This window comes from Hibiscus syriacus, unplaced genomic scaffold, assembly GCF_006381635.1.
Source record: "Hibiscus syriacus cultivar Baekdansim isolate YM2019G1 unplaced genomic scaffold, ASM638163v2 tig00110503_pilon, whole genome shotgun sequence".
NCBI lineage: Eukaryota > Viridiplantae > Streptophyta > Magnoliopsida > Malvales > Malvaceae > Hibiscus > Hibiscus syriacus.
The window spans coordinates 3,104,184-3,176,272 of record NW_024062764.1 but is presented as its reverse complement, the minus strand read 5'-3'; the positions used below and the strand labels follow the sequence as shown (position 1 = coordinate 3,176,272).

Here is a 72,089-nt window from a genome sequence, read left to right as displayed (position 1 = left end):
CTTTTCCAGAGATATTTTATAGTTATCGGTATGGATAACATGAAACTTGTGTAATTTGATCAGATTCCAGGAACAATGTCCTATTGAAGAGAATAGATTACTAACCGATCTAATCGTACATTTAAGGTTGATACATCAGGAAAATGTCCACTATGATTTCATGTACATCAGGAAAATGTTCAAGAATAACCGGAGTGATTTGAGTTGATAAAGAAGAAATGAATATTCAAGGCAATTACCATCCATGTCAACCGATCAGATTATCAAACAACTTGGGCTGAACAACTCTCATAATTGATGCTTGTTGACTGGTCAATTCATTGCCCTTCCTGGTTATCACTCTATAATACCAACAATTCTTGTCTATAGATCATCTTCAGAATCATCCCTGAATAGATCTTCCAATGGTCTTTATTTCATTTCCACGTTTCAACGATATCAGGAAATACTAACGTACTTGATTCATGTTTCATGACCCATATGGATAACTCATCATGTAAGTTCAACAATATTTCCAGACTCATCCAAATTACTTATTTAATCCTCAGTCATTGAGGTTACTTAGTTCATTTAGCAATCATGTCTATCCAGGTTACTTTAGAGTTTTCTAGAATAATTCAGACGTTTCTGAATTTTGGATACATATTGTACATTGTTTCAGTTTAATTTAGTCATATAATAAAGTCAATCTAATATTCATAGTTGATTTATCTCAAGAATATCCACTTCTTAGTATTAAATGCACTGTAGAGTTGAGCTGAGCTAAGTACTTACAGAATTATCATCGATCCAAACTTGAAAAGATGAACACGCATTCAAGTGATATCTATGCCATTTAAATACTGACATAGTATTATCGTTGATCGACCTGCTTAAAGTGTTTTCCATAGCTTTTTAAGGGTAATGCCACATCCATATTTATTTGAATTCCTTAATGAGTCCAAAACATTTACATATTCTTAGCCATAAGGGTATTTTGGTCATTTTTTGTGCTAAATGTTGTTCCTGTCATTTCATAAATTGAGAAAATCCAATCCTACCCAGCTTGATTAACTTCTTGGCCAATTGCATTCCATGGGTATTTTGGTAATTTTATAGATATATGGTATTTCAATTATTTCTTACCATCTGATCGTATTGATTAATTCAAACTTATCAACTATTTCAGTCCTATCGAACAATTCTGTCAAAAGTGCACCATCGATAATTTATTCTTAACTGGGAGATTTTCAGGTCAATTATCTTCTCAGAAGTTACCAACATGTTATCAGGAATTTTATGTACAAAGACATGATCTTAATAATTAAATCCATAATTTATCGAGTTAAGTACGAATCCTCAAAGTACTTTCTCACTCAGGGTCAACTCGGACTATTTTTACCTCTCAAGGGCATTTTTGTAATTTCTTAACCAGATAACTTCGGTATTAACTCTTAACGAAAATAATTATAATTTATAGATCCCATGGTTAATTGCTTTCCCGAACATTCTCTGATATTGAAATGATTCCCTTAATAGATTTCTAGCATCTTGCATAAACCATCATGAGGATAAAAATCAGTTATCTAAATCTTTTAAGCAAAACTATCATTTCTTATGCACATCTGTAATTTTATCGGATCAATATGTCTTTTCAGAGTTATTAATCAACTTCTAGGGACAATTCTTGTCATCTTACAACATAAGGGTATTTTCGTAATTTTAGCCTACTGGAGTATTCATAATTTCCCATCCAGGTACCTTTGATGAAATAAATTATATGATACAGATCCAAGTTGATTCCTTTATCACTAAACACATAACTTCTAATTTTAATTCTAACAATCCCTCAATTTTTTATAAGTCATCTGAATCATAATCAGTTACCGAATTTTTATCGTATTCGGATCGAGTGTAGAAGTTAATTAAATACACATATGAGACCAATATTATCTTATTTATGCATTTACCAATGTCAATATATTCCAATAAACATAAAGAGGTAGTAAAGTATTACCTCAATTTCTGTGTCATACTGATCGACCAAATAAATTCCATTCGAATGACCTCGATCTTTAATTCAACTTCCAATAATTCCTCAAATACATAACAATACAAATTTCATAAAAAAATGGGAGCTTAATTCTGAAAAACGGATCGAATCGGATGATAAATCAGTAAAATATATCTTATCGGGTTCGAATTTGGCGAAACGGGCCTAAAAAACAGACTCAGGACGTCGAAAAACGTTAGATTAGGTATACCCGAAAAAGGTCAACGGTCGTTAAATGGCCGGTCAACGGTCAACACAGTTAATGGTCAATGCTGGTCAACTGGTCAGGTTGGTCAGTAGGGTCGGGTTGGGTCGATTAGTAGGGTCGGACTGGGTCAGGTCGGAACGGTCAAACCGTTTTTCTTTCTTTCTTTTTTTCTACTGCCAGACGAAGCCCACTCTCAGGGGGTGGCGCGTGGGGCGTATGAACAGTGTTACGGTTTCCGAAAAATTTCCAAAAATATTCTAAAAAATATTTTAAGCCATTTTGAGACACTTACCAAGCTCGGTTCAAAATTTTGAACGGTGAAGAGCTCAATTCCGAAACATCGAAAACTTTAACTTTCTCACCCCTTCACGTGTCGGCGACGATAGAGACACAGAGGACATCGGTGGACTCGGAACGATGCAAGGAACACGATGGTACGAGAGGTGTCAAAAACGAGTGGTCGGAATGACGTGAATCGACGAGAAACCAACGGAGATTAAGTTAAAACTAATGATACTTCCGATTGAAATTTACGAAAAACGATGCCAATTCACGATGAGAGGCTTGAGGGGTTTTGTTCATCGGTCGACAATGAACACGATGGTGGTTTCGGTTCATCAAACGGTAGTCGGACGGTGAATATATCTGAGTGGAAAGAAGGGTCAACGGGGGAGGGAAATAGGGGATAACTCTACAGAAACATACGAGAAATTGGGGTTTATAATTCTCTCTAAAATAAAAATGGTTAAACTATGAGTTTAGTTACTGAATTTCCTGCACGTCCTTAAATGGTCTACCAAATTTGAAATTTTACAATTTAATCCTTAATTTCTTCCAAAATACCAATTAATTTCATCACTTCTAATTTCTAAAATTTTAGTCTCTAAATTGGGGTGTTACAATTCTCCCCTCCTTAAAAGAATTTCGTCCTCGAAATTCATTCATGTCGCAGAATTGCATAAATGAAACTTCCATCAGTTCTTTCATACCTTCAAGTAGCGTTTACAGAAATATGAGTTCTTTACTAATCCTTAACTAGCTGAGTATACATTCTTATCAGAATTTTTCATCATTTCAATAAAAGAATCCGAACGAAAATTTCCTTGAGGAATCAATTCAATCTTGGTTACGAGAATAGGCTCATAAAGCAGTAGTATATCCCAAATTTCATTTCCAGAGTCGGGTAAGAATTTCTCAGATGAGTAACTCTCACATGCCTCGTATGGTACTTTATAGAATTTAGACATACGTTACTGGTATTCCTTTATAAAATGATAAAGTTCTAAAGGATAAAAACCTAGGTTTGCTCATTACAGATAGGGACTCAACCTTGGAGTTCCGGCTCAGAGCAGTACAATTATAGTCTAGGGGCATGTACTGATCAAACATCTTTTTGAAAATCGACCGGCCAATCTATTTGGAAAATTTTTGACTCAAACCTAAGCTTTGATATCAATAAATGTAACCCCCTTAGACCGATACAGATAACCTGATCTGATCTGGAGTGTCACATTATGGCCACCGGAGCGACCCACCATAAAAATAGCGAAAAATTTAAAACTTTTCTTAAAACATGTAAACTCATAAAATCATTTATGAATACAAAATAAAATTTATCCATATTTAAAATAAAACATATTTTCAGACTCGTATATTAAACAAAATACAATTACATTCCCCCTAATCACATGTACCATACTCTGTAAGCAACGCCGGAAGAACTCCTTTACTGAAATTGATAGCTGAACTGATACAATTATTTTAACCTATAATGGTGAGTAATAGAGTGAGCTTCGAAAAGCTCAGTAATACAGAACTACCAGATGATGCTACAGGACATACAGATAAATGGAAAACCATATAATTTTTTTTATTGAATTAGATGTATACCAATTTGTGGGATAATATAGGGTTCTATTAGTAGTTCATCGAGTAGAAGCCATGAATCTCAGTTCATAATAAATGTTTCATACTATCACGTTTTCATGAGGTCGAATAGGATGTCTAGTGTGTTCTAAGAAAAACCAGTGAAAAGATATAAATCTTTTAAAACAATAGTTGAACCCCAACCAAACTCCATTATACAGTTCCCCAGAACTACATCCGTAGGGCTTACCCTCATTACACAGCAAAAGGGGAGCCAACATAAGGATATACCATGGGGCCTTTGAACCTAACCCAAGGATATCCTTAGGTCCGTAGGGTTACCTAAGCACACATCAAAAGGGAACCAACCTAAGGATATGCCTTGGGGCCTATGGGCCTACCCAAATGATATCCTTAGATCTGTAGGGTTACCTAAGCACACAGCAAAAGGGAACTAACCTAAGGATATGCCTTGGGCCTGTGAGTCTACCCAAGGTATCATTAGGTTCGTAGGGTTACCTAAGCACACAGCAAAAGGGAACCAACCGAAGGATATGCCTTGGGGCCTATGAGCCTACCCAAGGGTATCCTTAGGTCCCTTAGGTCCGTAAGGTCTTACCAGCTGGATCAGAGCAATGTGACCCATACATCAGAATCCTATCCCTATAAAAATCAAGTAGAAATCAGTTTAGCAGTAAATCATAATACCTGGATCGTGATCTAGTAATATGTCATATATGTGATCATGAAATAAATCGTATATCAAATTTTCACTTGTACACAATAAGTAGTCAAATGATTAACCCAAGGGAATACCTTGGGGCCTGAGAGCCTACCAAGGATCCCCTTAGGTTTGTAAAAAATTTCCAGCCTGATCAGAGTTGTACTTCCAATATACCCATATAATATCCCAATAAAACAGTTCGAGTAAAACCAGTGAAACATAAAATCATATTTTATAAACCAGTAGTTTTTATGATTCCATAAATCAGGAAAAGTTCATATTTTTAAAATGAAAACCACAATCGGAGATCATATACCATGTTGCCATGGTTCACCAACCAGTAAATCAATACTTTCGTTAAAACTTATTTTTAAAACATATAAAGCCATCATGTAGTACATATGGAACACATTAGAGAATCCAAGTATTCTTTTCCAGAGATATTTTGTAGTTATCAGTATGGATAACACAAAACTTGTGCAATTTGATCGGATTCCAGGAACAAGGTCCTATTGAAGAGAATTGATTACTAACCGACCTAATCAGACATTTAAGGTTGATAATTTAGAATCCCACTATGATTTCATGTGCATCAGGAAAGTGTTCAAGAATAACCGGAGTGATTTGAGTTGATAAAGAAGAAACGAATATTCAAGACAATTATCATCCATGTCAACAGATCAGATTATCGAACAACTTGGGCTGAACAACTCTCATAATTGATGCCTGTCGACTGGGCAATTCATTTCCCTTGCTGGTATTCACTCTATAATACCAACAATTCTTGTCCATAGATCATCTTCAGAATCATCGCTGAATAGATATTCCAATGGTATTTATTTCATTTCCACGTTTCAACGATATCAGGAAATACTGACGTACTTGATTCATGGTTCATGACCCATAAGGACAACTCATCATGTAAGTTCAACATTGTTTCCAGACTCATCCAAATTACTTATTTAATCCTCAATCATTGAGGTTACTTAGTTCATTTAGTAATCATGTCTATTCCGGTTACTTCAGAGTTTTCCATAATAATTCAGACGTTTCTGAATTTCGGATACATATTGTACATTATTTCAGTTTAATTTAGTCATATAATAAGGTCAATCTGATATTCGTGGTTGATTTATCTCACGAATATCCACTTCTTAGTATCGAATACGCTGTAGAGTTAAGCAGAGCTAAGTACTTACAGAATTATCATCGATCCAAACTTGAGAAGACGAACACACATTCAAGTGATATCTATTCCATTCAAATACTAACATAGTATTATCGTTGATCGACCCGCTTAAAGTGTTTTCCATAGCTTTTAAGGGTAATGCAACATCCATATTTATTTGAAATGCTTAATGAATCCAACACATTTACATATTCTTGGCCATAAGGAAATTCTGGTCATTTTTTGTGCTTAATGTTGTTCCTGTCATTTCATAGATTGAGAAAATCCAATCCTTCCTGGCTTGATGAACTTCATGGTCAATTGCATTCCAGGGGTATTTTGGTCATTTTATAGATACATGGTATTTCAATCATTTCTTACTATCTGATCGTATTGATTAATTCAAACTTATCATCTATTTCAGTCCTATCGAACAATTCTGTCAAAAGCGCACCATCGATAATTTATTCTTAACTTGGAGATTTTCAGGTCAATTATATTCTCAGAAGTTACCAACAGGTTATCAGGAATTTTCTGTACAAAGACATGATCTTAATAATTAAATCCATAATTTATCAAGTAAAGTACGACTCCTCAAAGTGCTTTCTCATTCATGGTCAACTCGGACTATTTTTACCTCTCAAGAGCATTTTCGTAATTTCTTAACCAGATAACTTTGGTATTAACTCTTAATGAAAATAATTATAATTTAGAGATCCTATGGTTATTTGCTTTCCCGAACATTCTCTGATCTTAAAATGATTCCCTTAACAGACTTCTAGCATCTTGCACAAACCCTCATAGGGTTAAAAACCAGTTATCCAAACCTTCTAAGCGAAACTAGCATTTCTTATGGAAATCTGTAATTTTACCAAATCAATATGTCTTTCAGAGTTATTAACCAACTTCCAGGGACAATTCTTGTCATTTTACAACATAAGGGTATTTTCGTAATTTTACCCTACCAGAGTATTCACATAATTTCCCATCCAAGTACCTTTGATAAAATAAAATATATGTTACAGATCCAAGCTGATTCATTTATCACTAAACACAGAACTTGTAATTTTAATTCTAAAAATCCCTTAATTTATTATAAAAGTCATATGAACCATAATTAGTTATCGAATTTTTATCGTATTCGGATCGAGTGTAGAAATTAATTAACTACACATATGAGACCAATACTTTCTTATTCATGCATTTACCAATGTCAACATATTCCAATAAGCATAAAGAGGTAGTAAAGTATTACCTCGATTTTTGTGCCATACTGATTGACCAAATAAATTTCATTCGAATTCCCTCGATCTTTAATTCAACTTCTAATAATTCCTCAAATACATAACAATAAAAATTTCATCAAAAACGGGGCTTAATTTAAAAAATAGATCGAATTATATGATAAATGAGTGAAAAACAGCTTACCGAGTTCGAATTTGGTGAAACAAACCCCAAAAACTAACTCAGGACATCAAAAAACATCATAATAGGTATACCCAAAAAACGTCAACGGCCGTTAAATGGTCGGTCAATGCCGGTCAACGGTCAACGCTGGTCAACGGGTCGGGTCGATCAGTAGGGTCGGACCGGGTCGGGTCGGACCGGTCAAATCGGTCAAACCAGTTTTCTTTCTTTTTTTTCCTGCTGCCAGACGGAGCCCACTCTTAGGGGGTGGCGAGTGGGATGCATGAACAGTGTTACGGTGTCCGAAAAATTCCCGAAAATTTTCTAAAAATTATTTTAAGGTATTTTGAGACACTTACCAAGCTCGGCTCAAAATTTTGAATGGTGGAGAGCTCGAATCTGAAACATCGAAAACTTTGACTTCCTCACTCCTCCACGTACCAGCGTCGATAGAGACACGAAGGACACCAGTGGACTCGGAATGATGCAAGGAATACGATGGTGCGGGAGGTGTCGAAAATGAGTGGCCAGATTGACGTGAATCAATGGAATACCAACGGAGATTGAGTTAAAACCGATGATACTTTCGATTGAAAATTACGACAAACGATGTCAATTCACGACGAGAGGTTTAAGGGGTTTTGTTTATCGATCGACGAGGAACACAATGGTGGTTAGACGGTGAATAGATCAGAGTGGAAAGAAAGGTCAACGGGGGAGGGAAATGGGGGATAACTCTACAGAAATATACGGGAAATGGGGGTTTATAATTCTCTCCAAAATAAAAATGGTTAAACTATGAGTTTAGTCACTGAATTTCCTACACTTCCTAAAATGGTCTGCCAACTTTGAAATTTTACAATTTAATCCTCAATTTCTTCCAAAATACCAATTAAAATCACCACTTCTAATTTCTAAAATTTTAGCCCCTAAATTGGGGTGTTACAGATTTGGTTCGTAATCTCGCAAGTTGTGCTACTGTGCGCTGATCATATCATTGTTGTATCCTAGGAGACAGACAACCAAGACATCTCGAGCACCAAGGAGTGGCCAAAAATCTGTCTTAAGGAAACTGCGTAATTGTTTGCCTCAACCAATTTCAAGTTCAATATTATGCCAATATTCGGGTTATCTATTCTAAATTGTATCATTTCATTATTAATAAAAAATATTATTTTATTTTTCTTTTGGCCTCAGATTATTATTTTTGTAACACTTTACTTCTATAGAAATATTATTTATAAAATCGATGTCAATAATTTTTCTATTTTTGGTTTCATCATTTTCTCATAATGACATAACTTATCGAGATCTCTTCATTATTTCCATTTTCATTTTTCAAGTACATTAAACTCTTCTAGAGTTGTATTATTAGTTATGTCTTGAGTTTCTTCAGGAGTACCCACCTCCGATATATGACCATCTTATACACTTTTCATTTACAATAACTTTAACCATCAGAACTACCATGCTTCGGGAATGATTTACATTCTTTTGCTCTAATATATTATCCTTGTGGGATTTCAATTCAAATTTAGAGTATTTACAGCTGGTGTATGAGACTTGATTACTCTCATTAGGCTAGTAAATATTTCTGGCAATTAACTTGTAATGAATTATATTATGAACTTCTTATTCACATCACTATGTAAGAGGATCTGAATAAAATGATAATTCATTTATATTTTTATCCAGGTGATTCTTCTTTCCCCTGATAAAAAAGTAATTGAATCTTAAAGCATTCAATAAAGTGAGACATATATATATATATATATATATATATATATATATAATCTACTTCAAATATCAATTTATGTGCATTTGTGGTGGATCAATATAAACATATAACACACAACTAAAAAATTGATAATGAGAAATAAGGCTTCTGACCATAAGCAAATCATAAGGAGGAGTATAACTTATAGGCTTGGTGTGCAGTAGTTTTATATGTGAATTACTACATAGATAGTAGAACTTTTGTCCTCATAGTTTAGCTATTAAAAAGAGGCAATAAAAAATTTACTAAACTATTTATTCATAAACTATAGGCTTTGTAATAGTTATTTCAACTGATATGCAATATAATCTTTAATATTCTAGAATATAAACTCACTAAGTTTAGCAAGATGGATAATCTTGATTGCATAATCTGAAATATTTTTTAATCAATTAAATAATCTTACAAACTGCAAGTTGGGAGTTGATAACATATATGTAATTTATCTCGTAGATACATCTGATGAAATCATATAAAAATATCACTTTGTGGATAAATGGGCCCATATTTCAATCATATATACAAGACATTAAATCTTAACTTTAACTAGTGATGTTCTATATTCTTTTTTAGAACAAATAACACATGAACTTCAGGTTCTTTAGATTTATGCAAATCTCAATAATCTTCGCATTATTATTGATTGGGATGGTCTAACCAAGTATGCCAACTAATTAATTTTTTTCAAACTTGTAAACTTCTAGTTTACCATAACATGTGATTCAATTTCATAAAAATTTATAAACTTATGGTTTACCATAACATTTGATTCAGTTTCATTCAAAATTTGTAAACTTTTGATTTACTGATATGTAGTACAAACAAAAGAAGCTACACAAATTTAAGATACAAGTTTCCTCAAACTTGAAAGTACATTAACTGTCATAAAATTGTTCATTCTAATAGGAACACATTTAGTTCTTTTGAAGCTTTCAATAAATTATGTACTAAAAATATCAATATCAATTTACTATGAGAAACATGACAAATAAAAATAAACCATGGTATGTGTGCCTCGAGGTTGTTAACAATCTCATCATCATGGTTGTTCTTGCATACTATCATAAACATTAAAACGGCCTTCCTTTCATGGTAAAATCATAACCACAAATAAAATTATCAAATCTCATAAATGAATAAAAATTCCATTAAGTAATTAACCTTTACACTCTTGGCTTTTGCTACTTTCTCAAGAACTGTCATGACTTTTATCGACAGAATTTCAATGAATCTTTCATTTATCAATGGAATTCTGATATGTGAATTTTGTTATGTTACACACTTGATTTTATATTTGCACATAGCATAAAGAGAATTCACACTTACCAGAAAAATTATGACTGACTAATGACCAAAGCATTAAAAAGTTATACAAATTTCATATTTACTGTCGGAGATCTTATAAATTTCACCAATTATGTAAAATATTTGTTAAATAAAACAATTTCTGCAGAGATACATATATCAATTCTTGAACAATAGTATGAATATCTAGCATGATAAGAAGAAAGAAAATTATTTAATATAAGCATAGTAGGACAAGATGTCCAACCTCATGGAATGCAATATCTTAACATGATCTTGAATTTCACAATGCCTCGTACTTTATAGTCATTAAGCAATAGTTTTTCTTCAATTGTTTATGTCTTCCAGCAAAACTTTATAGGTCTAAAATTAAATTTAAAAATTACACTGAAACTATAAATACGATTCACATATTAGATATTAAGACCAAAATGAAACTGTTAACTATCAAACGTTTTAAATAACTATAACTTCAGCATAAGCATTCCATCTTTAACACCATATAGGATGGTAAAGTAAGATCGTAAAAAAAAATCATTAACAAATGTTACTAAATATATTTAAACTGTGAAAGCAATCACCAGATATTTTAAAATTATAAAACATAATTTAGCACAAAGAAATATTGTAGTTCTTTACCCTATCAACTGCCAAGATAACAATTAACTTGCACCACTACAAGTTTAATAGTACAAATATTTGTAATTTCCTTATATTTTCATATTTGTCGTTGAATCCTTAAAGATTAACTAACAAATATAGTTTGATACTATGACCTTTATTACTAGTAATATCTAATGGAGGAAAAACTAAAGAAAACTTCAATCGGACATATTAAGTCTACCTATATACTTAAATACACATGTACAATTGCCTTCTAACACGAGAAATTTGAATTAAAAATTGACATCATTTGAAAGAACCAAACTCAATTTTGGATTTATAGCATCAAACTCAAATTTTGGATTTATAATTATTATACATGGCATGACATCCATGATTAAGTAAATAAAGTGCATTAGTCAAACAATTGTAAACATAATTATAGATTTAAAGAAATAGCCAACATGATAAAACATCAATCAAATATATCTAAAAGATGTAAAAAAAATTATTGAGTTATTAAAAAAAATTCTAAAGCTAATTCATGATTTCTACTATTATGCTACTTTTGTAGTCATGATAAGTAGTACTATAAAGGTGAGATTTTGTTTACACTAATTATCGAAAATAGTCATGATAAGTAGTACTATATGTTGGGAAATAAACCGAGTATGAGTAATTTCCCTATAACTAGATTAGTGAGAATGCGAAATAAAAGCATAAAAATAATACCCGAAATTAATACGGAGTTCAGCCAATTATGCCTACGTCTCCGGACTGCTGCAGATCTTTTACTAAGAGAGAAAATTTACAGGTGTTTACAAATCACTCACTACTCACAAGAAAGCTCTCTAGTATTGGGAGAAAGAAATGGTTTGGGATGATTTTGAAGCTAAATGAGCTAGGGTATTTATAGTTGAAGCTTAAGGACTAATCTTATAAATACGCTAAAGTACAATGACTCAAATTGGTAATTATCCCTTTCATTTTTTCAACAATAAGCCGCCCATTTATTGTTTTTCCAGCCGCCTCATGTGCATTTGTTTTCCACAAGCCGCCCATGTTTTATATTCAACAATCTCCCACTTAAAGACTAATTTTAATCTGTCTTCACACCTCGATCAATGCAGCAGTTTTTCAATTCTTGTTACTCTAGCATGCCAAATGAAGTTGAACACAACTTCAGTTTGTCCGTACTCATCGTCTTTGTCAACATGTCTGTCAGATTTTGAGCTCCACTAATCTTTTCAAGTTTCAAAATCCCATCTTCCAGAAGAGACCGGATAAAATGATATCGTAATTGTATGTGCTTAGTCCTGGAATGAAAAGACGGATTCTTTGCTAGATGGATAGCACTTTGACTATTGCAATACAAGACATTGTATTCTTGTTTCTTGCCTAACTCTTCGAAGAAACTTTGGAGCCAAACCATCTCCTTGATGGCTTCTGTAACAGCAACATATTCTGCTTCAGTTGTGGAGAGAGTAACTATCTTCTGCAGTTGAGAAACCCAACTCACTGCAGTACCTCCTAGAGTATAGACATACCCTGTAGTGCTCCTTCTGATGTCAACATTTCCGGCTAAGTCAACATCTACATAACCTGTCAGTATCGTATCTCCGCCTTTGAAACAAAGTGCTTTATTCATGGTACCCCGCAGATATCTAAGGATCCATTTGACTGCTTCCCAGTGTACCTTGCCCAGATTATTCATGTACCTTCTAACAGCTCCCACTGCATGAGCAATATCTGGTCTAGTACAAACCATGGCATACGTCAGACTTCCAATTGCTGAGGCATACGATACCTTCACCATGTGTGCACCGTTCTTCCTCCGTATTTGGTGACTCTTCTTTGGAGAGTCTAAAATGAACACCTAAAGGTGTACTTACTGGTTTATCATCTTGCATGTTGAACTTGGAGAGTATTCCGTTGATGTACTCAGCTTGTGATAACATCAAATTCCCCGACTTTATGTCTCTCTTAATCCTCATCCCAAGAATCTGCTTTGCAGCACCCAGATCCTTCATAGTAAACTGCTTCGACAATTTTTGCTTCAAGATTTTAATCTCATGCATGTATGAACCTGCAACGAGCATGTCATCAACGTACAATAATAAAATAATGAAGTTGTTGTCGAACCGCTTGATGTATCAACAATGATCTGCTTGGCATCTCGTAAAACCACTGCTACTCATGAAGCTATCGAACTTCTTGTGCCACTGTCTAGGAGCTTGTTTTAAACCATACAAGCTCTTATTCAACCTGCATACCAGGTTTTTCTTGCCTGCCTTTATGAAGCCGTCTGGCTACCTCATATAGATTTCTTCCTCCAAATCACCATGAAGGAAAGCTGTCTTTACATCTAATTTCTCAAGATGTAGACTCTCTACAGCTACAATTTTCAACATCAGTCTGATTATAGACAATTTCACGACTGGAGAGAAAATTTCATTGTAGTCAATACCTTCTTTTTGCTAAAAACCTTTGACAACCAATCTTTCTTTGTAGCGTTTGCTCCCATCGTGCTCTTCTTTGATCCTGTAAATCCACTTGTTGTGGAGCGCTTTCTTGCCTGATGGTAATTCAGCTAATTCTCACGTCTGATTTGACATAAGCGAGTCCATCTCATCTTTCATGAAAGACTCCCACTTGACTGAATCCTCCACCTGCATTGCTTCATCATAGAACTCTGGTTCACCATTGTCAATCAGCAACAAGTAGTGCAAAGAAGGCGAATAACGCTGGGTTACTTTAGGAATTATGGAGGGGCGTCTCAGTTCTGGTGTGCATGGTTCTTCTTGAACTGCTTCAGGACTGATCTGAACATCATTTCTAGATATCTTCTCGAACTCAGAAAATTTCTTTGTTTCAGCTTCGGTATTGGAGCTACTTGATTCTATGGTTGACCTGTCTTTGTACATCACATTTTCATTGAAAATGACATCTCTGCTTCTGATGATATTTCGATTTTGTAGTCCCAAAACCGATAACCGAACTCATCACTACCATAAACAACAAAGACACATTTGTTGGACTTAGCATCAAGTTTACTTCTTTAAGCAGAATTTATGTGTACATAAGAAATACAACCAAACACTTTTAAGTATGACAGTTTTATTTCTTTTTTGCTCCAAGCTTCCTCTGGTATTCCACCATCCAAAGGAACTGAGGGCCCATGGTTAATCAGGTAAGCTATAGTGTTGATAGCTTCAGCCCATAGCAATTTGGGCAATCTGACATGTATCCTCATGCTTTTGGCACGTTCATTCAGAGTTCTGTTCATGCGCTCTGCTACGTCATTCTGTTGCGGTGCCATGGGAACTGTTGTCTCTATCTTGATCCCATTATTTGAGGTTGATGGCTTCTCATACGTACTGGAGATAGCCTTCATAAGACCTGTCGTGGTCTTTTCCTTTGCTATGTTGAAAGCAACATTGTGGGATAACGTCAGTCAGATAACTCTAAGGGCTTGTCTGTCGAGAAGAGCCCAGTCTTCATTCTTCATGCCCTCTGGTTGCTTTCATCAGAGAGGTTGATATAGATTTTTCTGGTACAGAAAATCCTCAATCTGCATCCAAAAGCCAAAGTTCGCACCATCGAACTTCTCAATTTTCACCTTCCCTTCGTCTGCAACCATCGCTCCCACTCGAATCTGGCTTCTTTGGATCGTTTCTGACAATTCTTGCGAAACACCGTTTATTAAAACACCTCCGTCGACAAATTCGTATCGTCGACAAAATTTTTACTATTCACAAAATTCACTATTCATGTGAATAGTAATAAATAGTAACCTCGCAAAAAATTAACAAAATTCACAACCAAAAGCTCTAATACCAGTTGTTGAGAAATAAATGATTATTTCCCTATAACCAGATTAGTAAAAATACGAAATAAAAGCGAAAAAATAATACCCGAAATTGATAACGGAGTTCAGTCAATTATGCCTACATCTCCGAACTGCTGTAGATCTTTTACTAAAGGGATAAAATTTACAGGTGTTTACAAAAACACTTGAGAGAGAGCTAGAAAAAACTCTCTAGTATTAGGATAAAGAAATGGTTTGGGATGATCTTGAAGATTTTGAAGCTAAATGAGCTAGGGTATTTATAGTTGAAGCTTAAGGACTAATCTTATAAATACCTTAAAGTATAATGACTCAAATTGGTAATTATCCCTTTCATTTTTTTCAACAATTATCCGCCCATTTACTGTTTTTCCAGCCGCCCCATGTGCATTTGTTTTCCACCAGCCGCCCATGTTTTATATTCAACAGTACAAAGGTGAGCTTTTGTTTACACTAATTATCAAAAATAGTCATGATAAGTATTACTATAAAGGTAAGATTTTGTTTATGCTAATTATCGAAAATAGTCACGATAAGTAGTACTATAAAGGTGAGATTTTGTTTACGCTAATTATCGAAAATAGTCATGATAAGTAGTACTATAAATGTGAGATTTTGTTTACGCTAATTATCGAAAATAGACATGATAAGTAGTACTATAAAGGTGAGATTTTGTTTACGCTAATTATCGAAAATAGTCATGATAAGTAGTACTATAAAGGTGAGATTTTGTTTACGCTAATTATCGAAAATAGTCATGATAAGTAGTACTATAAAGGTGAGATTTTGTTTATGCTAATTATCGAAAATAGTCATGATAAGTATTACTATAAAGGTGAGATTTTGTTTACGCTAATTATCGAAAATAGTCATGATAAGTATTACTATAAAGGTGAGATTTTGTTTACGCTAATTATCAAAAATAGTCATGATAAGTATTACTATAAAGGTGAGATTTTGTTTACACTAATTATCGAAAATAGACGCAATGACACAGTTAGTTCACGACAAAGATTTGATATATAAGATTTAATGAAACATTAACATGTAATCAAATTAAAATCAATATCTATATAAAGAATAGAATACACTAACATATCAAAAGTAGTATGATATGGGATTGTGATGTATTGGTACTATTGGAAATTGAATCTTTTATCGTACAAGATCTCGAATAAAGAATCATAGATGATAAATCCGATTTTCAATGTAAATAAATTTTTGCTTCTGAGAAATTCATGATGAAAACGTGTTATGAAATAATCTAAATGAAGCAATAAGAAGAATATTAAGAAGAAAAGATAAAAGGAATAAAGTGAGAGAACTGTATCATTATATAGATTTGAGTTGTGCATAATGTTTTCTTTGAACTCCATATTTATATCCATATTTATAAGCATAAGGAGTAGATATCATATAGAACTCTAACTCTAATGGATATTCAAATCTTAATAATAAGTATATCAAAACCTTATATATAGAGATAAAAGATAGAGATGGAAATCTACATAAATAAATATTCATAATATATGATATTTTAATTTAATATTTAATATTTCTTTTATTAAAATTTTAATAAAAATAACTTACAACTTAATATGTTATTTATTATATACGTTATGCTATTATTTATTGTTATGATATTATTTATTATTAAAATATTATTTATTATTATAAATTAAACGTATATATCGAGTAAAAAATATTTGATATAAATAAATTATTATATATTACAAATTCAAAAAATAAATTCAAGAACAAAAACTTAAATTTAGTAATTATTTAGAAAGAAAATGTAATTGGATGACGAAAATATAACCGTGAGTAATTATTTAGAAAGAAAATGTAATTGGATGACGAAAATATAAACGTGAAGAATAAATAGTGAATAAATAATTTACTCATGATGATTTTTACAAGGTTAACTATTTGAGACAAACAAAATCAAATACTTTTTTGACCCGAAAAATACTTTAGAAACAATTCAGTATAAATAGCATAGATTATATACTTTAGGGCAATTGGTGCATTTAAGCCGAAAAAGAAAGCAAGAGAAATTAGTGGTCATAAAGAGCTACATATATTGAAGCAGTAACTTGTTACGCAAAGAAACATGAATGGAAGACAATCTTTAAAGACCCCCTCCCTTTTTATTCATCCACGACAAAATCCATGGCGGACAAAGCTCTACCACTCTTTTATTACTTGCTACTTAAGTTAGCTACAAGACTGGGACACGCATTACATCGGCTTTGGTTTTAAGCTTTGTCCCTCCTCTCGGACCTTGAAGAAGTGAAGAAATAGGTGTCTTGGCTGTTAAACTTGACCTTCCTAGCATCTTCTCTCGAGATCTGATACGACGCTGCCACGACTTCCTCAGGAAGTGCTCGGATGGCAGAGACTCGTCCGGCCATCGGGGTGTTGGTGGCCTCGGAGTTGGTGAAAAAGGAAACCCATTCGGCTCCTTCGCTGCTTGCTCGTTTCATGAAGGCGAAGTTTTGTGGCACCGTCAGTAGCTGCCCTTGCTCAACGTTATCGTCGAAGACGGTGTCGCCGTTCTGGTTCACCACCTGGATTCTGGCTCGGCCTTTTAACATGTAGAGTATCTTGTGGGCGTTGATGCACCATTGTGGAACGGTGCCTGCTCTCTGCTTACGGTAGATATAGTGTTAAATGTTATGTGATTCATTGTTTGATTGAATTTGAATGTGTGAAGAAAATTTTGTGGAGCTTACGTTGTAGAGAACGCCTCTTTCGGCGCTGAGGCCGAGTGCTTGGAGGATGGGGAGGTTATATCGGTTGAGAGTGGAAATACGACCGGCTTCAGGGTTGAAAATGTCGGCGCGTTCAGGGTCTGCGATGTTCTCCTTCATTCTCATGGCGCAGAATGTTTCCTCGAGGCCGTTGTCTCTTCCGCCGTGGTGGTGTTCACGGCGTCTTTCCTCTTCCCGGCGTTCTTCGCGCTCTTCCTCCTCCATTCTGGGTGGTGAAACCACGTCGAGTCTTTCCCTGAGTCTAATGATGCTGCCTTTGTTTCCTTTGACCTCTTGGAGTCTCCTAATGAGGCTGCTGTCGACGTTGAAAGCTTGAGCCAAGAACTCTCTGTCGAAGGCGCACAGAAGGTTGTTGCACGACGAGCTTTGCTTCTCGCGGCGGGGAGTCTCCCTCCGGCTCCGGCTCCGGCTGGGGTTGTCTTGTTCTTCATCTTCATCGTCTTCCTCTTCCATCTCCTCCCTCTCACTTCTACTTCCCTGCATCTGCTGTTGTGCAAATCTCCTTAGTCTCCTCTGTTCCTCTTCTGGGTTACCAGCCAGATGGAATCTCTACAACATTGTACAAATCCATCATCAAAAATGTTAAAAACCCGAAAGTTCCAGTTTTTTGCTGCCATGTTTATGAATGAATGAAAGAGAGAGTATATATATGTACTCTAGGATTCTGGTCTAGCTGATTAGCGCTATTGGCAGTGTGAAGGAGGTTGACAGTAACAAGGCGCTCATTGCCGTCATTGTAGAACCAATGCACGACCCCGGCCGGCAATGCGATGACGTCGCCCTGGCGGAACCGCCGGATCTTCTGGTGCTGGTCCTGGAACCTCCTAGGGCTTTGCTGCCCTTGCCCTTGCCCTTGCTGTGATTCCTGGAATGTTTCAGCACATCCAGGCATCACGGTGCCTTGAATACCCCTTCCTGTAAAGCATCATTTATAGCGACTAACATTAGTGACGGATTGTTTTAATTTCAGCGACGGTTTATAGGTTTTTAGTACCTTGGACAATGTAAACAAGCTGAGGAGCATTGGTGTAGGAAGGCAAGACAAGGCCATTAGGTTCAACGTTTTGCCTTAGAACAGAGACACCAGCACAACTGAGCTGCTGGCTGTTGGGGTTCCACCACTCGGTGGTGCCGGCTTCCGATCGAATTTGGGATGTGGGTTCGATGGAGTTGAGCCTATTGATTTGGCACTCATTTTGGGACTGGAACTGCTGCTCCGACCCGAGGTGAGCGAGGCAGCCATTGAAGAGCAAAAGGAGAGAAAGTGAAAGAGAGAACAAAGAAAGTTTATTAGCCATATCTATTGGTTTGTAAGTATTTTGTGATGAGGAGAGTAGGAGGAATGGGGTATTTATAGGAGAAGGAGGTCAGGGTTTTTTCGACATTCTTCAATTTGCATGGCTAGTTGACGCTAATGGCTTACACGTCACTACATCAGGTAGGGCAGGTGGCACAAAGTGTCACTGAAAACCTACAAAATCATCCCCTAAGAACAAACATCCAAAACAACCAAATGCCGCTATATGAGATCTGTTTTCATTTTTTTTAATGCACCAACCAAAGCAAAAAAGCTATACCATGGACGCGAAACTCGATACTGGTATAAGAAAACAAAAGTTATATGAATGTGGTTTAAAAATATATATAGAAAAGAGTTTGAAAATTTTCTAAGTTTTTTATATGAATAATACTGTCATAATATTAGTTTTATAGATTATATGCGTTGCATACGGGTGGAATATAGTCAGATTCAAGCGGATCTTTGTCTTGAATTTCATATAATTTGAATTTGAAGTTTATGAATTCAATATTTTTCTAACTTCGTTTTATTTATGCGGACTTCATCTATACGAACCTCTAGCCTTGCGAACTTTCAGACATGCATGTGAACCTTTAGATATACTGAGTATATCTCTCGAGTGACCACCAATGACTACGTATCAAGTACCTAGGTTTCTCACGAACACAATTTATGTACGATCATCACCGATTACATGTCGATACACATGGTTAGGTAGAAGGTATATAATTTTCTGGGTTCATGACTTGCTCGTATAACATCTGATGATGTTTATGATTGTTAAGCTAAACAAATTAGTATGGACAAAATTTTTATATCCATTTAATAAATCAAAAAACAGGAATAGATATATATTTGGTTCGTTTATGTTTACGATTAAACTCGTTTATTACCTTATTCATTTATGTACATATACAAGCTCGTTTAATGGCTCATTTAGAAGTTTTTTTTTTCTTTTTGCATTTTAAACATTAGTGAATGTAGAGACTAAATTAACACGTGATGAAATTTGAAATTTAAAGATAATATTTTATTCTTCTTGTGAATGTTATATATGATTTATTTAGTTGATTTTGTTTAGTTTATGAATATATAAAAAAACATGTTTGATGAACAAAAATATTAAAATTTTAAACGAATACAAATAAAACACGAATACCTTTAAAATAAATAAACGAATACAAACACAGTTTTCAAACTCGATTCATTTACACAACTGTTCAGGGGATGGATCTGAAAGTATAGGTGATGGTCACGTGAAACTGTTGGGTGGACGCGAGGAACCTACAAAGTGAAACGATCTGTCGTCGTCGTCGTTGTTTTGTTGTGGAAGGTTTTGCGACAAATGGGCCGTAGCATGTTACTCGCCTTGCCATCTGTTCTTAGCCATCTGTTCTTAGCTTTACACTTATTTGAATTTGATTTACATTTAAATGGAATTTGATTTTTAGGGTAAAATATACGATGATGTTTTATTGAGTTTTTTTATTAATAAAAGTTATAAAATAATTTTTATTTATAGGGTGTTGTTTTATTGAGTCATCCGATAATTGAAAGTTACAAAATAATTATTCGAATATTAATATGTTCTAAACTCATCTTTTTTTTTATTGAATCATCCAACAATTAAAAGTTTATTGCATTTCCGTTTGGGGTAAAAATACCCTTAGTCAATCTCTTTTATATTTCAAATTCATGTATGCAATATTATACTTTTATAATTCAAACAATTTGTTATTTCCCAAGAGATATAATATATGCAATTTGTTATTTCCCAAGATATATATATATATATTGTAAACATTATGTTATCGATATTTTTATTTCATTTATGGTTTGTATTTTCTTAACTAAAAAAAGAAAAATCTGAAAAAACTTTCGGATTAGGAAAGTTAGACAAGTTTGAAATCCACGCTAATCATGCATACGAAAATGACAAATAAAACAAATACAAAAATCATTGATAGATCCATAAGTAGTTTTTAGTGTGGACACACTAACAGAAAAAAATCGAATTTCAAATATTCTCAACCTATACTACACTTACATCTGTCATTGATAATAATTGAAGTAATACAAAAATATAATTTATTAATAAGGAATCAGATTATAATTCTCTGTGTATTATATGTTAATATTACAATATAAAAGATTTGAAGTTATATGATTGGAAGATAAAATATATTAAATTAATTTCAAAATATGATCAATTTGATATATTGTGTAAGTAATAAGGATTAAATGTTAGGTATTGGCTGTTTTGGAAGCTTTAAGGGGCTATGCTTTTGTTTGGTTTGGTTTAGTGATGTAATCTGTTAAGTACATGGTACCTATGTTTTTGGTAGAAGTTGTTTTGTTTTTTGTCCGATTGTACTGTGCTCTTTTCTTCTAAATAGGACTAGAGAGCTTTTGAATGAAGCTCACAATTTGGCTTAAGCACTCTTATGACTAATGAATAAAATCAATTTTACTGAGCAAAAAAAATAAGGATTAAATATGTAATTATACATTTTTTTTAATTGTCACTTCAGCACTTCCATTAATTGTTAATGATAAGTAGCTTGATTGAATGTATTTAAATAGTTTAGTGGCCTTATTGACAAAATTTTAAAAATTATGTTCATAAGAAAATAGATAATAGTAAAGTGGTTACTGTTATAGTTTATTAAAAAATATTGTGAAAAATAATATAATAAATATTTTATTTTAATTAATTTACTTTTAATTTTTTAACTAATTTATAATTATACATTGAGTTATTTAAAATTTAAATTTTTTATAAATTAAATTAATGGTGTTTCTATTAGGATACTTAGCGATGTTCGTAGAATTTTCCTTTTTAAAATTATAATTTTTCAATGATATTACTGCATATCAAGAGAAGCACTATTTCTAATAATGTCCTTACCCTTCCATTTTCCATGATATTGCTTACATATCAATATCATCAATATTTTACTATTTTTTGTAACAATATTTTATTATTTTTGTTTGACATTTGTAGTTCAATTAAATGATCATGGTACAAGTATGATTTGATGTACCTTGCCTAAATATTTTATTTTTTATAAATATTTTATTTTTTATACCATATAAATAACTTTTTTGAATTATTGTAAGAGAAAATAATCTCATTGACCAAAATGCCTTATAATATACGATTTTAACCAATTTTTTTGGATTTGCCAAAATGACCAACTAAATCGCAATGCGATCGATAATTCGCAACGCGATCTCCGATATCGTAAATTAGTTTCCAGATTCGCAACGCGAACTTCGACTATCGCAATGCGAACTTGGACTATCGCAATGTGAATATGTAAATCGCAATGCGAATATGTAAATCGCAATGCGAATATGTAAATCGCAATGCGAATATGTAAATCGCAATGCGATAGTCGACTATCGCAATGCGAATATGTAAATCGCAATGCGATAGTCGACTATCACAATGCGAATATGTAAATCGACTATCGCATTACGATTTACATATTCGCATTGCGATAGTCGACTATCGCATTGCGATTTACATATTCGCATTGCGATAGCGACTATCGCATTACGATTTACATATTCGCATTGCGATAGTCGACTATCGCATTGCGATTTACATATTCGCATTGCGATAGTCGACTATCGCATTGCGATTTACATATTCGCATTGCGATAGTCCAAGTTCGCGTTGCGAATCTGGAAACTGATTTGCGATACCGGAGATCGCGTTACGAATTATCGATCGCATTGCGATTTAGTTGGTCATTTTGGCAAATCCAAAAAAAGTTGGTTAAAATCGTATATTATAAGGCATTTTTTGTCAACGAGGTTATTTTCTCTTATTGTAATCGTAATAAATTGATTATTAGTAATTTTACATTTAATAGTTCAATTATAAAAATTCATACTTTATTATTTAATTTATTAATTTCTTATATTTTAGTCACCGCACTCTTAATGACTAACAAATAGATTGCAATAACTGTAACCCCCTCAGATCGATGCGGATAACCCGATCCGATCTGGAGTGTCACATTAGGGCCACCGGAGCGACCCACTGTAAAAATAGCGGAAAATTTAAAACTTTTATTAAAACATGTAACTTATAAAATGATTTATCAGTATACAGGAATAAAACAGATTTTCAGACTCAAATATTAAAACAAAATACAATTACATGCCCCCTAATCACTTGTACCGTACTCTGCAAACAACGCCGGAAAAACTCCCTTACTGATGTCGGTAGCTGCACTGGTACAATTCTTTTAACCTGTAATATTGAGTAATAGAGTGAGCTTCAGAAAGCTCAGTAATACAGAACTACCAGATGATGCTGAAGAACGTGCAGATACAGATAAACATACATTTCCTTATTGGTTCAGATATCTACAGATTTTTAGGCTGAGTGAGTTCATTGTATCGCATATAGTAACAGATAGATTCATTTTCAGATAGATAAAACATATATATATATATATATACCCCCATCCGTTTATATCATAATGTGTAGGTTCCCCATAAACCATACACCGAACGTATATGCCATTTAGACCCTGAGCACAAAGCGAGAGTCTGCAAATAATCTTCCTCCAACAATAACCCCCAGATAAAATTCTCCGTCGGTAAATGGAGATATTAAAAATCAAAACATAATTCAGATCAGATATCAGAAAAGAATCCAGGTTAGGAATCAGAACAGAATCCAGGTTAGGAATCAGAACAGATTTCATATCAGATGTCAAACCAGAATTCAAATCAGAAATCAGATAAAATATTCATATAAGTAGGGAACACACTAGAGTTTCCAGATATTTTAGAGATGTAGGATCCTATCGGCAGAAACAAATCTTCAGTTTACGATAGAATGCTGGAAATTAGAATAACTATAGAAGAGTTTGTTAACTGACAAAATCATCAGTTATTCATATATGCTATCATGATCATCTTATTCGGACATTTATCGGAAGCTATACGTAATCAGAAGGGTATTCAAAATCATCTACATATGAGTTACTTATGTTTTCATACATGACCAAAGTGATTTGAGCTGATAAGGAATAACGAAGATTCAGGACCTTTTTCAATCTATGTCGATTGATCAAATTATCGAACAACTCCAGATGAATAGCTCCATAACTAATACTTGTCAACTTGTCAAATTCATTAACCTTCCAGGGTATTTACTCTTTAATACCAATATTCTGTTCATAGATCATCTTCAGATCATCGCTGAATAGATCTTCCAATGGTATTTATTTCATTTCCAAGCTTCCACGATATCATGAATACTGGCGTGCTGATTTGTAGTTCATGTCCATAAGGACAGTACATCTTATAAACTCATCAGAATCTCCAGACTTATCCAATTCACTTACTTAGCTTATTTAGCAATCAAGTACATTCCAGTTACTTCTGGGTTTTCCAGAGTAATTCAGATGTTTGTGAATTTCGGATACATATTGTACTTTCGTTCAGTCAATTAGGTATTCGTGGTTGATTTGTCGAACAAATATCCAATTCTTAGTGTTGAATGTGATCTAGAGTTGAGCTGAGCTGAATACTTCCAAAATTATCATCAAGCCAAACTTGAGTAGACAAACACGCATTCAAGTCATATTTATGCCGTTCAGGTACTGACATATCATTAAGGTTGATCAACTCACTTAAGTTGTGTTCCATAACTTTTAAAGGTAGTCCAATAACTATGCTTATTTGGATTCCTTAATTAATACAAGATATTTACTTAATATTGGATATAAGGGTATTTTGGTCATTTTGGTGTTCAGTTGTATCCCAATCATTACAAAGCTTGAGGGTATCCCATCATTCCTGCTTGGTGATATTTTTGGGTCATTTCCATTACAGGGTATTCTGGTCATTTTATAGATCCAATGTATTACAATCATTTTCTTTCGTCTGATCTTATTATTGAATTCAAACTTATCATTTATTTCAGTCCATTCGAACAATTCTGACAAAAGAACATCCCCGATAATTTGTTCTTCAGGTATTTACCCATAACTCGGATATTTTCGGGTCAAGTACATTCTCAGATTTTTACCAATGGAATATCAAGAATTTTTCTTCACTAAGTTAGGATCTTAAAATCAAATATGTACTTAATTGAGTTAAATATGAATCCTCAAAGTACTTTCTCATTCATGGTCAACTCAGACTATTTAACCTCTCAAGGGCATTTTTGTAATTTCTTAACCAAATTATTTTGATATTAGTTCTTAACGAAAATAATTATAATTTAAAGATCCTATGGTTAATTTCTTTTTAGAACATTCTCAAATCTTGAAATGATTCCTTAACATACTTCTAGTATCGTGCATAAACCCTCTTGGGGTTAAAAATCGATTATCCGAATTTCTTAAGCAACTACCATCTATGCACATATGTTTTATCATATCAATATCCTTTCAGAGTTATAAATCAACTTCGAGGGACAATTCTGACAATTACAACTTAAGGTATTTTCGTAATTTTATCCTACCGAGTATTCTCATATTCTCATCCAAGTACCTTTAACTTTGACCTTTGATGAATAAATTATAAGATAGATCCAGGTTGATTTCTTTATTACCAAACACAGAACTTGAAATTTAATTCTAACAATCCCTCAATTTCTTATAAAAGTTCTCTGAACCATAATCAGTTACCAAATTTCTACTGTATTCAGATCGAGTGTAGAAATTCATTAACTACCCAAATGAGACCAATATTATCTTATTCATGCATTTACCAATATTCACATGTTTCATAAAGCATAAAGAGGTAGTAAAAAATTATCTCGATTTCTGTGCCATACTGATCGACCATATAAATTCCATTCGAATGTCTTTGATCTTGAAATCATCTTCTAATTTTCTCGTTCGGATTCAGGACGTCGAAAGCATAAAATATGACTTTCTGAAAAATTTGTAATTTCTGGTCAAAGTTAAAGTCAACGGGTTTGACTGGAAATTTTGAGGCCTTTGGGTCCGAATTTCGAAAAACGGACTACGTAATTGGATTTGGAACGTCGAAAAATATCAGGATAGGTATACTCGGTCAAAGTCAAAGGTCGTTTAATGCCCGGTCAACGTCGGTCAAAGTTTCGGTCAACGCCAGTCAATGGTCAACGCAAGTCAACAGTCAAAGTCGACCATTTTACACAAATATCACCCTAACAGAAATTAATTACAAAATCAGCCACCTTCTGTAAATATTTACAAAACTAACACCCGAATTTAACACAAATAACACCCAAACAGAAATTAATTACAACCAGACAATGCCTACTCTCGGGGGTGGCGCGTGGGGCGCATGAACATTAACATGGTGTCGGAAAATTCTCGGAAAAATTCCTAAAAATTATTTTAAAGCATTTTGAGACACTTACCAAGCCCGGTTCACAATTTTGAACGGCGAAGAGCTCGATTACGAAACGTCGGAAACTTTGACGGTCTTACCCCTCTACGCGCCGGCGACGACGGAGAAACGAAGAACACTGGTGGACTCGAAACGATGCAAGGAACATGATGGTGTGGGAGGTGTCGTAAAAGGATGACCAAATCGTCGTGAATCGACAAAAAACCAACTAAAATCGAGTTATTACCGATGATACTTCCGACTGAAATTAACGACGAACGGCGACGATTCACTACGAAAGGTTTGAGGGGTTTTGTTCCTCAGTCGACAAAGAACACGATGGTGGTTTAGGTTCGTCGATCGGAGGTCAGACGGCGAGTAGATCGGAGTTGAAAGGAGAGTTGTAGGAGAGGAAAAACTGGGAAGAAATCTGGAAAATCATACGGGGAGGGAATTTATAATTCAACTCATAATAAAAATGGGTAAACCATGAGTTTAGTCACTGAGCTTCCTGTACTTCTTAAAATGGTATGCCAACTTTACGATTTTACAATTTAATCCCCAATTTCTTCCAAAAATACCAATTAAATTCACCAGTTTATAATTTCTTAAATTTAGCCCCTAAATTGGGGTGTTACAATAACAAATTAACTTATCTTAGTGGTTAAAGGAATCATTGTTATTTTTAAATGTCTGAAGTTCAAGAACCATCGATTGTAAGAATGATTTGGTGTTCATTGTTAAATGGTTGAGAGTATTTAGAACATATGCTACTTTGTAACGACCTTAGCTTAAATTGATATCATAAAAAATTTAATATTTATATATTTTATTAATGTAATCTTTATCTACATTGTTTGTTTTTAATAAGTGACTGTTCTGAAACCAAACAAATAATTATGTGTTCATTTTACTAAAATTTAAAATATGATGGTCATATCGACACCAATATCATAATTAAGTGATTATTTTAGTTGTTTACTATAAAAATTAATTTTAACATTCTATATATGATATCAATTTAATCCAAATTCTGAAAAAGTAAATATTATTTTCTATAATATCCGTTTACAAATTCAACCAAAATAACAATAACATCTCAAAATCAGTTATAAGTAGGACGTTTCCGATGGGACTCGAACCATAATCTACCGCTAAGGAGGCGGGCACCATATCCATTAGACCACGTAAATACTTTGATTTTAAAAGAGTACATTAATTTACTTAATATCTATTATAATATTTTATGACAATTTATGATTATAGGAAGACTGTCACAACTCTTCACGGGATATTTTTTTTTCTGCCAATAAGGCCGTCCTCAAATCCAGAGCAACACATCTCAAAGTAACAAAGAATCCATGTTGAGTCCGCCATTGGAGACGAACATATGATTTTATGTTATAATGAATAAATTTAAATTTTTAAAATTTCAAGAGATGAATCTGAATTGATGATTCTAAAGGGAAATAGATTTTTAATAAAAAAATACTGATTTTTTAAAAATATAAGATAATTTTTAATTTTCAGGGGTACGACTGTCTCTACCTGCCCTTCTTAGTCTAGGTGTGGTAATCGGGTGGGGAAAAACCAAAAACCGTGAGGATCTGAACTGACGGGGAGGGAAATAACCAAAATCTTCACCCACGAGGATGGGAATGGGGATGGGGGAAGTTTTATCCCCGAAGCTCAAATGGGGATGAGGATGGCGATGGGGATTGGTATATCTGAACCGTGGGGATAATCGAACCGTACCCGTGTGAATAACCGTGGGGATCCCCGAAAAATATCTGAAGGAATCCCTAATAATTTACAAAATTTTAAAAATATATTTAAAATCATTTACATATATACCCTTAATATATATTTTAATAAAAACAACTATAGATAATAAGATTGTGAGATTACGTGTTGCTACTGTTACATCTCAAATGAACTAAAATTGAAGTTTAGATCTTTTCTCATTTAATATACATTGATTTGTTGAGATTAAAAATGGTTAAGATTGTACATATATATTGAGTGTTAGATGAACATTGACGTTTGAAACTTTCATATTATAGATAGAGAGCAATTTGAGATAATTTGATATATCTTACAAGTTTTAGGTGTTGCATTGATTTAAAAAATGTTTGTTTGTTTTTTGAGATGGGGATTAACCGAAACTCGCAGAGATTCGTAAGGGATGCGTATGAGTAAAAAAAATCCTTAAAACATATAATAAGGACTCCCAAAATCGTACCCGCAAATTTTGGGAACGGATTGGATAATACAAAAATATCCTCGTTCCGCCCCGTTGCCACTCCAACCTCGGTCCATCCTTGTCCCCCATGATACAAGCCGAAGAGGGGCCAAAATTGTTATTTTAAATGTTAAAGCGGTTTGTTAAGACTATAACATATGGAAGCTTACTTTGCTTATTCGGATAAAATCCAAATATTTGAAAATTTTTCATTTTTATTTTAGGAAACACTTCCATTTCCATTTGTCTCTTTTAATAACTTTCCGATAAATTAATGGTTTGCATGAAAATCTTTAAATGCGATTTCTCGACGATCTGATCATGGAATTTCGAAATTCAAAGGCCTATTAAAATGGCCTTGACGAATTCTATCCATTTTTGTAACCATAGTTCTAAACCAAGAAGATGAAAGAATTTAGACAAAAAATGCCCTCAGCCAAAATTTGTCCATAATGTCAATTTTTTAAAAGATTAGAGGTTAATAGTTTTTTATTTTCTTACTTGGAGGCCTAAAGAAGATGAAAATCCATTGAAAACCTAATTCAAAAGAAGGTCTTGACGCTGTACAGTTTAAATGAGACCAAAAGAAGATGAAAATCCATTGAAAACTCAGTCCAAAAGAAGACTTTGATGGTATACAATTTAAATGAGACTAAAAAAATATCAAAATGGAGTAAACTGAGATGAAAACGTCGCACTCGTCTCTACATATCGAATTTATCGATTAATAAGTTAAATTTCGATGATTATACTAAAAAAGAATTTTGGATCAACCTAGAAACTTCATCGAGCAAGAAAAAACCTAACCTATCTATACTACGTTATTTAGATAGAAAATATTTCCTAACATATCAAGATTAGTTATTTATTTATTTATAACTTACCAAGATTATTTATTTATTTATCATTATAGATTACATTATATATAGATTATTTGACATTCTTCATCATTGTTTGATTTCAAGTTCTAGTTCAACCAATTAATTCAGTTCGAGTGATAACGGATTTATTACCCAAACATTTTGCACATTCCCTTTGCATTGAAAATGAGTAGTCATGAAACACCCACCGCTCCGATTCCGTCCGCTCAATTCCTCAACATTCTTTCCCTAAAACCTTTTTTTTAAATGCTCATTTCCCTAACATTCCTACTAAAGTGTCGTTTTATAGAATCGTTCAATGATAGCCAACTTACCCCAATTTCCGGGGGAAGAGAATGGAAACTGTGAGGAATTTATAATAATAGAGGTAAACTAAAACAAATATTCATATCACTTCATTATGATTTGATAACAAACATGTCATTTTTCTAAAATCTACAAATAATTTATTTATTTAAAATATTATTACAAACATGACACTCAAACGTCTAATGTGATAGATATAATAGTACTTTTAGTCTTTAAAATTTGTATATTATATCGTATTTATCCTAATTCAAAACAATTCAATAAGTTTAACTCTTTGTGTGTAAACATTTTATTTATTTAGTTTTTTTAACATTATTTAACCATGTAAGTTCATTAAATCAAAACATATCATTAAACAGCAACAAAATATTGTTGAAGTGTTATTATAATAAGAAAATAACATGAGAGTAATATAGCATTTCAATAACAAGCAATTTAGGAAATTTGAGTATTCCCTAGAGTTGGTAATACATTGCTAGTGAGTACCAACTCGATTGGTAAAAAAATTTCAAGAACTTGTCATATATAACCACGTAAATGTTATAATCTCCAGTAGCCCTCGCTTAGCTATTGGCGTTATTATAATGTGCAAAACCCAATTTAACCATTAAAAAGAAGTAAAAAGTAAATTTAATAAATTTACAAAATGATAAAAGTAAAAAGTAAAAAAAAAATTGGCAAAAAGATCATAAAGGTTTATGTATTTTTCTAAAAAATTCATTGTAATTCTTAAACTCAAAAAATAAATTCAATGTGACTTTTTTGCTAACGCTTTTTGTCATTAACTGTTACAATATTGGTGTGTCAGTTCACTGTATTGATGTGATAGTCCATATATCATGTTAGAGTTATTAATTTAACTCATCCGTCATGTCATCCACCAAATTAATCTATCGTCCTAGACTATCATATCAGAACTGTGACCTGTCACGTTAGTATTATGAACTGTTATGTCAGTATCGTGAACTATCACGTCTACACTTTAAGGATCAACAATTAAAAAATATTAATCATAGAGTCATATTAAATTTATTTATTTTCTAAATCGAATGACAAAAATATAATACTAAATTGATATTAATTTTTTCTTTTTATAAAAGTACATATACTTATAATGTTTAAAAAAAAAACCCAAAATGTGACATTGGGACCTAAACTGAGGCTGACCTAGCCATGCTGATTGCTGACCATGCACCCCAGGCCAGCCTCGCCTTTGGTTCATCCCTTCCCAAGACAAATCACCAAAATGGAAGAGCGTAGAACAGGTCTTCAGCTGCTGACCTAATCCATTTTCATCAAGGGCTCGTCTGGCACCCTACCACGCCTGCTTAGCTAGCCCTCTGCTGCCCCTTTCATCGTACAAGTCCTCTCCTCTTAACAGCCGAAGCAATCAAGCGAGAAGAGGTGCAATATCTGAGAGTAGAGATTCACAAGATGTGCTCTGGAAAATGATTTCAAGGGATGAAGTGAACAATATACTTGAAACTGCATGATGTTGAAAGCTCTTATATGTTGTTAGCACTTTATAAAACAATCTATGTTATAATGTATTTACATTGTATCTATTTTCTCTTCTCTTAGGGTTTAAAAGGAAAAAAAAGACCATCAGTGATGATTTGCAGATAAACAAACTGCTCTCTTAGGGATTCTGGTTGCTTTTATTTCCTCAATGCTTCAAGTATAAAAGCAGAATTTTAGTCATATAGTCATGGTTTTGCTTTATTCCTTTGATGGTTTCACACCATCAAGTCTCACTCCCCTCGCATCACCGAGTTTTCTACTCACTCTGTCGTCATCGTCGGTTCTTTTGGAAGCGTAGATGGACACTTAGTAATTTATAACTCGCACTTTTTATTGATACGAAGCAAAACATGTTACAACGACACTACCTCAATATTACAATACTAGCTGCGGCTAGTTTACAAAATCACCAATATTTTAAGCTTTGCTAAGCTCTCTCAATTCTCTCTATTTTTTCTCTCGTATATTTTTCTTTCACTCACTCTTATGTATTACACGCACTACTCACTCATAAACCAAAAACTAAACACAGACATATATATATATATACTAGTAAACCGACTTTGAAAATTTTAGAAGCTTCTCAATTTCTCCATTATTGCCGCCTTATTGCTTGTCTTGATTTGCTTTCATTAAAAAAATATTTGCCGACATACTAGTGCATTGCCACGTTGACACTTCTACACAATTCTAAATTGAGTTTGACTTCCATCACTCCCCCTCAAACTCAACTTTCCATTCCGAACTTTTCTTTGAGTCAGTTGAATATATCTGCTCTCAATGGTTTTTGTGAAAATATCTGCTAGTTGATCTTCAGTTCTGCAGTAAATTAACTTCACATTTTTGTTCTTCACCTGCTCTCGTATAAAGTGATATTTTGTATCAATATGCTTGCTTCGGCTATGAGAGACTGGATTCTTGGCAAGGGAAATTGTAGACTTGTTGTCGACATAGATTGTAATTGGTTCTTCTTGTGCCAAATTTAGCTTGTTCAAAATATTCTTTAACCACATTGCTTGGCAAGTGCACGCTGCTACGACTATGTATTCTTCTTCACATGTTGAAAGAGCTACCGTTTGTTGTTTATTTGATGACCATGAAAATGTTGCAGAGCCGATATGAAATAGATATCCAGTTGTGATTTTCCGATCGTCTAAGTCTCCCCCATAATCACTATCACAATAACCAACCAGCTTCGAATTTTCTGAACGCGTGTAGAATAAGTCATGACCTGTTGTACCTTTGACATATCTGAGGATTCTTTTTGATGCAATTCAATGATCTTGTTTCGGATTCTCCATGAATTTGTTTACCAATCCCACAACGTATATTATGTCTGGTTGTGTGATAGTTAGATATCTTAGACTTCCAACGATGCTTTTAAACAACGTCGGATTCACTTGCTCTCTTGTTAAATTCATACTTAATTTGATTCCTGGTTCTGCTGGAGTAGCTACCGGCTTTCAATCTTCCATTCTGAATTTTCTTGAAATTTCTTCTGCATACTTCTTTTGTGATATAAATATTCCTTCTTGCATTTGCTTTACTTCAACTTCAAGGAAGTATGACATTTCTCCAATATTTGTCTTTTCAAATTCTTTAGTCATAGTTTTCTTAAAATCATTGAACATACCTGGATTATTTCCTGAATCATGTCGTCCACATATAAGCACACGATCATGATATCACCGTCTTCATTTTTCTTTGTGTATAAAGCATGCTCGTATGGACTCTTCATGAACCCAATTCTCTGGAAATATTCATCAATCCTCGTGTTCCATTCTCTCGGGGCTTGCTTCAGACCATATAGAGCTTTCTTCAATCGATAAACTTTGTCTTCATGTCCCTTTTTAATGTATCCAGGTGGTTGCTGAATATAAACTTCTTCTTCTAGGTAGCCATTTAGAAATGCCGACTTCACATCCATCTAATAAATTTTCCATCCTTTTTGTGTTGGGACTGCTGTGATAAGTCTGATGGTCTCGATCCTTACTATTGGAGAAAATACTTCATCATAGTTTATTCCTTGTCTTTGCTTATAGCCTTTGACAACTAGCCTCGCTTTGTGTTTCTCAACCTTTCCTTCTTTATTGGTCTTTGTCTTGTAAACCCATTTTACTCCAATTGGGTTATGACCTTCTGGTTGTCTTATTAGCTCCCATGTATCATTTCTTTTTATTGAAACAATTTCTTCATTCCTCCATTTGTCATCTTCAACCGCTTCTTCGCATGTTATTGGATCACTGTTCACAAGTAAGTAGAATAGTAAACCATTATTTAGTTCATAATCGTTGTACCTTTCTGACATTCTTCTCTCTCTTATAGATCTTCGAAGTTTTGTGGGAGGTGCTTCAGGATCTTCTATTATGTTGTTGGCATCGCTGCTGCTGCTTGACGATGATGGTACATTTTGTTGAGGACCTTGATCATCAGTTTGTTCATCTTGATTGATAAGATCATCATCTTTAAAAAGTAGTCCTTCAATTTTCTTTTCCTCTTTGCTCCACCTACAATAGTCTGCTTCACATCTCTTGAAATTATTACTTTCTTGGTAAGAGGATTATATAATCTGTAAGCTTTGCTTCTTTCATCATAGCCAATGAAAATACATTTTTCTCCTCTGTCATCAAGCTTCTTTATGGTTTGTTCCGGAACGTGGGCATATGCGATGCATCCAAAAATCTCGAGGTGTCCAACTCCTGGTTTCTGTCCACTCCATGCTTCGTTTGGCGTCATATACTTCACACTTTTTGTTGGACATTTGTTCAATATGTAAACTGCACATCGAACTGCTTCAGCCCAGAAAGTTCTCGGTAGTTGATTGCCTTTTATCATGCTTCTCGCCATGTCAATAATTGTGTGATTCTTTCTTTTTGTAACTTCATTTTGTTGTGGCGTGTATCTGGTTGTCACCTGATGAATGATGCCATGCTCTTTGCAGAATTCTTCAAATAACTTTGATGTATATTCGCCTCCTCTATCTGATCTGAGTATCTTCAAATATTGACTGTTTTGTTTTTCCACCATTGCTTTAAATTCTTTCAATTTTTCCAACGCTTCTGACTTTTCTTTCAAGATGTAAATCCAACATTTTCTACTAAAATATCAATAAAAGTTAGATAGTACATGTTACCGCCAAGCGATGGTATGTCAAAAGGACCAGCTATATCTGTGTGTACTATCTCCAGCGGTCTTCGGGCACGCCAGGATCTACCAACTTCAAAGCTTTGTCTATGCTGCTTTCATTTGATGCAAGCCTCACATATTTGATTTGGAGGGTTGCTCTCTGGTAGTCCTTTCACCATGTTTGTTTTTTTATAACATCTTCAAACCAGAAAATCCAAGATGTCCATATCTTAGATGTCACAACCATGAATCATCTTTGATCGCGGTCTTCATGCACTTGACTTCTCCCGACTCGATATCAATTGTAAAGAGACGATTTCGAGTCATATCAACTTGGGCTATCAATTCTCCTTCTTTATTTTTGATGGCAAGCGAGCGATTCTTCATATGCACTTTATATCATTTTTCCAAGAGTTGACCAAGACTGATGATATTGCTTTTCAAAGCAGGTACATAATAAACATCTGAAATGTATTTATTTTCTCCATTTCTCTGAGTAATCATGACTTCGCCTTTTCCTTTTAGTTCTGCGTGCGAGTCATCTCCGAACGTTACTCGACCATGGACTGTTTCATCTAATTTCACAAACAGTTCCCTTTGACCACACATATGGTTACTGGAACAATTATCAAGATACCAAATATTTTTCTTGAATTTTTCATTTCCTTTATAAGTGAGGAATACATGAGATTTTTCAATTTTTTCTTCTTGAGCTGTTGCTATGTTATTTCTTTCTTCTTGTTTAGGAGCAGATCTACATTCATAACTATAATGACCATACTTATTGCAATTATAACATTATACATGGAATTTATTTCCTTGCTGATATCAGCCTCGTCCACGACCTCTGAATCCTCTTCCACGACTTGATGTTGGAATGTTTTCACTCATTTGATCGAGGCCTTATGATCGACCGCCACGTCTACGAGTTCCTCGTCCTCCTCTGTATCTACCATGATAACCTCCACGATTTCCTCGACCTCATGTGCAACTACTACTAGCTTCTCCTTCGTTGACATTCATCTTTCTTTGTAGAGCTTGCTCCAGATTTTAAGAATCTTCATTTTATTTCATTTTCTGCTCATGGGCTTGAAGTGAACCCACAAGCTCATCGATCGATATCTGAGATAAATCTTTCGATTCTTCGATTGCCGGTACCACACAATCAAATTTTCTTGTTAATGACCGCAAAATTTTTTCATCACTCTAACCTCGTCGAGTTATCCACCATTTCATTTCATTTCATTTACGATCGCTTTCACACGACTAATATAATCATCTATGGTTTCTATAATTTTTCATTTTTAACATCTCAAACTCAGCTCTGAGAGTTTGTAAGCGTACCTTTTATGCTTTTTCGGCACCTTGTAGAGATTTTTGCAAAATCTTCCACGCTTTTTTTACGGTCTTCGCATCAAAAAAAATTTCAAAGGTAGATTCGTCTACTCCTTGAAAAATAAAGAACAATTCTCTTTTATATTTTCTCTGAGATTCCTTCAATACTTTCTTTTCTTCCATGGCCAGGGTTGCTTCTGCTGCTGCATTTTCAGGCTCGGTGTAACCATCCTCGATGATATCCCAATAATCTTGGGAGCCTAGTATGCCTTCATTTGAATACTCCAATTGCCATAATTTGTCTTTGTCAATCTCGGGATTTGTGGTTGAATCATGTTGGTCATCTTCTCCACCACGTTGAATTCGAACCAAGCTCTAAGGCCACTTGCTAGAAGCGTAGATGGGCACTCAGTAATTTATAACTCGCACTTTTTATTGATACGAAGTAAAACACGTTACAACGACACTACCTCAATATTACAATACTAGCTGCGGCTAGTTTACAAAATCACCAATATTTTAAGCTTTGCTAAGCTCTCTCAATTCTCTCAATTTTTTCTCTCGTATATTTTTCTTTCACTCACTCTTATGTATTACACGCACTACTCACTCATAAACCAAAAACTAAACACACACACATATATATATATATATATATATATATATATATATATATACATACATACATACTAGTAAACCGACTTTAAAAATTTTAGAAGCCTCTCAATTTCTCCATTATTGCCGCCTTATTGCTTGTCTTGATTTACTTTCATTAAAAAAAATCTTTTCCGACATACTAGTGCATTGCCACGTTGAAACTTCTACACAATTCTAAATTGAGTTTGACTTCCAGCAGGTTCATCGGCCCCATATCAGTTTCCATTCACGTCCCGTCCTCTGTGGAGGAAAAAGAAATAATGATGAAATATACATACTTAAAAATGACGAGAAAGTTTTAGATGATTATGTGTCTTCCGGCAGAACAAAACTACACAAAACAACAAATTACAAACTGTAGACACCTATTTTTCTTTGGGATAATATACGCTACTATATAATATATTTTATATATTATATATTATATTATATTTATTATATGTCATTTATTATATACATTCTATATTATTTATATAGTATTCTATATTTTATATTATATAGTATATATATATATATATATATATATATTATAGTTTCCACCGTTTTTTCTTTCTTTGTTTTTTGAATTTCTAAGTAATTATATTCATGCTTTTGTACTGTGATTAATTTGGTTTCTGTTTAGTTTTTAGGATCTGGGTTCTGCTTGCTTTCACAAACGCAGACAAATATCGCATAAAAGGAGGAACTTTTAGTCCGGGACTAGGATATACTTTCGCTTCCCACCTACGCTTATCCTTTTGCTCTCTTCCTTTGCTTTTAGCTCCGCAAATCCTCATATCTACTCTTTCACTCACCTGATTTCTGTTTCTCAAGAAGCTGGAGATCCAGAAAGGAAATCGTGGAACCTTCTCTCTCCAAATATTCGTTGGAGTTGCTTGTGATTTTTGCTTTTTGCAGGTGAACGTTACCGCAATCATATTCTACCAACGATCTATACAGGCGATTCCCAGCTACCCCATTAAAGTTCCACAGCAGAATCTTCGCTAGAAAATAATTCTGATGAAAAATAGCAACTACTTTCTACTTGTCGGTCAGGTATATATAGTTGTCGGTCAGGTGAACGTTATCGACAACCACATTAAAGTTCCACAGCAGAGCCTTCGCTGGAAAAAATCCTGTCGGAAAATAACAATTACTTTCTAGTTGCCGGTCAGGTACATATAGTGGTTGATCAGGTATTTAAACATGTTATGCTAGTGTTTTACGTAATTTACCTTATACTTGTTAATAAACTTACTTATTATCATTAGTAACCTAATTACTAGCAATAAACTTAGTATTCAATTCAATTTTTTCAAAAAAAAGTTTTGAAATTAACAGTAAACATTAAAACGTATTTTATAAATTAACAATCAATATTATTCTTTTTTCTCCCCTTTTTAACACTAGACTTTTAGCAATTAAATATTCATATTTTTTTTACCCTCGCATAATAATAAAAATCAATATTATTTTATTTTCATAGTTTCTCATAGCTTCGGCTATAGATGATTACTTGAGGTCATGTCCTTTTTTAGATCCTATAGGGCGTATAGGGGCGGGCTCGACAGAGTGATGTCAAGGAGACTAGACTTAGAGTTTGTACGTTGAATGTAGGCACATTAAATGCTAGGCTGCTGGAGTTGACCGACGTACTAAGTAATAGGAAAATAGATTTTGCATGTATTCAAGAGACTAGGTGGAAAGGGGCTCGCGCCAGAGAGTGTAACGGGTACAAGTTGTGGTATTCAGGCGTAGATAACTCTAGAAATGGGGTGGGTATCTTGGTATCCTCTAGGCTTAAGGAAAATGTAGTTGAAGTTTGTAGATACCGTGATAGGATCATGATGATTAAGGTTTTTTAGAAGCGGAAGTGGTGAATGTCCTTTCAGTATACGCCCCACACGTTGGCCTAGGGGACGGGGAAAAACGTTGCTTCTGGGATTCGTTAGATGATGTACTTAGGAGCATTCCGGAGGACCAAAGAGTTTTCATAGGGGGAGACTTCAATGGCCATATAGGTAGCAAAATTGACGGATATGACGGTGTTCATGGGGGTTTCGATTTTGGTAGTAGGAGCGAAGAGGGGCGTACGTTGCTTGAATTTGCTACTGCACACGATATGGCGGTCACTAACTCATTATTTAACAAGAGAGATGTAAACTTGATTACGTTCCATAGCGGGGGACATTATACCCAAATCGACTACATACTGGTTCGAAATTGGGATCGATGGGCTTGTATTGACTGTAAGGTGTTCCCTGAAGAGGCATGTGCATCACAACATAGATTGTTGGTTTTAGTGTTCCGCGTATGCAACGAGGGGAATACTCATAGGAGGGCTAAACTAGGTAAACCTAGGATTCTTTGGAAGAACTTACATGGAGTGACAGCTGATGACTTTAGGAGTAAGATTTTGTCTCATACAGGTTTTGGAACTACAAACTCAGATAATGCAAATATGTTATGGAAGAATATGGCAAATTTCATAAGAGAGGTGGGCAAAAACATCCTTGGGTTGTCGACAGGGAAGGTCAAGGAACATAAAGAATCGTGGTGGTGGAACAACGAAGTCCAAACTAAGGTTAAGACAAAACAAACTTGCTTCAAGGAGTTGCTACAATGCAATGACGACGAAGAAAGATCGAGAGCTAAACAAAGATACAAGGAGGCAAAGCGGGTAGCCAAGAAAACAGTGGCTAAAGTAAAGGATAAGGCATACGAGGAAATGTACAAGAGATTAGACACCAAGGAAGGACAAAATGGCATCTTCAGGCTTACAAAATCCAGAGAGAATAGGAAAAATGATCTAGGTAGCATTAGGTTTATTAAGGACAACAATGGTGTTCTTTTAGTGAAAGATCATGATATTAAGAGGGCTTGGGGTAGTTACTTCTTTGGCCTATTTAATAATGGTGTCTCTCCCTATAGAGATAGTAATATTGATGGGTCAGCCGACCATCATACTACAACCAATGACTGCCCTGCAAGTTGGATTGGGATTGAGGAAGTCAAAATGGTCCTTAGAAAGATGGGGAGGGACAAAGCTGTCGGTCCAGATCAAATTCCTATCACTGTGTGGTTGACCTTATGAGAAGAGGGAGTTAAGTGGTTGACCAATATCTTTAATATTATTTTAGAGACTGCCAAGATGCCAGAGGAGTGGAGAGAGTCTACGGTTATACCAATCTATAAGAATAAAGGAGAAACCCAATGTTGTGGTAACTACAGAGGTATTAAACTACTCAGTCATACCATGAAGCTATGGAAAAGGGTGATAGAGGCTAGGTTGAGACAGGTTACTAGGGTTTCAGAAAATCAATTTGGCTTTATGCCAGGCAGGTATACTACGGAGGTGATTCATCTACTTCGACGGCTTATGGAGAAATATAGGGAAAAAATAGAGATTTTCATATGGCGTTCATTGACCTTGAGAAGGCATATGATAGCGTACCCCGCGATACGATCTGGAAGACCTTGGAATCGAGACGGATCCAAACTGGTTATATTCGGGCGATTCGTGATATGTACTGTAGATCTACTACATACGTCAGGACTACAATTGGCGACACCGAGGCATTCCTGGTGGAAATCAGACTCCACCAGGGATCAGCTCTTAGCCCTTACATCTTCGCCTTAATTATGAACGACATCTATTGTACGACACCAGACAGTGTTCCATGGTGTATGCTTTTCGCTGACGACATTGTCCTAGTTCCTGAAACAAAAAATGTGTTGAATAGTAGACTGGCTACCTGGAAGACTAATTTGGAAGAGAAAGGTCTAAGGATCAATATTGAAAAGACAGAGTATTTATGTTCAAACTTCAGTGGGAACCAAAACGATGAAGATGTAGAAGTTTGCATCGAAGGACACGTGCTCCCCTCAAATGATTGTTTCAAGTACCTAGGGTCTATGATACATAAAGATGGGGGTGTAGATGATGACGTTACACACCGTATAAAGGCGGGATGGTTAAAGTGGAGGGTTGCTACTGGAGTTTTGTGTGACAAGAATGTGCCTCTAAAACTTAAGGGAAAATTTTATAGAATGGCAATAAGACCAGCGTTGCTGTATGGATCAGAATGTTGGGCTATCAAGAAGGATCACGTAAGGAGGATGGAGGCCGCAGAAATGAGAATGCTTCGATGGGTATGTGGTAGGACTCTGTGGAACATGGCACCAAACTCTACAATTAGGATGTCCTTGGGGGTGCTTTCTGTATCCAAAAAATTGAGGGAGGGAAGACTACGGTGGTTTGGGCATGTTCTTAGGCAATAACCGTCGGATGCGGTCAGGAGGGTATAGTCGATTACAGTCAACAGTGCCAGAAGGAGAGGACGACAAAGGAGGAAGTGGGTAGGCTGTTTGAGATCTGATTTGAAGGATTTAGCCCTTACCGAGGACATGACCTCTGACAGGAAAGTATGGAGACTTAAGACTAGGGTAGTCGAGTAGTGCGGACCACTACCATAGGGGGTAGCATCTTTGTCTTCTTTTTTAATGCTTTTTGTAGTAATTTCCATGACTTCTACTTTTTATATGGTTCTGTCATTGGAATTTATAAAGGCTTAGAACTAGGGTAGCGGAGTAGTGTTGCCTTAGTTTATGTTTTAACCCATTTGACTTTTTACCTTCTCGTTTGCTATCACTGACTATTGGGTATCCTTCACTTCATGTTTCCTCTTTTTAAATTTAGTCGGGACTTACGTTTACTGTATATATGCAGATATTTTTACGCAAGGATTTATTTGCAAGGATTACTTCCCATTTCAGATGCGTATTTGAAGACTGATTATGAAGTTTGTTCAACTATGTACTTATTTATTTATTTATACATGCATTGTATTTTATCTTTATTTTTAATTTTCTGATTGTCGGAGGTCTTCCACGGAAGCTGCTCTCTACCTGGCGTCGGGGGGAGCCTACTACCTTACCTCCCCCATACCCCATTGCATATGAGAATAGGGTTTTGTTGTTGTTGTTGTTGTTGTTGTTGTATATATTATATTATGATATTATATATTATTATTATTATATTATAATAATATTATTATTATTCATTATATATTTATTTATTTACATATTTTATTTCATTTTATTTAGGTTCAAGTCCAGTAAGGGTCCGATAAGTCCAAATTCAGGTCCAAAGAGCCCAACCGGGTATCTTGACCCAACAAACTCGGCGGGAACCCAACAAAGAAGGCCTAAGCCGCCTAACCCAGCGAGCTAGGGTTTTATAATAAGCTAGGGGAGTTGCACGGTTCACAATCGTTAGATGAGACACTAGATCAACGACCCAGATTGAAGACAACTATGGTTTCAACCCTAGCACCAGTGCCGCAAGGGAATAACAGCCGTTGGATATGGTGAAAATGATCCAACGAAAAATCGAGAAAACTAAAAGGCACCCACCGGCTAAACAACAGCCACGCAACGACGAAGCATCCAAAGCAAAGAAAAATGTTTAAAATCGGCCATAATCGAACATGCATGACAATCCTGACAAAATGGGGACTGTATCAACCCGTTTTAGTCATAAACAACCGTCGGTTGAGGGGTTATATAAACCCTAAAAACCATCAAAGTGAATAAAAGGAGGAAAAAACCCAAAATAGCAACAACAAAGATTGAAGCAACAATAAAAAGCCAAGAAAAACAAACGAAGCATCATCGAGAAACAACACAAACATCAAGCAAAAAACCGAGCAAGTATATACTGTAAATCTCAAAAACCAAAAGCAAAGAGGAAAATTTTGATGTGCATCACTGGGGAAGCGAACGACCGCCAAGGAGAGAGTCGAAATATCACCGTTAAACCAAGGTAAAACTCAAAACTAAAATTGTATATCTACGATTTTTGGGGTTGTTTAGGAAGTTTGGGGCTTAGTTTTGACCTTTGGGTTTTGACGGGAACAATTTCGGGTAGTTTATGATTTTTTGGCCATCGAAGGTGGTGGCCGGAGTGGCAGTTTGGGCGACGGTTGGTCGTCGGAGTGGTGGCCGATTTTCGGTCGAAGAGGAAAGGCATGAGAGAGTTAGAGAGAGAATTGGGGGTTTGGTTTTTGAGAATGGGTGATGAATAAAATAATTTTGGATTTTAGGGGTTAAATATATGGAGGAATAAATGCAAATACTAAATATTTTAATTATTTTCACAATCCCTGTTATTTTGAAGTATAATTCACTTTGGTCGCCTATTGTAAATTCACCCTTGAATTTTGAATTAATTCAATTTAATCCCTATTTATATTTCTTGTATTTTGTAAATTGACCCCTAAATTTTTATTTTCCCTTGCAGCTTTCAATTAACATCAATTTGATCTTTAACTTTTAATACTTTTCAATTTATTCCTTTTTAATTTAAATTTCCTATTAATTCATTTATTTATTTAATATTTTTTTGTTTAACATTAATTTGATTTATTTGTTTAGGACAAATTTAAAATTTGTCAAAGGTAAGTAATTCGGTTGAACTTTTAAATTTTAATTTAGCTTTTAATTTTTGAAATTAAGACAACTGAGAAATCGAATTGGTACTGAAAGGGTAGTACAGGGGTGCTAATCCTTCTCTGACTGTAATCGATTCCCGAATCTGACAAATTTCTAGTAAAACGTAGATCAGATAATTGTATGTTATGGTGTCCGTTCGACCAAATTAAAATGATCGGTGGCGGCTCTAACACATCAAATCAAGTAGGAACCCAATTCCGGGACCACCCGAAGGTCGATTATGACAGCTTGGCGACTCCGCTGGGGACATGTAAGTGAGTCAGGCGAAAATTGATTTTTGATTGTATTCTTAAGTGAAAATTGTAAGTATAAAATATAATTTATCCTTTTGACCCTTTCTATTTACCTTTGATTATTTTTTTTAATAAATAGTTATACTGATATTTTTTCAATGATTTCAGTTTTTTTTTTCAAAATTCAATGTTAAGTTCTATTCTCGAGCTCCAATCCTTTTTTTTTAAGTAAAGGTGAAAGCGATACCTTCGTGAAAATTTATTCTCTGTATAGGCACAGCAAGTAACTTTAGGGATTCATATACATTATGTCTTCATTTGAATTTATTCTTCATACAGACATAAGGAAATGTATCATCTCGAGTTTAACTTGGTTCATATGAGCTTGTAATGGGCTTAGGATAGAGGGTCTGGCAGGCCCAAGGGGACACCAACAAGAAGAATTTGGGTACCTTTTTTAGAATCAAACTGTGATGCTGCAAGGAATTAGAGCCCACCCCAAAATTCTATTTCAAAGCCTAGGATGTCTTGATTTATTTACTGCTTTATTTTCTATTCAAATCATGCGAATTAGAAATATATGATGTTAGGATTTTCTCAAGAAAATAACATGATGGATAGAAATCATGTCCGGGTAAGAATAAAATCATGTGGGGTAAATATCATGTGGGGTAGGAATTTTTATTTTTTTCATTATTATTTTGATTTTTATTTTACTTGTTTCCTTTAATTTTTGGTTTATTTCTACATTTTATCATTTGCATCATTTAAAGATGTATTGGTCTACAAAAGTGTTCATTTAAACCCGAATAGTTGGCATTATTGGACAAAGGGGTTATAATACAAGAGATCAAGAATGTAGAAGTACGACTATGGTCAGAAAGGATGGGATTCATGCAGCTACTTCAGGTTTGGAACCATTCTCATTTTTGGAAAACGGATGGGATTTTTTACCTTCAGTTCAGTATGACGTATTCATCATTGGAGGAATTCTTTACACAAAATAGCGAGAAGGTGTTCCAAACGAAACGTGGGAGAAGGTATTTATGCACCTCTAGGACAAGGACATCATATGGAGAGCCCCTTAGTTTACTTATAGTGATATTCTGTATCGGTGTGGGGATTTAGGCATAGTAATGTTACTTGGGTTGTGGGGAGGATTTGGTTAATCTCCGCTTTTAGCACTTCGGCAGTATGGTACACTCCAATTTGTTCTAGTCACGCATGAGATATCTGGATCCGAGTTCGCATATCATGAAGATAATTACAATAAGAAGGTCAAAGATATAGCCAAGTCATGGAAGAAGATATTCTGTACAGATGTTGTGGCTGCCAAGAACATGCTTACTCCGGACTATATGGAGGAAATTGAGAAAAAATGACACTATTCCCATACCAGATCATGAAGAAACTCAGACCATTGAAGAGCATCTTAAACCAGTACCCTCTGAGTTGGAGATAGCAAAGAATAAATTTGAAGCAGAAAAGTGGAACTGAAACAAAGACTGAGGGAATTAGAAGCTGAAAAATTCCAATGGAATCTAGATGTCGATACTCAAAAGGATCGAGCAGACAGATTAGAAAAGGAACAGAAGAAAGTTTTCTTTGAGTTGGAAGATTTGAGAAAAGGGTATCAATAGCAGGTCTAGAAAAATGCAAGCCTGAAAACATCTTCCGAGTATTGGAAAGACGAAGCTGGCAGCCTGAAAAAGAAATTTGAAGGACAAGATGACAGGTTAAAGACTTCCCAAAGATAGTTATCAGAAATTAAACACCAGAACAAGCAGTTGAAGACCAAGGTAACAAATTTGGAAAGATCCCTTTAAAAGCAACAGGAACATGACAACAAAACTATAGCTGAATTAGAGGTCACCGTGGATAAGTTCGAGAAACATGCAAATGATCTCTAAATATTTCCTCTTGAAACTGATTGGGGAGGAGAGTTTCGGTCTTTAACAGATGAACTAAGCAAGGAACAAACACTGAACACACCTCATCAGGCACTAGACACACCTCATCCTCACAATATCCGTTTAAAGAAGAAGAAGATGGAAGCTAAGATCACTCAGCTTGAGGAAAATATGGTAAAATTGCAAAAACAACTTGAGGAGAAAACGAGTCAGAATAATCAAAATACATTGGATTCTATAAAAAAGAACAAAGAGTCACTGGTTGATCATATTGTTGCAAAGTTGTCTGGCCTAAATAAATTAGTGCCCCTAGGGCAGGAGCATCTGAAGGGGTGATTGTATTATCTATTCTGCAATTGGTTATCTCACATGGAATCTTACTAAGACTTCAAGGAGACTCGTTTGCTACAAAAGTAAAAGTTTCATCTGTTGCAAAAGTAGAAGCTTCATCTGCTGCAAAAGCACAAGCTTCTTCTGCTGTGAAAGCACAACTCTTTGTAACCAACCCCCAGAATAACCCAGATGATTATTGCATTCCAGATTTTGATGAGGAAGACAAAGCAAAAAAAATGGAGGAAAAGATCAAGTAGTTGAAAGATCAAGTAGTTGAAAGATCAAATAAAGACAATTAGAGGATATGATAGGTATTATGGAGTTGATGCTCTGGAACTAAGTTTGGTCCTAAATTGATTATTCCTCCTAAGTTTAAAGTCCCTGATTTCGAGAAGTTCGATAAGAATGGTTGCCCTTCAGTTCACATTACCATGTTCTTTAAAAAATGACATGATATTTCGAGAATGACCAACTTCTGATTCACTGCTTCCAGGGGAACCTGGTAGGTTCAACCATCCAATGGTATAATCAACTGAACCGTTCACACATCAGGACATGGAAAGATCTCGCCAAGTCGTTCTTGGAGAAATACAAGCATGTAAACGACATGAGACCAAATTTTGTCATGCTAAAAAGTATGGATAAGAAGCATAACGAGTGTTTCAGGTAGTATGCACAGCGATGGAGAGATTTAGCCACGCAAGTTCATTCACCTTTGGATGAGAAAGAAACAAGGAAGCTCTTCATACACACTTTGAAGGCTCATTTCTTTGAGCTCCTGGTCATAATCACATTAGGGAACTTTTTTTATCTCATTATGGCAAGAGAAAGGTGTAAACGACTATAAGACAAGGGAAGATAGAGGGAGGTGAGTCAAGCAAAATACCTCCGATGAAGAAGAGAGATCAACAACATCAACAATTTTAATACTAGCAAAAGTGTTACGATCTCTAAATCAAAACCAACTACAATTGTACCATAAGGTACTTCTAGAAAAAAATTCGAGAGAACTAAGGAAAGAAAGAGAAAAAGATCATTTCGATCATATTCCCATGACGTATAAGGAGCTTTACCAATAACTTTTTAACACACATGTGGTGTCACCATATCTAGTGGAACCTCTAAAGTCTTCACACCACAGGTAGTACGATGAAAATACCCATTTTGAAAGTTGCCTCACCTTCAAGAGAATTATTCAACGGATGCACAACAGAAACTAGATTCATTTCAACAACTCAGAATCACCCAACATTGCACATAACCCTTGTTAATGCAAGAGGGTTAATGATGGACAGGACAAGAGGGTTAATGTAATCATTGAGGAGAGAGACAAGAGGGTCAAGACAAAAGTGAAATATCATCTGAATTTAGTATGGAGGCAAATGGTAAGGGTAGGATTTATTGCACCGTATTCTAGCACACCATATCACGATGATAACAATCATTGTTATTATCACAATGAAGAATGACATGATGTGCAACAATGTTCCGAATTTAAAACTTTGATCCAACTAATGATGGATATAAAATAATTAGAATTCTACGAGGAAAATAAAGACACTCCAGAGGCCGATGTCTGTGCGATTGGAGATTCATTTGACAAAGGATACAACGCATGTCACCATTTGATAATTACCATCAAGGCGAGGATGGCAAGCAAGGAACCGAAAAAAGTTGTTATTATAGTACCAAGACCTTTTCCTTATTAAAATAATAAACAAGTACCTTGGTAGTATGAATGCCAAGTAAGCTTTTTGAAGGAATATGTCAATGAAGTGGGGCATTCAATGGGGAAGTACTACTACAAAAAATCTAGTTTACCTTAGAAGAGGCTTGAACCATTCAAATGAGATGAACCACCAGTGAACGAGCCTATAAAAGAGAAAGAAGCAGTGGAGTTCTTAAAATTTCTAAAGCACAATGAATATAATATTGTGGAACAATTACATAGCCTGTCAGCACGTATATCAATGATGTCACTACTGCTGAGTTTGAAAGAACATGGAGAGGAACTTTTGATGGTCTTAAATAAGATATTTATACCAAATGACATACCAGTTAATAAGATGGATCGACTAGTAAACAAAATTCAAGCCGATAACCTTATATCATTCTCTAATGATGAGATTCTGTCATGAGGAAGGGGTCGGGCTAAAGCATTACATATCACTACTCATTAGAAGGGCATGCTCTACCAAGCATACTAATTAACAATGGTTCCACCCTTAATGTAATGCCTTTGGCCACTCTTAAGAGGCTACCAATGGATACTTCCCACATGAGAACGTGTGAAAGTGTGGTTCAAGCATTTGATGGAACAAAGAGGGAGTACTCGACAAAGTTGAAGTATCATTGACCATTGAGCCTACCACATACAACATAGAGTTCCTGGTGATGGACATTATGCATTCTTACAACTGCCTTTTAGAAAGGCCATGTATTCATCAAGCTAGGGCAATACCATCAACATTTCACCAGAAACTCAAGTTTGAAATTGACGGGGCTCTTGTAATCTTCAATGCTGAAGAATACATAGTGGAAAGCGTGACCACTGATGCCCCTTACATAGATGTGAATGAAAAGGCTCTGGAGTGTTCATTCCGATTGTTGGAGTTTGTCAATGCCATATTTTTGGTCGAAGGGGTGAGATTCCCAGGCCTAGACTCTCAGAATGCACCAAGATGGAAATCAAGAAAACTTTGGGGAGAGGTACAAATATAACAAGAGGGTTTGGGAGTTCTCTACAAGAAAGAATCACCTCCATTTTTCCTGTTGCCAAGCTGGATCAATTTGGGCTTAGATATTAGCCCAGCCATCAACAAAGAATGAAGGAAATTCAGAAATTCTAAAAAAAAAGAATGACAAGAATGATCGGGGAAGAAGTTCAATAGGAACCAATGGTTTTTCCTTCCCTTTATAAAACATTCAGATCTGGCGACTGTGTGTTTGAAGGAGAAACAATGATAACCTTACCTGATCTGGAGAAAGCTCTAAAAGACTTAAATGTTAATGCTATAACAACATATGATGATGAGGATGTTGATAGATCTGGAATTCATCCATTACCGTCGGGGTTCGTACTTAACAACTGGACTGCTGAAGAACTACCTGTGGTTTTCAAATCTCTTTCAGAGTAATACTCAAACTTTCCCTATTTTGCCTATACCCGGTGCAATATGTGATCTTTTGTAAGAGTTAATGAATTATTTTTATTTACATTTCAATAAAAGATTCAATTTTTATTTCTGGAAAACATTTCTTCCTTTCACTTCTTTTTATATCAATATAATATATTTGTTTCTACATTCTATGTAGGATATTTTACTCTCGCATATATATATATATATATATATATATATATATATATATTCCCCTATTTTCCTTTCAGGTCTTTGGATATTAATGATGTGGACAATGATTATTATGACCCATAGATCTATTTTGAGCAGCTCAAGTGTCTCGGGGAAATCGATGAATATATATATATATATATATATATATATATATATATATATATATATATATTCCCCTATTTTCCTTTCAGGTCTTTGGATATTAATGATGTGGACAATGATGATTATGACCCATAGATCTATTTTGAGCAGCTCAAGTGTCTCGGGGAAATCGATGAATGTGACAATGAAAAAGGGTGCATGTTACCTCCCGAGTTGTTAAGAATGATGGAAAGAGAAGATTTTAATCTTACCCCATGAAGAGACAATTGAAATTTTGAATTTGGGCACTGAAGAAGAAAATATGGAAATTAAAATAGGTTAACACTCTCGTCTGAAGTAAGGAAATGCTTTCCATTGCCACACATAGATACTCTAGTGGATAATATAGTAGGAAATGTTTTCTTCTCATTCATGGATGGATTCTCAGGATAAAACCAGATTAAGATGCATCTAAATGACATGGAGAAGACCACATTTATCACAATGAGGGAAACATTTTGTTATAAGGTGATGCCCTTCGGGTTAAAGAATACTAGGGCAACATACCAAAATGCTATGGTGACCGTGTTTCATGACATGATGCATAAGGAAATTGAAGTCTATGTTGACGATATGATTTTCGAAGCACAAACTAAAGATGAGCATATCGAGAATCTGAGGAAACTCTTCCAAAGATTGAGAAAATTTCAATTAAAGCTGAATCCAAACAAATACACTTTTGGAGTAACATATGGGAAGCTATTAGGCTTTGTTATTAGTAGAAAAGAGATTGAGGTTGATCCAAAAAAAGTCAAAGCTATCCAGAATCTTCTTTCCCCAAAAATGCAGAAAGAAGTTCGAGGTTTTCAGGGTAGACTAAATTACATTGCTCGATTCATATCTCAGTTGATAAAAAAGTGCGATCCAATTTTTCATATTCTTCGAAAGAATAATTCGTGGCATGAGACGATGATTGTCAGCTCGCATTCAAGAAAATAAAGGAGTATTTGTCTTGTACTCCTATTTTAATGTCTCATATTCCGGGTAAACCTTTGTTCCTATATATGTTCATCTTTGAGAATTCAATGGGATGTGTCATGGGGCAATATGATGAATATGGGAGAAACGAAAGAGCCATTTACTACCTTAGCAAGAAGTTTACTGATTGTGAGGTTAGATATCCACCAATTGAGAAAGATTGATGTGCTCTAGTTTGGGCTACACGAAGACTCCAACAATACATGCTATATGATACTATCTGGCTAATTTCCAAGTTAGACCCGTTAAAATTCATGATGGGTGTACCCGCTCTCTCTAGAAGGTTAGCTCGATGACATGCTATTATCTGAATTTGACATTGAGTACGTGAGTTAGAAAGCTATAAAAGGTAGTGTCATATCTGACTTCTTAGCAAGAAAAACTTCTAAAAATTATGAATCGTTAGACTTCGACTTCCCAGATGAATATTTAATGGGCATATATTTAAAAGAAGCATGTACTTATACATGTGATTCCTAGAAAATGCATTTCGATGGTGTATTAAATGCGTTAGGGCTATTTTGGTCTCACCCAAAGGAAATCATTACCCATTCACTAGCAGATTAAACATTGATTGCTCTAACAACATGGAGGAATATGAAGCTTATATTTTGGGGATTCAAGATGCTATTAAATAGACCCTAAAGACTTTGAGGGTATATAGAGTTTCTGCCTTAATGATCTATTAGCTCAGAGGAAAATGGGAAACAAAATATACCAAACTAGTGTAATATAGAAAGTTCATTTTGGATCTACTTAAAGAGTTTAATGAAGTCACTTTCCATTATGTGCCCAGAGAAGAGAATCAGATGATAGATGCTTTAGCTACCTTGGCAGCAACATTTAAGGCTGGTGGAGAGTCTAACATGATGTGAATCAATATGCATCCATACGAATACCCGACATATTGTTATTACATCGAAAAAGTGATAAATAAAAAACCAAGGTATCATGACATTCTACAATACATAAAAAATCAAAGCTATCTAGAGGAAGCCACTCAAACAGACAAAAGAACAATCAAAAGAATGGCAGCATAATATTTCTTTGATAGGGAAGTCTTATATAAGAAAAGTCATGATCAAGTCTTGTTAAGATGTGTGGATGCATAAGAGGCAAAAATGATTTTGGAAGAAGTACATGACGGAGTATGTGGAACTCATGCAAATAGACATATGATGGCAAGACAAGTCATGAGATGCGGATACTTTTGGTTCACATTAGAGAGTGACTGCATCAATTATGCCAGAAGATGTCACAAATGCCATGTCTATGGGGATAAAATAAATGTCCCTTCCTCTTCATGTGATAAGGACTCCTTAACCTTTTTCTATGTGGGACATGGATGATATCAGATAAATCCATCCAAAAGCCTTAAATAGTCATTGGTTTATCCTTGTGGAAATCGACTACTTTACCAAATGGGTGGAGGCTGCATCATATGCTAGTGTCACTCAGTCCACTATTTGAAAATTCTTGAAAAATGAGATCATATGTCGGTATAGTTTACCCGAAAGAATCATTAATAATAATGTAACCAACCTGAACAACAGGATTATGGATGCTGCATGTGAACAATTCAACATAAAGCATCACCACTCTCGACCAAAGATGAATGGTGCAGTAGAGGCAGCAAATAAAAACATTAAGAAAATAGTGGAGAAAATGACTGAGATGTACAAAGATTGGCACGAGAAGTTGTCTTTTGCCTTGTTTGCTTATTGAACTTCGGTGCGGACTTTGACTAGAGCAACCCCATTTTCATTAGCATATGGGATGAAGGATGTGTTATCCATTGAGGTGGAAATCCCATCACTCTGGGTTCTGTCAGAAGTAAAACTAGATGACGCGTAATGGGCACAAACTCGTTATGATCAACTGAACTTAATAGAAGAAAAGTGGTTGAAAGCCATTCACCATGGTCGAATCTACAAAAAATGAATGATTCAAGCACACAATAAGAAAGTGTGCTTAAGAATATTTCATGAAGGAGATATCGTATTGAAAAATATTTGGTCAATCTAAAAAGACTTCAGAGGAAAATGGATGTCGAATTGGGAAGGGTCGTATGTTGTGGAAAATGCCATCTCTGGAAGAGCATTAATCTTGACTGAAATGGACGGGCCAAAACTACACAATCCCGTTAACTCGGATGCAGTCAAAAGATATTTCACTTAGGGTGAAAACCCGAAAGGGTGCCTTAAGTCGAAGATTAAAAAAAACGTTTAGAGTGAAAACCCGAAAGGGCGCTCTAAATTGGAAAAATAAGAATAAGAAGAAAAAAACAAAAAGAAAAATAAAAGGTGGGTCCAAGATGAAAACCTGCAATGGGCGACTTGAAACCAGTGGAGGATCCAAGTTGAAGACCTAAAAGGGAAGCTTGGTTAGTGATCTGAGGTTCGCGCACGGGGAGATCTCAGATCAAGGCAATAAAGCATCACGACATCCAAGTCTTCGGAGACTTAATAATTTGGAAGGAACTTTGAACTCTTCCAATCGTTGTCACAATGTCCCCTTGACAAAAGCTACACTCAAAATCATCAAACTGTGTGCTAGTTCAAAGGCATCCGCATTATCAAGATCTAGGGCACTATTTTTTAAAATATTTTTGCTTTTCAGAATGTTTTTTATGTATTTTATTTTATCCTCGTTAATAAATATGGCCATTTAAAAAAAAAATCAATTCCTTAGCATCTTGCATTGAATTTAAATATAAACAATTTATTCACTTTGGAAAAAATCATTGTGTATTGTTGCAAAAAGATTTCCTGAAAAGTACATGTATTTGGAAACTGATAGAGGTTTTTGCATAGTGCTTGAGAAATGGTACATATACTAGTTTGAAATATAAACAATACCATGACTTGAAGCCGTAGCTTCATACTCCGCCCTTTTATCCCTCAATTTTTCCTAATAATAAATTAAATAATTATTTTAAATAAAAATTTCATACTATAGATATAAATATAACATTATTCAAATCTTGTGTCCAATAAATGTACCATAATTTATACAACTTCATTAGTCATAGGAGTGCCATCATTTTTTGTATGTGTCATATCGAGGAGCTTTATTCGTCCAACTTTACTACCAAATGTACTTTCCTACAATGTAGAATAAAAATTAAGTCTTGTAAAAAATTAAATAATAATATAAATAATTTTCATTACTATGTGCTACCAACTATAAATCACTATATGAATAATCAATAATACCTCATTATTAGCTATACAAGCAAAGCTCTTCGATCCAATTGTGTGAGTAAACTTTTGTTGTTGTCTGCTAGCAACACCAACATGCTCTCGGTCCTACAATTTAAAATTTGTATTTATAAAGTCCATATTATAATGGTATTATATTATTTTTAAAAAATGCATTATACTTGTCTTTTCTTTGAACTCCAAAACCTGACTGCATCTTCCCATTGATACCTAAGCATTCCAGGCGGGACAATTTGCAGCTTTTCTTCAAGGCTGAGATGATTCTTGAAATATTTCTTTTTTAAAAAACTCTTGTGGTGTGGTCTATCCATTTCTTCCCTAACATTTGCTTTAAATAATCGTCTGAGACCTATAAAGAAATTTTCTCCTACAAATAACATAAGTGTTCAAAGTAAATATAAATTACTATTGAACTGTAATGGATTATCTATTATAATGACATTATTACCTTAACAAAATCCACAGCCTGTTTTTTGCTACTGTTTGACATTTCATGCCATGACTCATAATTGATCGGTAAAATATTAGCATTACGTGCAACCATACCTAAGTAACCGAATAGAATATGTGTTTCTGGGCCAATAGGTTCGCCGACATCGTTTCTTGAAACTTTCACACGGTTCCCAGAAGAAAGTTTGTATAATTCCTTCAACGTTGTACGTCCTCTAGTCTTGCATCTTTGACCATTTTCAACTATATAAGAAATAAATCAATGTAAGTTTTGAAAATCAACCAACAATTAAAGAAAGTGTCGAACATTACCTTCAGTTTGTGCATCTTCTTCAATAGTAACCGGAACTTCCGAAGATCCAACACCACTCGATTCCTCATTATTTGTTTTTTTCCTCATCTTGAGAAGCTCGAATAATCCGCAAATCACTTAATTTTCTCATGGGCATAATATCTGCAATAAACAAATAACAATTATAATGAAAATATTACTATTAATGAATATATTGAACGATAACATGTTATAAGTTATAATATTATAAATTAATCAATTAAGATATAAAATCTTACTACATTGTTTGTATTTTTAAGTTCAAATTGAAAAATAAAAAATATAAAACTAAAAATAAAACTTTATATAATAAAATAAAACGGTAAATTCAAATAAAAAGTGAAAATTCAGATTCCCCATTTTCAGCCACTGTTCTGAAAACAAATTGAATTTTCTTAATTTTTCTTTAATCTATGTTTGTAAAATTTTCTAAACAAAAGATTTTGTGTGCATTTACTAATACATTGACATTAGACAAATACCTAAAACACTAGCGTAAGCTTACGGCTTGGATTCTGTGTGCGTTTAAGGCTTGAATTTTAAAATAAATTTAGTTTGGTTTTTACTTTTAATTATTGTTTAAGTTAAATATTGATTTTATTAAAAGTATACTAATTATACAGTATGGTTTAATGGTTAAATATTTAATCTCTTTTGCAATGGTTCTTAGTATGATCCGCCCCAATTATATTTTGTCAATCTTCAAGCATAGCAGTCTAGCAGTTTCTAGTTCATAATGTCTTCTTATAGTTGTCGGAGTATATAAAGGTGCCCAAGCAATTGACAAGAGTGACTGATAGAACTTGAGGAAAGGTGATATACCATACACGGTTACTCATCTGAAAAGACGGCCCTTGTGTCCACCACTAGAACAGGAATCACTTCTGTCCATGCACTTGTGTAAACTGAATGACTATTCAAAGCAGATTATTCACCTTTCTGTTCAGCATTCAAGATGTGGGCCTCAAATATTTTTTCCCTTCCTAAAATACTTGATTTTCCCGGGGTCTTGTGTTAACAAGCTAAACCGGAAGTTTTTCTTTTATTTAGCACAATCAAAGCCACGATCATATGAAGTTAAAATACTGTACCCCTCTTCACCTCTTAACCTTTGGCCCTATTGTTTGGTCTTCTGTTTGCATGGAATTTCTCTATCGACTTCACCACTTAGAATAACACCAACTAAAACTAACAACTAATTTCAACTTGCTATCATCCTTGAAAGCTTCCTCAGTGATGAGTATTAATGCATATAGATAGTAATAATAGAAGGACCTTATTTTTGTTGGTAGAACCTTCTATTGCAAATGAACTCGTTCATGATTGCCTCAAATTCCTATAGGTTTACAGTGTCTCTCACCATAACCATTCACAAGAGGATTGACTTAAATACCTATATGATCACGGGGATTATTGACATATTTAGCTTTCTTCATTCAATTGCTCTTCCACAATATAGTCTGCATATGGAAACTAATCAATAACTAGGAAACATGAGGCTACAGCAATTGGAGAAATAATTATCCAAAGTTTAAGCTATGATCTTACAGGTTTCAGCATCAGCTAATATAGAGAAAACCAAAGAGGCTACTAAGAAGGAAGGATTAAGGTTTCTAGAAGATTTCATTCTTCAAATTTATATTAAATGATGGAAAAGAGAAAATATAAACACAAGATAATTAACTAAGCAACAGAAGAAAGACACCAATCAGGAATCTGCAAGATTATATTTCACAAATAACTCATATATAATGCTTATATGATTGGAAATTTAACTGTACAATAAAAAATAGACATTTTTAAGCATTACCTTTGATAAACAAAAATTAGATAGCGAACTCCACGGGATCGTCAAATAAGGAAAGAAGGAAAAGGAAACAAGCAACAAAAGGTAGGCACAAGAAGAAGGCTTGTTTTTTCGTCATTTTTAGAATACCCAGATTTAGAAAAATGAAAAGAAAGTAACAATCTCTCGTCGGTGAGAGGCCCGATCTGGTTGCCGCGAGAGACATAATGCGACGTCGCTTGTGAAAATGACGAGAAAACCAGAAAGAGGCGAGAGATTAGAAATTATGGCGAGATGACGGCGAGAAGGATGGCGTGTGGCGGAGATAAATAAGGCTTTTGGCACGATGATGGTGATTGACGCACTGAGTTGGAGAAGATGTTGTACCAGAGAATAAGTTTTTAGGGAAGAAGATGTTCAAAAGATTTTAGGGATCGGGCAGCAGAGAGAGTGGAGATATATTTGTCCTTTGGCGACGTTTTAATGTACTCGCTTTTGCGGCGTTTTAATAACAAACACCTCTATTTACTCGCCTATTATGGCCTGTGCATGAAAAACGCTACTACTGTACAATTCTATTGCGGCGTTCCGTTAAAAACACCACCTGTTGTCATTCTCTAGCAGCGTTTTTTCTAAAACGCCACTAAAGTATGCATTTATAGCGGCATTTTTTACACAAACACCATTAAAGTACATGTTTGTAGCGGCATTTACACTAAAACGCCACTATATATTTGGCTATAGCAGCATTTTTTCATAAACGCCACTAAAGTACGATTTTTTAGTAGTGTTTTCACAAAAACGCCACTATATATCTGGATATCACGACGTTTTTTACATAAATGCCACTAAAGTACGCGTTTGTAGCGGCGTTTTCACAAAAACGCCACTATATATTTGGATATAGCGGCGTTTGTAACATAAATGCCACTAAAGTATGTGTTTGTAGTGGCGATTTCCCAAAAACGCCACTATATATTAGGATATCGTGGCGTTTGTCTAAAAAACACTGCTATATATAAAAAAATTAACGGCGTTTTCTCTAAAACCACCGTTACAAATCTATTTTGTTGTAGTGATTGAATAAGAAACCGAGAGGATCTGTAATTGCTTTTACGGAGAAGATATTAGTTGTAAAGTAGCAATGTTTTGTATAATATAATAGTTTAATGCCCAACTATGTGCCCAAACTATAGCTTTTGTGTTAAGTAAGTTCCTATATTTTTTAGCTCATCTAGGTGTCTAACGTTACAAACATTAGCACTTTAGGTGTCTTGATCATTAACGGCGTTAGTTTTTTCGTTTAGTGACACATGTCACAACTTGGTAATTTTAAAAATTTTTATATAAAATTTTAAAAAATAAAATTATATATTTTAAAAAAGAAAACACACAAAATTTGAAATAACCCTTAAAGTTTCAAAACCTTCATTTCAACCCCTAAACTTACGTCGACCGCCGCCTTTTGTCATCGAAGAAGCTCCACCCGATCTCTCCTACCCCCGGTGACCAAAACCCTATGAAATCGTGACAAGTTGATGACTGATCGACAACAAATCGACATTTTAAATCCCGGAAACCCTAGGATGAAAATCACGATCCCACACAATTTTGACGATGAATCGGTGACAACTACAACGACATATAACTAGGACGATGGCAAGGACTACGTCGGCGGCGGTGGTCGTGGATGGAGAGGGCGGTGATAGCGGATTAAGGTTAGGATTTGGGATTTTGGGGTTGTTTTATAATATAAGAAAATATAGGTTTTTTTATAACCATAATAATATTTTAATATATTTAAAAAATAATTTTATATTACTATATTGTGACACGTGTCACTTAACGGAGAAAAATGCCGTTGACAGCCCGTACACTTAAAATGTTAACGTTTGTAATGTTAGGCACCTAGATTAACCAGAAAAATAAAATCACTTATTTAACACAAAATGTATAGTTTGGGCACTTATTTGAGCATTAAGCCTAATATAAAGTAACAAATTTTTAGTCTGAATTTGTTAGGTGAGATTGATTGCTTATATAATCATCTTTTACAAAAAAAAAAATGAAAATTAATTTTTAAAATGAATTTGGAGTCGTTTAAAGGCAACATTTTTCTTGTATTACCAACGAAATTATGCATAAGAGACTTACGTAAACAAGACAGAGATTTGCAGAATCACAGCAAATCATATATGGCATACAGGCAAAATAGAAAAAATATCGAAACACGGTTCAGCACTCCACGCCGCATTGTTTGAGGACCGGGCCAATTTGTTTGGGCAAGAACGGATCGATCCGAACCCAAACCAGTGAGAAAATGGATGCCAAAAGTACGGACCAAGGCACAACAATGGTGGGCGTCCTGTTTTGTCTCCCCATCAAACCTTTGAGGAAAGGGTAGAGATGTAAAATGACCCAGAAAGCAAAAAACAGTTTGCCGAACAACGGACCCCATGAACCGTAGCCGTTGTTGATTGCATCCGAGACTCCGGCGACGACCTCTACCATGTTCACTATTATCAGAGTTGTGGGAGGGATTAAGAGAGTGGTCCATTTGAAGAGACAAAGCTCGCCGAATTCCGTATCCTCTGCTGCCTTGGCTGTTACGGTGAAGTTGGTGTCGACACCAGCGAGGACTTTGAGGAGGCCTTGGAACATGGAAAAAAGATGGGCGGAGATGCCGCCGATGACCCAGAATTGTTCGTTTCGCCACCAGTCTTGGATGCTAACTCCGCTCCATCGAAGTTCAAGCAGTCCGGTCGCTATGATGGAAAGGAAAAGTGCCAAGAACCATATGCTTGTAAGGTTGCTTAGCTGCCAAGAAAACAAAATTGTCAACTTTACATAATAATGTCATGTAAATTTCAGAACAGGAATCAGGTAAAATACATTCAGAGTTTGAATCAAAGACTTAAGTACCAAAAAAAAATTCAGGCAATACATGTTTGGTTATATAAACATAAAATTTTTATGTCTACCAACTTAATCCCTCAGTGCAAATGATGTAAAATAAATAAAAATCATCTTAATAATGTTCCTAACATGCTTAAGTTCAAGCTTAAATTAGGTAAAAAGATACTAAAAAGATAACTCTTTTGGAGAGTTGTCAATTGGCCACTATTATATGCTTTTGGATTATTGACTATGAAATAAAAAAAGCGTATATTCGTATATCGAAAGAGTACAATTGTGTCATTATTGATATTATTTTTCACATTTATAAACATTGTTATTGTTTTTTTGCTAATGTTATTGATATCATTAATGTTACGGTTGTAAATCTTTTTATTGCCATTGTTATAGTTATAATATCATTAATGTTATCATTGCAACCATTGCCTTTGTAGATTTCTATAATATCGTAATCTAATTTGACCTAGGATTAAGAGATTAAAGCATTACATGGAACCATCAAAGTGGTTAACTCAAAATATATTTTTAAAACAACATCATAATACTCATTAAGATACCAACATTTAAAATCATATATGAAAACATAAGTATTTAAGTTCACAAAAATGTGGAGCTCCCAATACATCTCAAAATAATACATATCAAGTATTTCAAAAGAGATTTATAACTCGAATATAAGAAGGTCTATGAAAAGTACATACCCTCTAAAATAAACTCATGACGCACTCTGAACCTCGAACGCTCTAGAATACAAGTTGTGTGATAAGATCCTTGACGATCCTCCTAAAAACCTGCGCACATAAACAAATTTCCAGCACTGAGCTAACAAGCTTAATGTCACCCTAATAACTATACTATACTACATGTGTTCATCATATGGTAATGGTAGCATGTAAAGACATAAGCATACAAGTACCCTAATCACTCATCCTGAGGTAGGTATCATGTTGTGGTTTGAGGGTTTAATGCATCTAAAGACTCACACCCCTCTATCCTACCTATAGTACCCTCGGGTACATAGGGTTAATTCCAAAATTTTTGTATCGGAATCTACACTTGGCTAACTTACTCATTGTGAGTACTCGGGGCATCTGTGCCCAACTAGCAACTGAAGTTCCTTAGAACTAGTTGAGATATATCGAGATATCTTAATCAAACAAGACAATTGATATACTTGCTAAAGTAATTCAAGTATCCTCGATGTTCCCCGAGCGTCATATAAGGGCTAGTTTTATGTTATCTTATTTCATAAGATTCTTAGCTTTTGTTGAATTCATTTGTTGTTCTCACTTGTAAGATTATTAGAGAAATATTGGCGGTCCTAGACCCCTTCCCGAGCCCTTATCACCAAGTTAGGCTTCTTGCCTAAAAGTGTGTGATGGTATTGATATTACGTCCTTTTGTATTAATACCAACCTTGTAGTATTGATACCTTCCCTCGATACCGATACTGGTTTTACATTCGATGTCATGAGAATTCCTTATAGTATCAATACCTCATGTCGAGTATTGATACTTCTATATTAGGGTATTGATACCATCCTAGGTATCGATACCAAATTAAGTTCGATATTTGTGAAAATAACTTAGTATTGATACCCTTAGAGTATTGATACTTGTATTTTGTGAAGTATCGATACTTCTTGAGTATTGATACCAAATTTGGCTACTAAAATTTAAAACTTAATGCGGGTATTGATACCCCACCCTTGGGTATCGATACTCGAAGAACAATATTGATACCCTATGAACAGGGTATCAATCTACCCAACCAAAAGCTCATTATGTTGGCTATCTGAATAACTATATCAATATTGTTTATCTAGTACATATACCAAAGCTTAGAAATACTGTGTTTTTATATGAAAATGACACCAACTTTACTCTTAAGCCTCTTTAAATCCCTTAAACTTTATTTAAGTCTTATGTAAGCTGAAACGGGTCATAATAAGTCATTTTTCATATTGTATAACGTCATAAACCATTATCTACTATGAACGCACTTACATGTTTATTAACTCATACAAGCCAAACAAGCACATCCAAAAACTCATAAGTGGTATAAAGGAGTTAGGGATGTGTTAACTTAGTCCTAAGATACTAGAAGATGGCCACAACTCAACCAAACATAATCTTCTTGCTAGAGTAACCGTGAATGAACATAATGTTCCACCTTAACTTGGTGATACACTAAACACCTAGAGACAAGCTCAAATACTTCCCATTTTATGTCTAGCCACCAATACAAATGGTAGATCTTTTAGTACATCTTGCTACTGAATGGATGAAACGAGAATGAACTGGAATGAGCCTTATGCAAAATCTTACTACGCAACTACTCCTCGACGAGTACACACAATCGACCCTAATGAATAACACATCCCCATATCATAACTTAAAACCTAGTGCCTCACCTGGACAGACTTGCTTTACCTAAACCCTTAAACGGGTTTTAGAACTCTACAACCTCTTAACTTCGCCTACTAATTCGGGCTCAATTTGTAGCTCAACTAATAATCTACCATCACTAGTCAAACTCAGGCAAGACAATAAAGCTTGCAATTCTATTATCGATTTTTTGCTCAAGGCATTTGTAACTACATTTGACTTCCTCAAGTGGTAGTCCTTCACACAATCATAGTCTTTTAGAAACTCAACCCATCTAAGTTGTCATAAGTTGAACTCTATCTATGTGAGTAGATACTGAAAGCTTTTGTGATCAGTAAAAATGTGGCACTTTTTCTCGAACAAATAGTGCCTCTAAATCTTTAATGTGAAGACTATCACAACAAGATCTAAGTCATAGGTAGGGTAGTTACATTCATATGGCTTGAGCTGACAAGACACATAAGCCACAACTTTCCCCTCTTGCATTAGAACACATCCAAACTCATTTAATAATACATCACTATATATGGTGAAATGTTTTTCTGGCTCTAGTTGAGTCAAAATAGGGGCCTCAGTTAATATAACCTTTAACTATTGAAGCTTTTCTTTCATTTCTCGTCCCACGTGAAGGAAACTCCATTATGAAGTAATTTAGTCATAGGGGAACTATCATCAAAAAAATTTTAACGAATCAATGATAATACATGGCAAGATCAAAGAAACTATAAAGTTCTATCATCTTTTTGGATGTTCCCACTGAACCATTGCTTGAATATTTTGAGGGTTAGTCGAATACAGACTGCTACTACGAGTGACAAAAAAAATGAAACATCTAACAAGTAGAACTCATACTTCCCAAACTTGGTAAACAATTATCGCTCCCGAAGCATTTGCAATATAATACAAAGTTGTTGGTTGTGATCTTCCTTCAATCACGAGTACACGAGGATGTCATCGATGAACATCACCATAAATTGGTCTACGTATAGTTGAAAAAATCGATTCATAAAGTCCGTGAATACCTTCGGAGTATTTTTGAGACGTTCTTCATAAAGAAATGTTTAGTCAGATGAAACCCTTCACTAAAAACTCTTGAATTTCAGTCATTAAGTCTTTTATCTCTGTCGGTGCCATATGGTATAAAATAATGGATATTGAACCTAATCCTGGTAACATTTCAATCCCAAACTGTAACTCTCAGTCTGGACATAATCCGAGTATTTCTTCCAAGAATACATTAAGAAATTCTCATATAGTATGAATATCCATGAGCATCGAAACTGATATTCTAGTGTTAACCACGTGAGCCAAGAAGTCTTCAGAACCCCAATCAATCATTCTCTAAGCATTTATGGTCGAAATAATCCTTGAACAACACCCATGAATTCTCACTAGTCATTATTACTTTGTTTCCATCAACCCTTGAGAGCTTGAGTTGTTTTGCTTTGCATGTAACAACCCAGAAATTGTAAAGAAAAAAAATTAATTAATTAGTAATTGGGCGAAATTTGGTGACTAAATTAAAACTTTTAAAATTTTGTAGGCCTTATTAGAAGTGAAGGAAATTAAGGGACCAAGCCCTGAATTACTCCTTTTAGTGTCGGCAGGAAATTTAATATATACGTATGAATGGTTTTCTATTTTCAAAATAGAAAACAATTGTGAAATTCCTCCTCCCGCTCTCTACTTCAAAGCTAGATTCTGACGCCGTCCGACCTCCGATCGTCAAATTAAAACCACCATCGTGTTCATCTTCGACTCGTGATCAAAACCCAGTAAACCAATTATAGCGAAACACTGCCAAGCGACGTGAATTTTGAGTCAAAGGCTCGATGTTTTTTTAGCACCACCGTCGGGAAAATCTTAAATTCATCTCCGATCGTTGATCAATTTTTGACACATCCCGCACCATCGTGTTCCTGGTGTCATTCCAAGTCCGACGGTGTCGTCCATGTCTCCGTAGGCGGCGGCGCGTGTGGGAGATAGAGCGGTCAAAGATTCGACCGAGTTGAAATCGAGCTCTCCACCGTTCAAAAATTTGAACCGAGGTTGGTAAGTGACTCAAAATCGCTTAAAATAATTTTTGGAAAATTTTGCAGGAATTTTTGGAGACCGGAGGAGGTCTAATGCGCCCCCACGCGCCCCCTGCGCGTGGGGAAAGATGCGAACGGTGGGAATTATTTTGAAAAAGGTGACATTTTGGGAATTATTTTGAAAAAAGTGACATTCTAGGAATTATTTTAGAAAATGTGACATTTTGGGAATTATTTTGAAAAAGTTGACATTCTGGGAATTATTTTGAAAAATGTGACATTTTGGGAAATTTTGAATGTGGACTATTGAACCCCTTTGACCATAACTTTGACCGGCTTTAAACGGTCATTAAACGACCTTTGATTTTGTTCGAGTATACCTATTCTGACATTTTTCGACGTGCCGAATCCAGTTCGCCAAATTCGAACCCGAAAGCCTCCAAATCATCAGTCAAACCCGTTGACTTTGATTTTGACCAAGAATTTGAATTTTTGAAAAATCATATTTTATGTTTTTCGACGTCCTGTTTCCGATTCCGCAATCTGTTTGGTCAAATTCAGACTCGAAATCCTCCAAATTGATAGTCAAACCCGGAAAATGCTTATATACTTAAGAATTTTAGCTTTGATCAATAAAGTAAGACTTGGGGTTGATAAATTATTATTGTTTGAAGGTACAAGAGACTCTCCGGATCGTTCGACAATTCGACCCAGCTCTTCTAGATCAGTTAAACCACGTGTGCTAGTATTCACCCGTAAGACCCGTAAATTTTATGATTTTAGAGATTAATTATGTTACCCATTAGTAATATAGTGTTATTATAAATTAGGTTCGAAAATTGTAACAGAGCGTTGTGAGACCAGCAATCAGTAGATCTACTACTTGAACCTATTATCGAGGTGTGTTCCCTATTTATTACTGTACTATTTTATTTGTTTTAATATGTGGTACACTGAATTCTTTGGTTATTTCTTTATTGATACACCGATTTAATGTGATGGTTTATGGATTATGACCGCTATCTGATTTTGTTTTGAAATTGTATATGATTACCATGTTTATGGAATTATGGAATTTATGTCACGGTGCAATTGAATTTTTGGAATACGAATTTATAAAGTACAGCTCTGATCAAGCTGGAAAATTTTATAGACCTAATGTGACTCTTAGGTAGGCTCTGCGGCACTGAGATCATTCTCGGGTAGGCCCTGCGGCCCTAAGATGTGTTCTTAGGTAGGCCCCATGACCCCGAAATCTATCTTGGGTAGACTCTCAGGCCCTAAGATATTCCCTTAGGGTAATTCTTTTATGGGATTTACTGCAGTATAATTTTTATGAGATTTACTGGACTATGATTTATTTAGTGTACCTATCATGATTTTATAGTAATGTTGGGACACACTGAGCCTTTCGAAAATATTTTCCCCTTTCATATACTATTGGTTAGATTCACCTGATTGAGTACTTGGAGGATCAACATATCTCTTGAAGTATATCGTATTGTAATGTTTTATCTTTTAAGTTGACACTATTTTGGTAACATGGGCCTTATTTTAAAGTATTAGATTTTATAATGATTATTCCTTTGCTATTTATATTTGGTTTATCGTAAATTTGGATTTTTAAAACATTTTAAATTAATTTGTTTTTTTTCATTATATTTATGAGTTGTATTTTTATAGTATAAATTATTATAATTTCATAAACGTCATTTATAATGTGATTTTACCATGATTGAATAATGGTTTCGGAACAATATCTTTAAGAATCATGAATGTGATTCACTAGACTTAGTTGAAATGTATAGACCGGATCTAGGGGTTTATATTTAATTGGTATCAGAGCTTTTGGTTTTTAAACCTCGGACTGTGTATGAGTCCAAATTGAAAATACGGTTTTGAAATATTTACAAAACCTGTTGCTAAGGCCATGTCTCAAAGTTTTTACGATTTTAATTGTGTTTGAGACTCCAAGTGCTTATCTAACCCTAAGTTTTATCTTCTATAGTAAACTAGAGATCTACCAAAATGAGTGCTAGACGTGGACGTCGAACTAGCCGAGGACGAGGTCGAGTGGCTAGATTTGCAGACCCGATCGACGAGATTCGAGTCGATCCCCCACCTCCGACAAGTGATTATGCTCTACGACCCCGACAAATTTACCTCCTGCTGCCGGAATGAGCATGACTACACCGATCAAGGGAGCAACCGATAGTGAGCCTGATTCTACCAGAGTTGCATTTGATGAGAATTTTGGTAGATAATTTTTACAGTTGATTCAAGGAGTGGTCAGAGCTGCTGGTGCTGGATCCGAGGTGCCTATTTCTCAAGCTCTGATCGCCAATGGGGTCAGGACTTTTGGAGAATAGCTTGGAGGAATTCCTACTGAAGCAGAAGATTGGCTTCAAGATACAGAAAGACCCATGGATTAGTTGGGTTTGGACCCAACTAAGAGATATTTGGGGGTAGTAGCGATGTTAGATGGCAATGCCCACACCTGGTGGGAGTCAGTGACCAGTAGTGTTCCTACCGATCGTTTGACATGGGATTTCTTTAAGGAGCGCTTTCCAAGTCGATTCTTGGGGGAGCGTTACTTAGTCCAGAGACGACAATAATTTCAGGACTTGGTTCAGAGTGATATGATTGTTTCAGAGTATGAGATAGAGTTCTTGAAATTGTTAAAGTATGGAATCAGTCTGGTGCCTACCGAGAGAGAACGATGCCGTAAATTTGCCCTCGGACTCAGATACGAGCTACGTAGGCAGGTGGTAGCCCTTCAAGATGAAATTTTTGATGTGCTGGTGAGCAGAGCCAAGGATACTGAGGAGATGGAGGCTTTAGCTTCTGGTAGAGAGCGTGTTGATCAGGAACGATCTAGGAAATCTTTTGGCCCTACTGAATCATCCGCACAGTCCGGTAAGAGGACTCATACTTCAGCCCCTCAGAGGAGCAATACACGCTTCAGGCCTGCAACATCATCACCTTCAGCTGTTAGTAGAGGTGATTCTTCGGTTCCGTTTCAAGTGCCTCATTGTGACTTTTGTGGTAAACGGAACACATGAGAGTGTTATAGGAAGACCGAAGCATGTTTTCATTGTGGATCTAGTGGTCATTTTCGGAGAGATTGTCCTCAACTAGCTTCGTCTGAGTGGACTGCTACCCAAACTCCTGTGCGTTCACAGACTACAGTACATAATCCAATTAGAGATCGTAGCCAAGTAAAGGCTCGTGCTTCAGCGTCCAGGACAGACAGTAGAGCCCAACCTCAGTAGAATAGAGGGCCAACAGTTTCTGAGGCTAGACAACTAGCTTTGGTTTACGCCACTAGACGTCGGGATGACAGAGATGAGCCTGAGGTTATTGCAGGTACATTTACTATTTATTATATTCCATACTTTGCATTACTGGACAATGGCTCCACCCACTCCTATGTATCGAGCTCAGTATCTCGAAACCTTCAGATTCCGATCGAGAACACTGATAATACTGTTACGGTTACGAGTCCAGTAGGACAGGTAGTATTAGTGAATAAAGTATTTCGGTGTTATCCTCTGGAGGTTCAGGGAGAAATTTTTCTCGCTGATCTTATGGAGCTTCCTTTAGAGGAGTTCGATCTAATTCTTGGGATGGATTGGTTGAATAAACACAAGGTAAATCTGGATTGCGAATACAAGCAAGCTACTCTAAAGACTTCAGATGGTCGTACTATTGTGTTAATTGGTGAACGGCATGGCTATCTCTCAAATATTTTTTCAGCTATGGAAATTGATCGTATGATCAGGAAGGGATATGAGACTTTCATTGTCTGTATTCTGAACACTAAAGGTTCCTTGTCCACGATCGAGGAGATTCGTACAGTTAGCGAGTTTTCTGATGTTTTTCCGGAGGAGCTGCATGGGTTAAATCCTGATAGAGAGGTAGAGTTCGAGATTGAGACTTATCCGGGATCTTTACCTATTTCTATGGCACCTTATCGCATGGCTCCAAAGGAACTTAAGGAGTTGAAGGTCCAATTGCAAGAATTATTCGATCGAGGATTTATTCGGCATAGTACCTCACCCTGAGGAGCTCCAGTTCTGTTTGTGAAAAAGAAGGATGGGTCGCTAAGGCTATGTATTGACTATCGGAAGTTGAACAAGATGACGGTCAAGAATAAGTACCCATTACCCAGGATTGACGACTTATTTGATCAGTTACGAGGAGCTACTGTATTCTCTAAGATTGATCTTCATTCGGGGTATTATCAATTGAAAGTTAAGGGGTCCGATGTTGCAAAAACAGCCATTCGCACTAGATATGGTCATTATGAATTCTTAGTAATGCCTTTTGGTTTGAAGAACGCTCCCGCAGCTTTCATGGATTTGATGAATCGTGTGTTCCAGCCATATTTGAATCAATTTGTGGTTGTATTTATTGATGATATTCTAGTTTATTCTCGGACAGAAACAAAGCATGACGAGCATTTGAAGATCGTTCTGTGAACCTTGAGAGAGCATCGTCTATATGCCAAACTAAGGAAGTGTGAGTTTTAGCTTCAAGAAGTGTCATTTTTGGGGCACATTATTTCTATACGAGGTATTCAGGTCGATCCAAGCAAGATCGAGGCTATTGTTAATTGGAAACAACCCAAGAACGTCTTTGAGATCCGCAGTTTCTTGGGCTTGGCTGGATATTATCGACGTTTTGTCGAGGGCTTCTCGATCATTGTTGCTCCTTTGACAAAGTTGTTAAGGAAGAACGTGTCATTTGACTGGGGTGAGGCACAACAAGAGAGCTTTGAGAAATTAAAGGCGGTGTTGACTCAAGCACCAGTGTTGATTTAACCAGAGTCTTGGAAGGATTTTACAGTGTATAGTGATGCTTCACACTCAGGACTTGGTTGTGTTCTAATGTAGGAAGGTAAGGTGGTGGCTTATGCATCCCGTCAACTGCGACTGCATGAGTGTAATTATCCTACTCATGATTTGGAGTTAGCAGCAATGATATTTACCTTGAAGATTTGGAGACACTATCTTTATGGAGATAAGTATTACATTTTCACTGATCATAAGAGCTTAAAGTATCTTCTGACCCAGAAGGAGCTTAATTTGAGACAACGGCGCTGGCTAGAGCTTCTAAAAGATTATGATTATGTGATTGATTATCACCCTGGTAAAGCTAACATTGTGGCGGATGCTTTGAGTCGAAAGGCGGTATCGGAGTTAAGGTCTTTAATGGCCAAGAAGAATTTATATGACGATGGCACTCTGTTAGCAGAACTGTAAGTTAAACCGACTTTGGTTGATGAGATTAAGGCTAAACAATCTCTAGATAGCTCATTGTTTTCCATCTTTGAGCAAGTAGAGCAGGGAACAAGCTCAGATTACGCCCTTGATCAGGAAGAAGTTTTATGCTTTAAGGGTCGATATTGTGTACCTGATGATGCTGAGTTGAGGCAGATTATTCTTAATGAGGCTCACAGTAGTCCATATGCTATGCACCCCGGTGGAGATAAGATGTACCAGAATTTGAGGGAGATGTATCATTGGGTCGGCATGAAGAAGGACATCTCAGATTTTGTGGCTAGGTGTTTGACTTGTCAGCAAGTTAAAGCAGAGCATCAACATCCATCAGGTTTGTTACAACCTATTAAGATTCCTGAATGAAAATGGCAGCGTATTACTATGGATTTTGTTACCGGATTACCTATGATTCCTTCAAAAAAGGATTCAGTGTGGGTGATTGTGGACAGACTTACAAAGTCAGCTCACTTCATTCCTGTGCGGGTAAATTATACTTTGGACAAGCTGGCGAGATTGTATATTTCAGAGATTGTTAGATTGCATGGTGTTCCATTGTCTATTATTTCTGATCGAGATCCGAGATTTACTTCGAGATTTTAGAAGGCGCTACATACGGATTTGGGAACAAGATTGGATTATAGTACATCCTTTCACCCACAAACTGATGGTCAATCTGAGAGAGTGATTCAGATTCTGGAGGATATGTTGTGGGGTTGCGTAATTGATTTTCATAGTAGCTGAGAGAACTTTTTGCCGTTGGCTGAATTTGCTTACAATAACAGTTATCAGACCAGCATTCGTATGTCACCCTACGAAGCACTCTATAGGCAAATATGTCGTACCCTGATTTATTGGACTGAGTTGCGTGAAAGGAAGACGTTGGGACCTGAGTTAGTACGCGAGATGGAGGACACAGTCAAATTGATTAGTGACCGTCTGAAAGAGGCATTTGATAGACAGAAGTCTTATGCAGATCAAAGGAGGAAAGATATTCAGTTTGAAGTTGGAGATCAGGTCTTTTTAAAAGTATCACCCTGGAAGAAAGTATTGAGATTTGGGCGTAAGGGTAAATTAAGTCCAAGATTTATTGGACCTTATCGTATATTGAAGAGGATATGACCTGTCGCATATCAGCTTGAGTTGCCTCCCCAGCTCATTCGTATTCATGATGTCTTTCATGTATCAATGTTGAGGTGATATCGTCCAGATCCAGGTCACATCATTCAGGTTGAAGAGGTAGAGTTGAGACCTGATTTGTCATATGAGGAGGAGCCCATTCAGATCTTGGAAAGTGATGAGCGAGTTCTTCGGAATAGACGTATCCCGATGGTAAAAGTTCAATGGAGTAACCGAAGCCCCTCTGAAGCTACTTGGGGAGACATTGGAGTCAATGTATGCTTAGTTTCCTCAACTATTCTCATAAGGTAAATTTCGATGACGAAATTTCTTGTAGAGGGGGAGAATTGTAACAACCTAGAAATTTTAAAGAAAAAAAACTTAATTAATGTAACCCCCTAGACCCGGCCTATGCGTTTCGACTAAGTCTAGTGGATCACATTATAATTATTAAAGACATTTTTCGCAACCGTTATTCCATCAATATAAAATCACATTATAAAAACATGAAATTATAAACAATTTATACTATCAAAAACCAACTCGTAAATATAGTACAAATAAATAATAATTTAATTTAAAACATGTCTTCAAATTCAAAATCACAATAAACCGAGCAGTAGTAGCAAAAGTGTTATCATTATAAAATCCGATATTTTAAAATAAGGTCCATGTCACCAAAATAAAGTAAACTTGCCAGATAAAAACATTACAATCTGATTTACTTCAAGAGATATGTTGATCCTCCAAGTGCTCGAACCAAGGTATCTACCCAACAGTATCTGAAAGGGGAAAACATTTTCAAAAGGTGAGCTAGGCTCAGTGTGTCCCAACATTTCCATAAAATCACAATAGGTACAAATCATAGTCCAGTAATCTCACAAATTCGTAAAAGAGTTTAACTTTTTGAAAATCATAGTTTAAACCCTTTTCTGGTACACCATCAGTAGTTCCCAAAATTATTTTCCATATAGCTTACTTTATGCACATAGCAAAAAGAAAGCCGACTTAAGGATAGGCTCTGAAGCTTGTATCCTTAAGCCCAAGTCAATAAGTCCATATAGCTTACCCTAAGCACACAGCAAAGGAAAGCCGACCTAATGAAACATCTTGGGGCCCTCAAGAGTCACATTAGGCCCAGTTAGCTTGATCAGAGCTATTCCATCGTATTTCAATTCCAAAATTCAATTGCACCGTGACATAAACTCCATAAATCCAAAAACATAGTAATCATATACCATTTCAAAACAAAAATTAGATAGCAGCCATATTCCATAAATTGTCACATTAATTGGTGCATCCATAAAACAATAGCCAATGAATTCGGTGTACCACGTATTAAAACCAATAAAACAGTTCAATAACAAGTAGGGAACACACCTCGACAATAGATTCAAATAACAAATCTACTGATTGCTGGTTTCACCACGCTCTGCTACAATTTTCGAACGGGTGAATACTGGCACACGTGGTTTAACTGATCTAGAAGAGCTGGGTCGAGCTGTCGAACGATCCGGAGAGTCTCTTGTACCTTCAAACAATAATATTTATCAGTCTCAAATCCTATTCAATTGTTCAAAGCTAAACTTCTTAAGTATATACGCATTTTTCGGGTTTGACTATCAATTTGAGGTATTTCGAGTCTGAATTTGGCCAAACGGATTACGGAATCGGAATCAGGGCGTCGAAAAACATAAAGTATGACTTTTCAAAAATTCAAATTCTTGGTCAAAGTCAAAGTCAACCACTTTGACCGTAGATTTGGAGACCTTCGGATTCGAATTTGACAAAACGGACCACGGAAACGGATTCGGCACGTCGAAAACTATCAGGATAGGTATAATCGGAAAAGATTAACGGTCGTTTAATGCTCGGTCAAAGCCATTTTAAGTTTTGGTCAAAGAAAGTCAACGGTCAACGGTCAACTGTCAACGGTCGGGTCGGGTCGGGTCAACGGTCGGGTCGGGTCGGGTCAACGGTCGGGTCGGGTCAGACCGGTCAAACCGGTCAAACCGGTTCGAACCGGTTGAAACCGGTCAAACCGGTCAGAACCGGTTGAAAACCGGTTAAACCGGTTTCCAGCAGCCACTCGCCCTGCGGCGGCGCGTGTGGCGCGTGAGGCGTCCTCCGGGGCCCTAAAAATCCCGGAAAAATTTCTAAAAATTATTTTGAGCGATTTCAAGATACTTACAACGATCGGTTCAAATTTTTGAACGGCGGAGAGCTCGATTTCAAATCGGCCGAATCTTTGACTGCACCACCTCCCCACGCGCCGCCGTCTACGGCGGACAAGGTTGACACCGGTGAACTCGGAACGGCACAAGGAACACGATGGTGCGGGAGGTGTCGTAAACAGAGCAACGATCAGCGGTGAATTTAAGATTTTCTCGGCGATAGAGCTAACAAAACCGTCGCTACTTTGACTGGAAATTCCCGACGTTTGGCCGCGTTTCGCTTCAATTAATTTGAAGGTTTTGCTCCTCGCTCGATGATGAACACAACGGTGGTTTCAAAACAACGATCGGAATTCGGACGGCGTCGGAATCGAGTTTGGAAGTTGTGTGCGTGAGGAAGAATTTCACAATTGTTTTCTGTTTTGAAAACAGAAAACCATTCATATGTTTATATGAAATTTTCTGCCGACACTAAAAGGAGTAATGCAGGGCTTGGTCCCTGAATTTCCTTTAACTTCTA

At 35.4% G+C, this 72,089-nt stretch overlaps 2 protein-coding genes across 2 annotated transcripts; both read right to left on the bottom strand.

Annotated features, from left to right (window-relative positions):
• Positions 1 to 17,089: 17,089 nt before the first annotated feature.
• On the bottom strand, positions 17,090 to 19,009 carry LOC120129613 (legumin A-like). Its single transcript, XM_039147080.1, has 4 exons — positions 18,706 to 19,009; positions 18,367 to 18,626; positions 17,673 to 18,260; positions 17,090 to 17,585 (listed from the first exon to the last, which is right to left on the bottom strand). The coding sequence occupies exons 1-4, from the start codon at positions 19,007 to 19,009 to the stop codon at positions 17,196 to 17,198; spliced, it is 1,542 nt and encodes a 513-aa protein (XP_039003011.1). The 3' UTR covers positions 17,090 to 17,195.
• Positions 19,010 to 57,894: 38,885 nt separating this feature from the next.
• On the bottom strand, positions 57,895 to 58,507 carry LOC120129703 (cellulose synthase A catalytic subunit 7 [UDP-forming]-like; the record flags this gene model as incomplete). Its single annotated transcript, XM_039147144.1, has 1 exon — positions 57,895 to 58,507. A coding segment is annotated over one exon (612 nt), but the record flags the coding sequence as incomplete, so codon positions are not given.
• Positions 58,508 to 72,089: the final 13,582 nt, after the last annotated feature.

Coding starts and splice junctions, on each gene's coding strand:
- LOC120129613 (XM_039147080.1), bottom strand. CDS start 19,009: ATGGCTAATAAACTTTCTTTGTTCTCTCTTTCACTTTCTCTCCTTTTG. Junction 18,627..18,705: donor GCTTGTTTACATTGTCCAAG/GTACTAAAAACC, acceptor GATGCTTTACAG/GAAGGGGTATTCAAGGCACC. Junction 17,586..17,672: donor AAAGAGGCGTTCTCTACAAC/GTAAGCTCCACA, acceptor TACCGTAAGCAG/AGAGCAGGCACCGTTCCACA.